This window comes from Haematobia irritans, chromosome 3 (genome assembly GCF_050003625.1).
Source record: "Haematobia irritans isolate KBUSLIRL chromosome 3, ASM5000362v1, whole genome shotgun sequence".
In the NCBI taxonomy this organism is placed as follows: Eukaryota; Metazoa; Arthropoda; class Insecta; order Diptera; family Muscidae; genus Haematobia; species Haematobia irritans.
Window position 1 is genome coordinate 11,472,894 of NC_134399.1, and position 72,089 is coordinate 11,544,982.

Here is a 72,089-nt window from a genome sequence, read left to right on the forward strand (position 1 = left end):
TTCTGCGTTTTACCACAGCGTCTCAGAGTAGATGATCGAGCGCCTCTATATCATCTTCGTTCCCTTATAATGGTCTATGTCACTGCTGTGATTTGATCCTTTTGCCTTCTATAGAAAAATTATGAAGTTAGCACATTAGTTGAGAAAAGACGTTATGCAATCGTGAGTAGTTCATTAGTTTATGGTTCATGTCTTAGGTTAGGTTAGGTTTTGGTGGCAGCCCGACTCACTTTGACTAAGTGACAGACTCACTTTGACTATGTCCATTGTGATACAACAGTGGTGAACTTTTTGTTGCATGTCGATAATAAAGTTTTGTTATGTTTTTCTTATGGAAGCAAAATATTCATGTCTTAAAAGGGGTACATTTTCAAATTTGACCGATGGGATGGGAAAAATGAAGCCGGGATTTGATGCTGCGACCCTGAAATGTAACTCACTCAATCCCTAATTGGCAGGAAATGTTTACAGCGTAATTGGGGTGTTATACTGTCAATTGGCTATGCTATTTTCTTACCCAAATTTCATAAGATTGATTTTTCATCAACCGTTTTGTTTGCCTTTCGTATAAAATAATAAAAAAAAAACATTGAACTTTGAATGGACTTTAAATTTACGTTTGATTTTTTTATTTTCTTTTGAAATAATATCACTATACGTAGAGATGTATGTATAAGAGTATGCTGTTTTTTTTTTAATATGTAGTAAAAATAAAATCTATATATCTATGACATTACACATATGTATTTTTAAATGAAATTTAAATGAAAAAAAAAATAATTAATTAATTAAATGATTTAGCTACAACAGAAGGGAAGGGTTTCGATGGATTTACTTAATTACAAAATTACTATATACACCATTTGATAATACTGCACCCTGAAGCTATGAATTAATAATCATCGAATCATAAGCAGTCAAGTGGAAAGCTTTGTTTTTATAGAAGAATCCATCAAGTCTTGCAAGATTGGTTGAAGCCGATATGAGTTGCATAGTTGTGTCTACAAATTGACACATGGAGTATTATGAAATGAGAGTTATGGTTTGACTTATGGACCTAATGTACTTTGTTTTTAATGTGTAATCGATGGAGAAGGGGGGTTGGGTATATATAGCTAAGGGGGTATATTTAGGCTACGGGCGTTGCTTCCGCTGCAGGGTCATTCACTGCCGTTGACGACACCGTTTCATTAGAGGTTTCTGGAGCGCCTTCATTATTATTGGCCCGAACATAGACGGCACTGGCTTCTATAACTACAACAGGCAATTCGGGGGCTGGGTTGTTATTAACATCACTTTTGTCCTCAGCCGCCAGAGTTTCCGTTACGGGTGTTGAGGTGGCTTGTTCGGGACTTGCCTCCACTACCTTAGTTGGTTCTTCTGTCGGTTGTTGTGTTTGTGGCGATGATGATGCGTCTTGTGCTACAGGAACTTCATTTTCTTTGGGGGCTTTTTCCGGTTCTACAGTTTCAGTTTTATTTTCTTCACTTTGGACTTCCTGTGGGCTTGATTTCACTTTTTCCGGCTCTCCACTAATTTGAATTTTTGGTGTTTCCACTTTATTAGCCTCGGGGGCTGGCGATGGAGCCTTGGAAGATTGAGGTGTTGGAGCCTTGGATGATTGCGGTGTTGGAGCCTTGGATGATTGTGGTGTTGGAGCCTTGGATGATTGTGGTGTAGATGATTGAGAACCTTTACCCTTGGGTACATCCAAGCCATGGGCTTTTTTATCCAATAACACTGAAGTGGCTTGTGGTGCTGGACTACCACACCTTTTGATATTCTCGATTTTCTCATTTGTTTCACGACGAATTTCGGATATCGGTTTCAATAGAAAGATGGGCACATCATCGTCCCGTCTTTGAAATAGCATTTCACCTTCAAATTCGACCAGTTTGTGTTTACGGGCTCTCAGGAGGATACCCACAACTTTGTCGGAAATGTAATTGTAAATCTAAAGAAGGGGGGAATAAAAAAAATAATAGCAATTAGCTGAAAGATACACAAATTCAATTTATGAAATTGAGGATATATGTTAAGTGAACAAACACAATTTAAAAAAAAAAAATAATTTCATTAATTAATTTTTTAATTGTTTAGTTGAAAAAATTTAGGTTATGGATAACCAACCAAAAACATTTTTTTTTGAATGAAAATTTTCAATCTTACATTGAACAACTCGCCAAAGGGTATCACTCGCATGCCTGGCTCATCCTTGACATTGTAGCCTTCCGAATCGATTATCTGACAAAGCTCTAACATCTCTTTGAGTACATGAATATTAGCCTTTTGTCCTCTCATCTCAGTTAAACTGCCTGCCAAGGGTCTGCAAAACAAAAAAAAATCCATAAGTTTAACAAATTCCTATGCAATGGACCTGTGGTGGTCTTTAGTGGGAGGAGGGGCGGCTATACTTACTTGCCATATTCATCTTTGGAAAATGTTGGCTTTGGTGATACTCGCCCATCGGTTTGTGCAAAAGGGTTTAACAACTGCGATTGTTTATGTTGATTAACTTGTTGATTGAACATAGCTACTTTCGAGGATAAAGGAGAGTCCTGTAATGAGGCAAAATAAAAAGTTTTCGGTTTAGTAATAGCCCTATAAGGTTTAGCAATTTTTAAATTTGGGACAATAATTTAACAAGGTCCATTTGTAGAATTTTGAAAAGAATTTGCCCTGAGATCTGGTGGTAGTTTTGAATTTAATTTTGTCAAAATTTAAATGAGAATATCTAATGAAGTATAACTGACAGTTCTCCAGATATCCATTTTTTATATTTTAAATTTTCTCCTATAAAACCCAGTATTCAACTCATTTCCTTTACATACCGATAATACAGTCTTACAATTCATTTCTTATGTGATCAAAATTTAAACAATTGATAACAACTTCCCTAAGGAATTTTCAGTGGCAAAAACACCAATATAATTTGGGTAGCCTAACCTACAGACACTGTTGTATCGATATACTAACGAATTTTGCTTCACAGATACATACCGGCATATAATGCATATAAGTTTATAAGCAAACAAATTTAACGTCCGGAATGTCCACCTCTAGTAGAAATTTCCGCCATAAGTAATGCATTGCTATGTTTGCTACCGAAAATTGCGTTACACGTTATTATCGATAGATTACATTTTGCTCCCACAAGAAATACATATCAAAATTGTATTATTAGTGTCAAATGAAGTTTCCGCTAGAGGTGTATACGGGTCTTAACCTTGAAAAAGATGGTTTACACTCAGTGTCGATAACACAGTATTCATATGTACTTATGTGATTTAAAATTAAAAGAAAATAAATAATAACTCCGCCACTGGCAAAACATCGATGTATTTAGGGGTAGCGGTTAGAGATCTATTTAGCCTTAAGAACTGCATGAGAAACTGTTTTATCGGTATGCTAACGAAATATGCTCCAGAGATACATAACGGACTTTAAGACATGTAGGTTTACAAGCAAAGATTTTTTTAAAGAGGTATGCACTTCTAGTGGAAATTTCCGACACAAGTAATGCATTGCCATGTCAGCTAACGAAAATACATATCAATATTGTATTATTGGCGGACAAAAGAAATTTCAGCTAGATGTGCATGCCGGCCTTATCCGTGAACAATTATGGTTTTCACTAAATATCGAATGAAATTTTTTATTTCTATAGAAAATTTTCTCAATTTTTTTTTCTTTGGAAAAATTTTCTCAAAATTTTATTTCTATTGAAAATCTTCTCAAAATTTTATTTCTATAGAAAATTTTCTCAATTTTTTATTTCTATAGAAAATTTTCTCAAAATTTTGTTTCTATAGAAAACTTTCTCAAAATTTTATTTCTGTAGAAAATCTTCTCAAAATTTTATTTCTATAGAAAATTTGCTCAAAATTTTATTTCTATAGAAAATTTTCTCAAAATTTTGTTTCTATAGAAAATTTTCTCAAAATTTTATTTCTATAGAAAATTTTCTCAAAATTTGATTACTATAGAACATATTCTCAAAATTTTATTTCTATAGAAAATCTTCTCAAAATATAATTTCTATAGAAAATTTTCCCAAAATTTTGTTTCTATAGAAAATTTTCTCAAAATTTTATTTCTATAGCAGCAAATCGTCTCAAAATTTTATTTCTATAGAAAATTTTCCCAAAATTTTGTTTCTATAGAAAATTTTCTCAAAATTTTATTTCTATAGAAAATCTTCTCAAAATTTTATTTCTATAGAAAATTTTCCTAAAATTTTGTTTCTATAGAAAATTTTCTCAAAATTTTATTGCTATGGAAAATTTTTTCAAAATTTTATTTTTATAGAAAATTTGCTCAAAATTTTATTTCTATAGAAAATTTGCTCAAAATTTTGTTTCTATAAAAAATTTTGTCAAATTTGTATATCTATAGAAAATTTGCTCAAAAATTTTATTTCTATGTGAAAATTTTTTCAAAATTTTATTTTTATAGAAAAATTGCTCAAAATTTTATTTCTATAGAAAATTTGCTCAAAATTTTGTTTCTATAAAAAATTTTGTCAAATTTGTATATCTATAGAAAATTTGCTCAAAAATTTTATTTCTATAGAAAATTTTCTCAAAATTTTATTTCTATGGAATATTTTTTCAAAATTTTATTTTTATAGAAAATTTGCTCAAAATTTGATTTCTAAAGAAAAATTTCTCAACATTTTATTTCTATAGATAATTTTCCCAAAATTTGATTTCTATAGAAAATTTTCTCAAAATTTTATTTCTATAGAAAATTTTGTCAAAATGTTATTTCTATAGAAAATTTTGTCAAAATTTTATTTCTATAGAAAGTTTTCTCAAAATTTTATTTCTATGGAAATTTTTTTCAAAATTTTATTTTTATAGAAAATTTGCTCAAAATTTGATTTCTATAGAAAATTTTCTCAAAATTTTATTTCTATATATAATTTTCCCAAAATTTGATTTCTATAGAAAATTTTGTCAAAATTTGATTTCTATAGAAAAATTTCTCAAAATTTTATTTCTATAGATAATTTTCTCAAAATTTGATTTCTATAGAAAATTTTGTCAAAATTTGATTTCTATAGAAAAATGTCTCAAAATTTTATTTCTGTAGAAATTTGTGCAAAAATTTGGTTTCTATAGAAAATATTCACAAAATTTTGTTTCTTTTGTCAAATTTGTATTTCTAATAAAATTGAAATACTTCTTAGAAGAGAGCACAATGTAAATAATATGCCAATGTAATTTAATATGTCTGTGTTACCGGCAGCCATATTTATATAATTTATTAAATTTCACGTGATAACACCAACATAGTGGCCATCATACACCGTGTGTAAGCCTCTAGTGAAATATGCGCTACCCATAAGGAATGAATAGCTATAATTGCTAACAAAATTTTCGTGTGGCGTTGTTATCGCTTAATAAATACACTTTAAACTGCAATATCGGCTGTTTTCAGACCGACATGTATCTCTAGCGGAAATTTTGTTTATTCGCCTCCAGAGAAATTTCAAGAAACATATAGAAATATATGCCAACGAAAATTCCATGGGGCGATGTTTAGGAAAGAAATGATAGCCTGTGTTATCGGCTGGTTTAAGCCCGATATGTAGCTCTAGTGGAAATTTCGTTTGTGTGCCGCTAACACAGTTTCCCTATGTCTTTCTTATCTTCATTTACATTTAGAGTTTATTTTTCACATTCTATATTCCATTGTAGCATCGCCTATATATTTGTTTTTATTTTGACAAAAACATTGTCTAATTCCACTCAATCATATTCAAAATATGTTCATATTTAAATCATATCTATTAAATTTCCTTTCTAATCTGCAGATGTTTTCTAATAAATTTTCAAAAGCAACAACGACTACAATTTAAATAAACTTAAAAATATATACATGGATGTATAATAAGTACTACACCCCGCATACATTTTTATAGATATATGTACGAATAAATGAATGGTGGCCACTTAGAGCTGAAAATTATAAAAAATAATGAAAAGAGCATAAAATCTGATATGGCAATGCATATAAAATATTTTCAAACATATTTATCACAATCTCCAGATATGAATTGTTGGGGGCAATTATTACATCGATTTATCATGCGTTCCCTGTGGCTTAACTGTATGTCGATAACAGGGTTAATTAAGTTTTTTCTAATGCGCCGTTCATACTACTCTTTTATTTGGACAAGCTTTTGAAGATTGTATATAAAACCCATGGAACAACTGATTTGATTCCTAACGATTGGTGTTGATTCAAACCAAGTTTGCCATATTTTTTTTTATGGAGAATCGCCAAACCGTCGCCCAAATAAAAGTACAATATGAAAGGCATATTGAACTGGCCAACAAGGCACTTTAGAAACTGTTACTTGTGATCCCTTAATTCTTATACAAATTACGCCTAACAAAATGATAACACAGTTTTTCATATCACCGAATCTTTTCTGTCATAAATACCTTAACGGTAGAGCAAAAATCGTTTATTCGGCAGAGAAAACAGTTTTCTAAAAGAAATTATAAAAAAACCGATAATAACTCCAATTCCTGAAGAAAGTAAATATTTCGCTAGAAACGCATTCGTATCTTAACTCCCTATTTGATTTCTTTCATTGTCATTGTTTTTTACGGAAATAGGCATGCAATAGGCGTATACCAAACGTGACAAAGATGAACTTGACCTTCAATCAGACACAAACCACATAGCATCTCATAAGATGTACATATATTGTGGACAATTCTCATAGCACACGAAATAATAAAAAAAATATGCGTATAACAACCATGTAAATCTTTGGCTATATTTCTTTTTCGTATAATTTGCGCCATTTATTATAAATTGCATATTAAAACGAATTAGTTTTGCAATTTTTCCACTAAAAAAATGAAATTGGTGTGGAAACAAGGCCCAGTCCAAGTAAGCCAAAAAGGGCCCTGTTTTGAGTATATGGTTGTTGCTGTTAGCAAGTCAATATCAGGTAATGAAGCTAACCCTACAATTTCTCATTTTATTTCCATAGAAAATTTTGTCTCAAGTTTTATTTCTATAGAGAATTTTGTCAAAATTTTATTTCTATAGAAAATTTTTGCAAAATTTTATTTCTATAGAAAATTTTTGCAAAATTTTATTTCTATAGAAAATTTTTGCAAAATTTTATTTCCATAGAAAATTTTGTCACAAGTTTTATTTCTATAGAAAATTTTGTCAAAATTTTATTTCTATAGAAAATTTTGCCAAAAATATTATTTCTATAGAAAATTTTGCCAAAAATTTTATTTCTATAATAATTTTTTTCAAAATTTTATTTCTATAGAAAATTTTGTAAAAATTTTATTTTTATAGAAAATTTTGTAAAGAATTTTATTTCTATAAAAAGTTTGTCAAAATTTGATTTCTATAGAAAATTTTGTCAAAATTGTATTTCTATAGAAAATTTTGTCAAAATTGTATTTCTATAGATAATTTTGTCAAAATTTTATTTCTATAGAGAATTTTGTAAAAATTTTATTTCTATAGAAAATTTTGTCAAAATTTTATTTCTATAGAAAAATTTTCTCAAAATTTTATTTCTACAGAAAATTTTGTCAAATTTTATTTCTATAGGAATAGTCCACATATTATTTCTATAGAAAATTTTGTCAAAATTGTATTTCTATAGATAATTTTGTCAAAATTTTATTTCTATAGAGAATTTTGTAAAAATTTTATTTCTATAGAAAATTTCGTTAAAATTTTATGTCTATAGAAAATTTTGTAAAAATTTTATTTCTATAGAAAACGTTTTGTCAAAATTTTATTTCTATAGAAAATTTTGTCGAAATTTTATTTCCATAGAAAATTTTGTCAAAATTTTATTTCTGTAGGAAATTTTGTCAAAATTGCATTGCTATAGAAAATGTGGTCAGAATTTTATTTCTATAGAAAATTTCGTTAAAATTTTATGTCTATAGAAAATTTTGTAAAAATTTTATTTCTATAGAAAACGTTTTGTCAACATTTTATTTCTATAGAAAATTTTGTCGAAATTTTATTTCCATAGAAAATTTTGTAAAAATTTTATTTCCATAGAAAATTTTGTCAAAGCTTCTATGGAAAATTTAATAAATTTTATTTTTGTAAAAAAAATTTTATTTCTATCGAAAATTTTGTCCAATTTTATTTCTATAGAAAATATTTTCAAATTTTATTTCTATAGGAAATTTAGTCAACATATTATTTCTATAGAAAATTTTGTAAAAATTTTATTTCTATAGAAAATTTTGCCAACATTTTATTTCTAGCGAAAATTTTTTCAAAATTTTATTTCTATAGAAAATTTTGTCAAATTTTTTCGTCTATAGAAAATTTTGTTAAACTTTTATTTCTATAGAAAATTTTGTAAAAATTTTAAATCTATAGAAAATTTTGTCAAAGTTGAATTTATACGGAAAATTTGGCAATTTTTGTAAAAAAAAAATTGTCAAAATTTTATTTCAAATTTTGTTTGTCAAAATTTTATTTCTAGAGAAAATTTTGTCAAAATTTTATTTCTATCGAAAATTTTGTCAATATTTTATTTCTTTAGAAAATTTTGTCAAAAAATTTATTTCTATAGAAAATTTTGTCAATATTTTATTTCTAACGAAAATTTTTTTATAATTTTATTTCTATAGAAAATTTTGTCAAAATTTTATTTCTATAGGAAACTTAGTCAACATATTACTTCTATTGAAAATTTTGTCAAAATTTTATTTCTATAGAAAATTTTGTCAAAATTTTATTTCTATCGGAAATTTTGTCAGAATTTTATTTCTATAGAAAATTTTGTCAGAATTTTATTTCTATAGAAAATTTTGTCAGAATTTTATTTCTATAGAAAATTTTGTTAAAATTTTATTTCTGTTGAAAATTTTGTCAAAATTTTGGTTCTAGAGAAAATTTTGTCAAATGTTATTTCTATAGAAAATTTTGTCAAAAAAATTTATTTCTATCGAAAATTTTGTGAAAATGTTATTTCTATCGAAAATTTTGTCGAAATTTTATTTCCATAGAAAATTTTGTAAAAATTTTATTTCCATAGAAAATTTTGTCAAAGCTTCTATGGAAAATTTAATAAATTTTATTTTTGTAAAAAAAATTTTATTTCTATCGAAAATTTTGTCCAATTTTATTTCTATAGAAAATATTTTCAAATTTTATTTCTATAGGAAATTTAGTCAACATATTATTTCTATAGAAAATTTTGTAAAAATTTTATTTCTATAGAAAATTTTGCCAACATTTTATTTCTAGCGAAAATTTTTTCAAAATTTTATTTCTATAGAAAATTTTGTCAAATTTTTTCGTCTATAGAAAATTTTGTTAAACTTTTATTTCTATAGAAAATTTTGTAAAAATTTTAAATCTATAGAAAATTTTGTCAAAGTTGAATTTATACGGAAAATTTGGCAATTTTTGTAAAAAAAAATTGTCAAAATTTTATTTCAAATTTTGTTTGTCAAAATTTTATTTCTAGAGAAAATTTTGTCAAAATTTTATTTCTATCGAAAATTTTGTCAATATTTTATTTCTTTAGAAAATTTTGTCAAAAAATTTATTTCTATAGAAAATTTTGTCAATATTTTATTTCTAACGAAAATTTTTTTATAATTTTATTTCTATAGAAAATTTTGTCAAAATTTTATTTCTATAGGAAACTTAGTCAACATATTACTTCTATTGAAAATTTTGTCAAAATTTTATTTCTATAGAAAATTTTGTCAAAATTTTATTTCTATCGGAAATTTTGTCAGAATTTTATTTCTATAGAAAATTTTGTCAGAATTTTATTTCTATAGAAAATTTTGTCAGAATTTTATTTCTATAGAAAATTTTGTTAAAATTTTATTTCTGTTGAAAATTTTGTCAAAATTTTGGTTCTAGAGAAAATTTTGTCAAATGTTATTTCTATAGAAAATTTTGTCAAAAAAATTTATTTCTATCGAAAATTTTGTGAAAATGTTATTTCTATCGAAAATTTTGTCAAAATTTTATTTCTATAGAAAATTTTGTCAAAAAATTTATTTCTATAGACAATTTTGTCAATTTTATTTCTATCGAAAATTTTGTCAAAATTTTATTTCTATAGACAATTTTTTCAAAATTTTATTTCTATAGAAAATTTTGTCAAAATTTTATTGCCATAGAAAATTTTGTCAAAATTTTATTTCTATAGAAAATTTTGTCAAAATTTTATTTCTATAGAAAATTTTGTCAAAAGTTTATTTCTATAGAAAATTTTGTCAAAATTTTATTTCTATCGAAAATTTTGTCAATATTTTATTTCTATGGAAAATTTTGTCAAAAAATTTATTTCTATAGAAAATTTTGTCAATATTTTATTTCGAACGAAAATTTTTTCATAATTTTATTTCTATAGAAAATTTTGTCAAAATTTTATTTCTATAGGAAACTTAGTCACATATTATTTCTATTGAAAATTTTGTCAAAATTTTATTTCTTAAGAAAATTTTGTCAAAATTTTATTTCTATCGAAAATTTTTTCAACATTTTATTTCTATAGAAAATTTTGTCAAAATTTTATTTCTATCGAAAATTTGTTCAACATTTTATTTCTATAGAAAATTTTGTTAAAATTTTATTTCTATAGAAAAGTTTGTCAACATTTTATTTCTATAGAAGTTTTTCAAACTTTTATTTCTATAAAAAATTAAAGTACCACTTAATTGAAGAATAATATTTTGTCAAAAAAAAACATCAAGAATTCTGCCAATCTACGAAACAGTAAAAAATTTGCCATTTTTGATAGAAGTTTATTGACCGTGTTCTGAAGCACTGTTTAATGACGATAACACAGTTAGCAAAAGTATTTCTTATGGGAGCAAAATGTAAACAATGGAGAAAAATTTTGTTTGCATTCAAATAACTAAATTTTACTGAGGGAATTCACTGGTAAAATAATTTGTTTGCAGCTCTTCAGAAAATTCATGTACATGCCGATAATACTGTTCAACAAATATTTCTTCAGAGAGAAAAGAAATTTTCGAAAATTCGTGTACATGTTCCCCAAATATTTCTTCCCCAAATATTTCTTATAGAAGAAAATAAAATAGTCGATAATAACGGTACATGTAATATTTTGAAGCAAAGATAACAATATATTTCCTATGCGTTTCGTTATCCCGATACACACTGTTATATGTCGATAACACCGTTGATCTATGTATTTCTTATGGTGGCAAAATTTAAACAATAGATAACTACTGCACAAAGATTTTCACCAGCAAATTTAGCCATACTTTTTTATGGGTAGGAAACGTCAATATCGATAACAACAGCTCACCGAATTTTAGCACGTATAAAATTAGGATTTTTTGTTACATTAAAATGTTCGTTTTAATTTGATTGTAACACTTAAAATTTTTTTAGGAAATAGTAGACTTTCTCAACATATTTCACTGTATGGATTGATTTGAATTTTTTCATTACCTGGCGTTAAGAAAAATGTTTTGAAACTGAGAAAATTTCACAAAACTAATTTAGAATTATACTAAATTGGTGAAATGTCTTCTTCTTTTCTATGTATTTAATTAAGACGTAAATAAATCACATATTTTTTCTTGAGGATAACGATTATATTCGACCGCTTTAGTTGGCAGCCATCAAAGGTACCATAAACAAACGACCCGAATGCCATAACACTTGGGATTTTAATTGATTTTTTTTGAGCCAAAATTCTATGTTTTGTCTATTTGTTTGTTTGTTCCCAATATCATGAATGAATGAATGAATGGGCCAACAGAAGAGTAGATTGAAAGGTAAAACTTGGCAATGAACGCTACGAGTAGTACACAATCAATAGTTTAAAATCATTACAGGAAATATAAATAAAAAAAACGATAAGAGAAGCAAGAAGAAAATCAATCAAATGGCAAAAGTTGCGAAAATAGAAATTGGATATGCAATGCAAATTGATGGCATTGCCACAATATATTATATGCCGATAAAACAGTGTGTCATAACAAATATAAATAAAAACTGCATTGGGTGTGAAGGTCTAGACACAACCATTGCTACAGTAATTACGCGAATTTTAGTTTATGTGTTTAATATAAGGTCGATAAAAACGATTCACTGGATTTTTGTTAGTGCATTTTTTATATTGCAGTGCATTTTTTATGGGTAGCGGTGCGAAGATGCAGACACAACTATAGCGACAGTCATTACCACGGTTGCTGCTCGATCGAAAACTAATCTACCAAAATTTGGAGAAAAAAAATTTATTGTGCAATATTTTGTTTCTATAGAAAATTTTGCCAAAATTTTGTTTCTAAGAAAATTTTGTAAAAATTTTATTTCTATAGAAGTAACATTTTGTCAAAATTTTATTTTTTTTCGATAGAAGTAAAAATTTGATTTCTTTAGAAAATTTTGTCAAAATTTAATTTCTATAGAAAATTTTATCAAATTTTTGTTTCTATATAAAAATTTTGCTGAAATTTTATTTCTAAAGAAAATTTTGTCAAAATATTTTTTCTATAGAAAGTTTTGTCAAAATTTTATTTCTATAGAAAATTTTGTCAAAATTTTATTTCTATAGAAAATTTTGTCAAAATTTTATTTCTATAGAAAATTTTGTCAAAATTTTATTTCTATAGAAAATTTTGTCAAAATTTTATTTCTATAGAAAATTTTGTCAAAATTTTATTTCTATAGAAAATTTTGTCAAAATTTCATTTCTATAGAAAATTTTGTCAAAATTTTATTTCTATAGAAAATTTTGTCAAAATTTTATTTCTATAGAAAATTTTGTCAAAATTTTTCTATAAAATTTTGTTAAAAAATTTTTTTTTTCTATTTAAAATTTTGCCAAAAGTTTATTTCCCTTCTTTGCAAAATCTACCAAAACATCAAGAATTCTACCAAACAGTAAAAAACCCACGCGAACATTTGTTTATATGTTTAATGTAAGTCCGATAACAACGCTCCACGGAAGTTTCGTAGATTACTGCCTTTTTTATGGGTAGCGGAATTTTCGTTAGAGTTTCATACCAACATTAAGGCCGAAATATGAAGCGGAAATTCAGAATGGCTACACGCAAAAAATTAATTTTCTTTTTGGGAAACGAAATTATAGACCAACTTCCTACAAATTCCGATTGCTTACTCCAATAACAAAAATTGATTGTAAAACTGTATTATCGGCTTGGAAATTGAATTTGCTTTAGAGGTACCAGACTTCAAAGTATTCATATAAAATAACGATATTGCAAAGGTTTCTACCCCCGATTACCATATTCCATTGGCATTTACTTTCATGACTCACTGTCACAGGCAAGCAAAATTTAAATTTAGATTAAAAATTATGAATGCATTTTTATGTCAAAAAAGCGACGAGTGAATATATGTGATCCCTATAATATTATTTTATTTCATTTTGTGTCATCTCATATATGTGGGAAAAATCTCTCTGATTGAAGTCTTTATGGCTCAAAAATGTTTGTTGGATCCGCCATTTGGCTTATTTCCAATTATTTAGAATATCTTGTCGGTAGGTGCATGTGTATGTATATCATTTAAGTTAAATAGAGACAAAAGTATCGACAATATATCATATCAAAGTTTTTTTTTTGATGGTTGGTTATAAAAGTCATTAACGACAAAGATTGGTTTGCTTTATGGCGCCGGTATTTAAATGGACGCATGCAAATGAAACACATCGATTTAATCTCTTCCAATAAATTTTCCCCAGCACGAGAAGTTTGAAATGTCCTTGGTTCGCAATAGAGGAACATGTTAGCAAGTGTTTTTTTTTTATATATAAATTATAATCTGTTTATAGAAATCGAAAAGAAGATAAATATAAGGAATTGGAAAAAGAATCCTGGTTGGGTTGTTTAGTCATGTAATTGTCTTACAAAAGGTATGAAGATTTTGTCAAAAACATTTTCAAATTTCTAGGAACTTCCCATCAAATCCCCACGTCCCAAACCCAAACTCCCCATCCATGAAAAAATATCCCCAAATTGGGGCAAAATCCCAATAATGGCAACACATTCGAAATGTAATTCCACCTTTCCATCACAAGGCGATAATACCGTTTATCATATATTTCTTATGGAAGTAAACTGTAAACAATCGATAACAACGTCTCTCTGAAATTTTAATTAGCTATATAGCAATGTAGAAAATACAGAAAATTTTGTCTAAATTTTATTTCTATAGAAAATTTTGTCAAAATTTTATTTCAAGAGAAAATTTTATCAAAATTTTATTTCTATAGAAAATTTTGTTAAAATTTTATTTCTATGGAAAGTTTTGTCACAATTTTATTTCTATAGAAAATTTTGTCAAAATTTTATTTCTATAGAAAATTTTGTCAATATTTTATTTCTATAGAAAATTTTGTCAAAATTTTATTTTCATGGAAAATTTTGTCAAAATTTGAATTCTGTAGAAAATTTTGTCAAAATTTTATTTCCATAGACAATTTTGTCAAAATTTAATTTCCATGGAAAATTTTGTCAAAATTTTATCTCTATAAAAAAATTTTGTCAAAATTTTATTTCTATAGAAAATTTTGTCAAAATTTTATTTCTATGGAAAATATTGTCAAAATTTTATTTCTATAGAAAAATTTGTCAAAATTTTATTTGTATAGCAAATTTTGTTAAAATTTTATTTATATAGAAAATTTTGTCAAAATTTTATTTCTATAGAAAATTTTGTCAAAATTTTATTTCTATAGAAAATTTTTGACAAAATTTTATTTATATAGAAATGTTTGTCAAAATTTTATTTATATGGAAAATTTTGTTAAAATTTTATTTCTATAGATAATTTTGTCAAAATTTTATTTCTATAGAAAATTTTGTCAAAATTTTATTTCTATAGAGAATTTTGTCAACATTGTATTTCTATAGAGAATTTTGTAAAAATTTTATTTCTATAGAAAATTTTCTCAAAATGTTATTTCTAAGAAAATTTTGTTAAAATTTTATTTATATAGAAAATTTTGTCAAAATTTAATTTCCATGGAAAATTTTGTCAAAATTTTATTTCTATAGAAAATTATGTCAAAATTTTATTTCTATAGAGAATTTTGTCAAAATTTTATTTCTATAGAAAATTTTCTCAAAATTTTATTTCTATAGAAAATTTTCTCAAAATTTTATTTCTATAGAAAATTTTCTCAATATTTTATTTCTATAGAAAATTTTCTCAAAATTTTATTTCTATAGAAAATTTTGTCAAAATTTTATTTCTATGGGAAATTTTGCCAAAACTTTATTTCTATAGAAAATTTTGTCAAAATTTTATTTATATAGACATTTTTGTCAAAATTTTATTTCTATAGAAAATTTAGTCAACATATTATTTCTATAGAAAATTTTGTCAACATTTTATTTTTATAGAAAATTTTGTCAAAATTTTATTTTTATAGAAAATTTTGGCAAAATGCTATGTCTACAGAAAATTATGTCAAAATTTTATTTCTATAGGAAATTTTATCAAAATTTTCTATGGAAAATTTTGTCAACATTTTATTTCTATAGAAAATTTTGTCAAAATTGTATTTCTATAGAAAATTTTGTCAAAATTTTATTTCTATTGAAAATTTTGTCAAAATTTTATTTCTATAGAAAATTTTGTCAAAATTTTATTTCTATAAAAAATTTTGTTAAAATTTTATTTATATAGAAATTTTTGTCAATATTCTATTTCTATAGAAAATTTTGTCAAAATTTTATTTCTATAGAAAATTATGTCAAAATTTTATTTCTATAGAGAATTTTGTCAAAATGTTATTTCTATAGAAAATTTTCTCAAAATTTTATTTCTATAGAAAATTTTCTCAAAATTTTATTTCTATAGAAAATTTTGTCAAAATGCTATTTCTACAGAAAATTATGTCAAAATTTTATTTCTATAGAAAATTTTGTCAATTGTTTTTTTGTTTTGCTGCAAGTAGAGGATGCTGATGAGGAATGTGGTAATTCCGAAACGCGCGTCCATCCAACCATCTTGCAGTCTATGGGGCTTTGCCCAAATAAATTTGACAAACATTATTTTCCTCTGTTGGTTAAGCTACACTTGTAGTTTAGTCAATGAATGGCTTTAAGCTGAAATCAAAAACAACAACAATGGTTAAAGAACAAAACCAACAATAACAAAACGAATGAAAATTTTATTTCTATAGAAATTTTTTCAAAATGTTATTTCTATAGAAAATTTTTTTTCTATAGAAAATTTTGTCAAAATTGTATTTCTTTGGTACTTGTTCGGGATAAATCTCTGTTGTATTTTGTATTTAGTATGACACAGCTTGACTAACACATACACACTCAGTAAAAGAAAATAATCCTTTTATTGTTTTCCATCTGACAATATTTCTGAGGTCATTTTGTAGCAACAACAATTTGAAGATTATATGGAATTTTAAAGATTTTCCTAGAACAATCGAAATCGGAATACTAACCACAAGAGACAAATATCAAAATATATGTCTGGGAATTTTCCGGGTATATTTGAAATTATAATCTTTCTTCTCTATATACATTTTTAAAGATTTTGGTATTTAAAGAATTTCCAAATGTTTTTCAATAAATCATTGGGAATTCCTCAAATTGTTCTATAAGTATTGGTGTGGAAAATATTTGCGTAGCCAAATACCGATATTCATCCATAACACAAAACCATTGTACATCAAGCGATTATAGTTTTTTTTGTAAAAAAAAAAATAAAAAAATACGAAAATCGAAAAACACTTGACCAGTTCATATCAATGTTTTTTTTTTTTTGTTAAATATTTAAAATAGCTTTTTGTTTTTCTTAGGGACTACAAATAGCCAAAATAGAGTGTAGCAAACAGATCATCACAGAGATATTCCTAAGGGGTTGTTGTTTAGTGAATTAAAATATTTTGTTTTTTCGAATTTTCCGCAACAGCAGCAGCTATCTAGCCATGTGTTGACGATAATGCCAAGAAAATTTTTGCACATTTCAATAAACGTATATATCTATATAAACATGATTACATTCACATATATCTATGTTTTGTGGATATATGCAGATATGTTTGTCTTTAGAATTTTGTTTATAGCATTGATAGTAAGATGCTCCTAAAATTTCAGTCCTCTATTTGGTTATACTGATAGCATTATACAATTAGGGAGCCTTAAGGTAAAAAAAATAAATAAAATTAAATTATTGAATAAAATTAAATTAATTATATAAATAAAAATTTGATAAAATTTTCTATAGAAATAACATTTTTACAAAATTTTTTATAGAAATAAAATTGTGACACCATTTTCTATAGAAATAAAATTTTGACAAAATTTTCTATAGAAATAAAATTTTGACAAAATTTACTAAAGAAATAAAATTTTGACAAAATCTTCTACAGAAATAAAATTTTGATAAAATTTTCTATAGAATAAAATTTTGACAAAATTTACTATAGAAATAAAATTTCGACAAAATTTTCTATAGAAATAAAATTTTGACAAATTTTTGTATAGAAATAAAATTTTGACAAAATTTTCTATAGAAATAAAATTTTGATAAAATTTTCTATAGAATAAAATTTTGACAAAATTTACTATAGAAATAAAATTTTGACAAATTTTTGTATAGAAATAAAATTTTGACAAAATTTTCTATAGAAATAAAATTTTGATAAAATTTTCTATAGAAATAAAATTTTGACAAAATTTTCTATAGAAATAAAATGTTGACAACATTTACTATAGAAATAAAATTTCGACAAAATTTTCTATAGAAATAAAATTTTGACAAATTTTGGTATAGAAATAAAATTTTGACAAAATTTTCTATAGAAATAAAATGTTGACAACATTTACTATTGAAATAAAATTTTGACAAAATTTACTAAAGAAATAAAATTTTGACAAAATCTTCTACAGAAATAAAATTTTGATAAAATTTTCTATAGAATAAAATTTTGACAAAATTTACTATAGAAATAAAATTTTGACAAAATTTACTAAAGAAATATAATTTTGACAAAATCTTCTACAGAAATAAAATTTTGATAAAATTTTCTATAGAATAAAATTTTGACAAATTTTTCTATAGAAATAAAATTTTGACAAAATTTTCTATAGAAATAAAATTTTGACAAAATTTTCTATAGAAATAGAATTTTGACAAAATTTTCTATAGAAATAAAATTTTAACAAAATTTTCTATAGAAATAAAATTTTGACAAAACTTTATAAAGAAATAAAATGTTGACAATATTTACTATTGAAATAAAATTTTGACAAAATTTACTAAAGAAATAAAATTTTGACAAAATCTTCTACAGAAATAAAATTTTGATAAAATATTCTATAGAATAAAATTTTGACAAAATTTACTATAGAAATAAAATTTCGACAAAATTTACTAAAGAAATAAAATTTTGACAAAATCTTCTACAGAAATAAAATTTTGATAAAATTTCTATAGAATAAAATTTTGACAAAATTTACTATAGAAAAAAATTTCGACAAAATTTTCTATAGAAATAAAATTTTGACAAATTTTTCTATACAAATAAAATTTTGACAAAATTTTCTATAGAAATAAAATTTTGACAAAATTTTCTATAGAAATAAAATTTTGACTAAATTTTCTATAGCAATAAAATTTTGACAAAATTTTCTATAGAAATAAAAGTTTGACAAAATTTTCAATAGAAATAAAATTTTGACAAAATTTTCTATAGAAATAAAATTTTAAAAGTCTTTTGACAAAATTTTCTATAGAAATAAAATTTTGACAAAATTTTCTATAGAAATAAAATTTTAACAAAATTTTCTATAGAAATAAATATTTCACAAAATTGTCTATAGAATTAAAATTTTGACAACATTTTCTATAGAAATACAATTTTGATAAAATTGTCTATAGAAATAAAATTTTGACAAAATGTACTAGAGAAATAAAACTTTGACAAAATTTTCTATAGAAATAAAATTTTGAGAAAATTTACTGTAGAAATAAAATTTTTACAAAATTTTCTATAGAAATAAAATTTTAACAAAATTTTCTATAGAAATAAAATTTTGACAAAATTTTCTATAGAAATAAAATTTTGACAACATTTTCTATAGAAATAAAACTTTGACAACATTTTCTATAGAAATAAAATGTTGACATAATTTACTAGGGAAAACAAAATTTTCACAAAAATTACTTGAGAAAAAAAATTGACAAATTTTTGATCAAAAACTTCAAAATAAAATTTTTTAAATTTGTTAGATTTTTGATAAATTTTTTAATTGCGAACCTAGTTAACAGCTGATATCAGAGTTGTAATAATCTGATATCTGGAATACAATCAGCTGATGTATTCTCTATAATGTTATTTGATAGTTTTCAGTTGCTCTTAGCTTGGAATAGAACGAAAAAAATTCAGTTATCTTTATACAAAAATTTCACCGCCGTTGAATTTTTAAAAAAACATCAGCCCGGAACTTTTTGATCACATTTTTCCGCCCTCTGCATTCCATGCTTGAGACAAATGCAATATGTCACACATTTATTCGGTTATCCGCGCGTCTTGACGGCATAACAAACACAATGTATGAAAAGGCGAGTGAATACATTTGGTTTGGCTCTTTATGCGATTCCTGATCACTTGGCTTTGACCGTCAACGAGGTTAAAAATGTGCGATGTCCGTCCGGTAGTTTGGGTGGCTAAAAAGACATAATAAAGAAAACAAAAATGGCGTCGCCATTCTTGCCGGTTGTCGGTGAATTTTGTTTTTTTTTCGCAGAGCAAATCGTAACATAACAATTCATTAAGAATTTTTTGTGGGTATTATGGGAAATAAGATTTGTTTCCTTTGTCAAAATCAGTTCATATTTGGGAACATATACACTGAAAATATGTGCTTAAGAATCCCATATAATAACCAATAATACACATCTACATATTTTAGTTTTACGTCTGATTTTCTAAATATTTAATTGACAACATATTCATAATGCGTCAGACTCTTAACGCCAGGCGATATAGCGTCAATGGGAAATATCCACATATGTGGATATGTGGTCTTTGAGGTCTTATCTGGAAAGAACAATAAAATGCCAACATGCTAAAGCTTTTCATCTATTGGGTATTTACAAATATTTTGCGTTGTATTCGAATGAATGAAATGATGATTTATGAGTTTTTCTTTTTTATCTAATTGTCAAAAATTTTACTTCCCCATTTCCGTTGACATTTGAAAGTCATTGGGTGGAAATATGTAACAAAGGCGTTCTCCATAGAAACGAAGTTGACAAAATTTTCTATAGAAAAACATTTTGAGAAAATTTTATATAGAAAAAAAAATTGACTAAAATTTGTCTAACAAAAATATTGACTTAATTTTCGATAGAAAAAAATTTTCTATAGAAAAAAATGTAGATCAAATTTTCTATAGAAATACAATTTGGCAAAATTTTCTATGGAAAAAAATTTTAGCAAAATTTTGTATAGAAAAACATTTTGACTAAATTTTGTCAAACAAAAATATTGACTTAATTTTCGATAGAAAAAAATTTAGATAAAACTTTCTATAGAAATACAATTTTGGAAAAAAACAAAAATTAGATAAAATTTTCTATAGAAATAAAATTTTGGCAAAATTTTCTATGGACAAAAATTTTAGCAAAATTTTGTATAGAAAAAAATTTTGACTAAATTTTGTCCAACAAAAATATTGACTTAATTTTCGATAGAAAAAGTTTTCGATAGAAAAAAATTTTCTATAGAAATAAAATTTTGGCAAAATTTTCTATAGAAAAAATTTTGACAAAATTTTCTATAGCAAAAAAATTTTGAAAAAAAAAATCTATAGGAAAAAATTTTGACAAAATTTTCTATAGCAAAAAAATTTTGAAAACAAAATTTCTATAGAAAAAAAATTTGACAAAATTTTCTAAAAAAATTTGACAAGATTTTGTCAAAAACAAAAAAAATATTGACAAAATTGTCTATGGAAAAAAATTTTGATAAAAAATATTCTAGAGAAATAAAATTATGACAAACGGTTTTAGAGAAATAAAATGTTGACAAACGTATTTAGAGAAATACAATTTTGACAAAAGTTTCTAGAGAAATAAAATGTTGACAAAAGTTTCTAGAGAAAAAAAATTGGACAATAGTTTCTAAAGAAAAAAATTGGAGAAATTTTTATTAAATATATATTTGTTTTAAATTAAGAATTAATTAAGAATTCTCCAAAAATTTTACTATAAATCATGACCGTTATAATAACCCATAAGCCAAATAAAATTCGTTCAGTTAAAGTTTATATTTAATTCTGATTTCTGAAAAATACTTTTTAATTTTAAATGCAAATTTTTAATTGAAAATCAGCTGTTTCCCTACAAGTACATACAGGGCTATAAGCTTGGTATGCAATGTTGTTATCGACTGTTTATATTTTTATCTTTCCTCAAATTTAAGGCTGTGGTAGGGAGCCACCGTGGTGCAATGGTTAGCAGCCCGCCTTGCATACACAAGGTCGTGGGTTCGATTCCCGCTTCGACCGAACACCAAAAAGTTTTTCAGCGGTGGATTATACCACCTCAGTAATGCTGATGACATTTCTGAGTGTTTCAAAGCTTTTCTAAGTGGTTTCATTGCAATTTGGAATGCCGTTCGGACTCGGCTATAAAAAGAAGGTCCCTTGTCATTGAGCTTAACATGGAATCGGACAGCACTCAGTGATAAGAGAGAAGTTCACCAATGTGGTATTACAATGGACTGAATAGTCTAAGTGAGCCTGATACATCGGGCTGCCACCTAACGTAACCTAACCTAACGGTGTGATACCCACCAGAGGCTTAAAAAAAGAAAATATAAATCGTCGATAACAATTACCTAACAAAACTATAAATGTTAACAAATATATTTATAGTTGTTTGCTAAGTGGTTATTATCGACTATTTATATTTTCCTTCTTTAAATTTAAGCCACTGGTGCCCGTTCGTTGCATACCAGGCTTGTAGCTCTGTATACACCTGTAGGGGAAATTTGTTACCTATAAGTAATCCACAGCTACATTTGCCACCATTTTTTTGCGAGTTGCTCTGTATTTCTTATGGGTAGCAAAATTTCCCTAGAGGTGCATACATGACTGTAGACCTGGCTTGTAAGCAAAGGGACACAAGAGGCTTAGATTTATGGTGAGAAAAAATATACATGGTCGATAACAACGCTCTAGTGAAACTAACGCCTATGTTCGGATATTCTGAATCGCATGATTTTTTTTTTGTAAAGCAAAAATTGAGATACTATAGGACTTGGATTCAAATTGTATTTAAACTTCTTATCAAAGAGAACTATGTTGCCAAAATTTAAATTTTTATATGTTTTAGGGTTATGAAACTATAGCCAAATGAAAATTTTGCGATTTATTATTCCGAATATCGGAATATATCCCTATATATGCATTTATTACGAGCAGACAACATTTCTTTGAACAATGTCTGATCGTTTGACTGAAATGTTAAAAATAACTGAATTTATGGCAACAAATCCCCAGTTTTTTGTGAAATTTATTCTAATTCGTAACTCTCATGCATAAGTTCTAAAGTTCGGTATGCAGCTCTTAAGAAAATTCCAGTTTCATGTCATTAAAGCAGTTTTCTCATGTGCTTCTTGGGAGAGAAAATGTAAACAGTCGATAACATAGTTCTTATGGGCAACAAAATTATTGCTAGAAGAGTGTACCGGCATGTAAGCCTATATACACGCAGAGAGTCACCCTGGTGCAATGGTTAGCATGTCCGCCTTGCACACACAGGATCGTGGGTTCAATCCAGTTTCGACCAAACACCAAAAAAGTTTTTCAGCGGTGGATTAACCCACCTCAGTAATGCTGGTGACATTTCTGAGTGTTTCAAAGCTTTTCTAAGTAGTTTCATTGCAATTTGGAATGCCGTTCGGACTCGGCTATAAAAAGAAGGTCCCTTGTCATTGAGCTTAACATAGAATCGGGCAGCACTCAGCGACAAAATAGAAGTTCACCACTGTGGTATCACAATGGACTGAATAGTCTAAGTGAGTCTGAAATATCGGATTGCCACTATAGCTAACCTAACGTACACGAAGAGGCTTAAAATTCAAAATGAATGAAGGTACAAACAGTCGATAACATTAGCTTTGCAAAATTATAAATGCATTTTTTTAAGAGTAGTAAATATTTCGTTGAAGATATTTAGCGAACCTTAAAATTGATTGCTGCCAACCAAAACCATTAAACACCATATGCAATTTCTCCCAAAAAAGAAAAAAATGATCCCTAATAATAATTGTGGAGAAACTCTTGGAATTTTTAGAGATAATTTTGCTTTGTTCAGAGAAAAATCACTAAATTATGCATTCATAAGTCTAAGCTCCATGCTATACAATTTTCTTCACCATAAAGATTGTCTGAATGAATGCCAGCCACATTGGAAATAAGCAATGTGAAACAATTTCCCATACCAACTGATTAGGGTGAGATTATTCATCTGTTGGTGATGGAGATATGGTCTTGTTTTTGGACTTTTCAAAGGGTCTTTGATATACATTTGGGACAGTTTAGCTATTGTTTCTGTTTGGCTAATGTCGTTTGTAGGTTTCCCAGTAATTAATTACACACGCTCACTCCTAAAATTAAACAACTTTCTCTTTAAGCCTAGAAATTTGGGTGATATGATGAAAATCAGACAGTATAATTAATCAAGGTCATGTCGCAGCTTGGGCTTCTCAAGCAACCCACTTAATTTCTTTTTTGTTTTGTTGTTACTAATAATTCCAGTTTGCTCAAACGGAAAACTCCAACAACAAAGAATTCAAAACTTCAATTTGATATTGGTGACATTTACATTTCTCCTGCATAAGAGGTTGGCTAAAGTTCTCATAGATACCAGTTTGGGCCATATTAAAAAAAAACAAATTCAGTGGGCCATTTATAGCTCAGCTCCTCTAGCAAACAGTTGTCAATTAATTCATGGCACAAAGAATAATTCCTCATCATAAAAAAAGAAACTGAACAACTAGCTTTGTAAGAGTTTTTTTTAAATACCTGCTTGGATGAGTGCAAAATGGAATTCAAATGAAAATGGTTTGTAACTGTTTTCTGTTTTTTTTTCCCCCAAACCTGTTGAGGCAATCTCATTGAGGATTTCTTTGAAGTTGATATACATTTTACGTCTCTTATGGTGACTCATTTAACAGCACATTTATTAGATGAGATATTTAAATTTTTTCCTCATACATGGGGAAGACGGAAATTGATTTAAACCTATATCAATATATGCTCATATATGGTACTCTCACGAATCTTCTTTCTGGTTGATATTGAAAAATTAATTGAAGTATTTTTGAAATCACGCAATATTAAGTCATGGAAAAGTAGTCAGATAAATGTCATGATATTAATATGTAATAGAAAATTACACCCAGTTGTCCTAAACAACGAAATGTGTGACAATCAGCTGACTACAACTATTAACTGGAAAATACATCCAAATGTCATTTGTATTAACATATGATTGCCAGTAAAATTTCAATAACATAAATTAATTCAATGCTAGCTAAAGCAGAAGAAGTTTTTCATACACTTTTCAAAAATAGTACAGCGTAGGTAAAATGGTAAAAATCTGGCGCTTAAGATCTTTTCTTTATTTTTATTGCATTTTTCCAATACGAGAAGGAAGCATTTCGTAACTGGCTTTTGAGAATCCAAAAATGTCAGGAAATTTTCGTTAATTTACATATTCTCAAAATTTGGAATACACTTAATTGAATTTTCCCATGAGATAGTTCATTTTTTCCATAACATAGTTTACTTTTTTTCAGTGCCGAAAACTGCATAGGTAAGAATTTTCATATCGTCAGCATTCCTTCTGTTTCAATTACACTAGTTTAACCCTTATACTACGTTGGGGTCATTTGATGACCCATATCGTATTTTTCAACACCACATATCTTACTGTTCGAATATAATTCACAATTTCTATCACTTAGTACATTAATTGGTAACATATGCTGAATTCATGCTGAGTAGTAAGAACTTTTAGTTATAATCCAAAAGTAAGAAATTCGGTGATGAAAAATACGACCTAATACCCAACGTAGTATAAGGGTTAAAAAATTTTTTCATGTATATTTGATCAGATGTGGCTTTTTTATGTATTTTGATCTGATTAATCCGAAATTTTTTTTAAAACTTTTTTTATGGAACAGTTTTTGAGATATCCCGTTATTTTAAGTTTTTCGCTCATTCTTAACTAAACAAATTATATCTCGAGTTAGAAATGTCCAATTATATCGTTGTTGACAAACAATCGTATATAAATGGATCTGTAATAAGTTAAGAGAAAGAAAAAAATCATGTTTTACATTGACCCTTTTCCGCCGGAAAAGTAAAACCGTTGAATTTCAATTGATTCAATTAAAAATTTAATTGATGTTGATTGCAAAACTCAATTAATTTTTTTCCATTAAAAACTTAACTATTTTCAATTACTTTCTGAAAATTTTTCAGCAATTAAGTACCTAACTGGCATATGGAATATATAGGCAAGATGACATATGTGACCATAGTGTGGTTTAAAAATTCGTTAGTTAACGTAGCACTAACGGAGCTACATGAAAATGGCCGTTAGTATTTTTAGTTTGATTAAAAACTTGATTGTTTGAAAAAATTTTAGTTTTTAGTCTTCCGAGTTTGATTTTTATTTAAATTTAATTTTTTAATTAAAAATTTTAAGAGTTTTCAATCATAATGTTTCCATTTTAATTAAAAAGTTAATTGTATCAATTACTTTATTAATTGAAAATTCAACTTCAATCAACTTTTTATTTGGAAATATTTTGTTGATTAAAAAGTTAATTGTATCAATTAATTTATTAATTAAAAATTACATTTCAATCAACTTTTTATTTGGAAATATTTTGTTGGTATGTTTTACTTAAAATTGGGGATTTTTGGGGACGAAAGCGTCCTAATTTGGGACCAAGATCCAGAAGAATACTGGCAACACTGCATATGACATACATCTAAGACTGTGGTCACACTAGGCAAACATTTGAACAAAATGAGTGTCAAAATCTTTTACCAGAACCATATATACGAAATATCTGGATACAGTTTTTGAAAAATATTCCTCTCGTGAGGTTATGTACCGAATATGAACTAAAAATGTTTAATGGTTTGAATGTGGCGAGGAATTCCATTTTGATTTCTGTCAAATATTTGCCCTGTGTATAAAAACAGGTCTGCTCCGGTTGAGGTTGATGAAAACACTCACTTAGACTATTCAGTTCATTGTGCAAAATAGCGCCTTAGAACAACGGTTGCCACTCGAGCCAAAAATAATCTACTAAATTTGGAGAAATTTTTACCCAAAAACAAACAAAAAAAAATCATATTTTGGAAAAATGTATTTCCATAGACAATTTTGTCAAAATTTTATTTCTATAGAAAATTTTATCAAAATTTTATTTCTATAGCAAATTTTGTCAAAATTTTTTTCTATAAAAATTTTTCGACACAATTTTATTTCTAGAGAAAAAATTGTAGAAATTTTATTTCTATAGAAAAATTTGTCAAAATTTTATTACTATAGAGAATTTTGGCCAATTTTTATTTCTATAGAAAATTTGGCAAAATTTTATTTCTATAGAAAATCTTGTCAAAATTTTATTTCTATAGAAAATTTTGTCAACATTTTACTTCTATAGAAAATTTTTTCAACATTTTACTGCTATAGAAAATGTTGTCAAAATTTAATTTCTATAGAAAATTTTGACAAAATTTTATTTCTATAGAAAATTTTGACAAAATTTTATTTCTATAGAAAATTTTGACAACATCTTATTTCTATAGAAAAGTTTCTCAAAATTTTATTTCTATAAAAAATCTTGCCAAATTTTTCTTTATGTAGAAAATATATTTTATATTTTATTTCTATGGAAAATTTCGTCAAAATTTTATTTCTATAGAAAATTTTGTAAAAATTTTATTTCTATAGAAAATTTTGTCAAAATTTTATTTCTATAGAAAATTTCGTCAAAATTTAATTTCTATAGAAAATTTTTTCAAAATTTTATTTCTATAGAAAATTTTGACAAAATTTTCTTTTTGTAGAAAATATTGTCAAAATTTTATTTCTTTAGAGAAGTTTGTCAAAATTTTATTTCTATAGAATTTTTGTCGTAATTTTATTTCTATAGAAAATTTTGCCAACATTTTATTTCTATAGGAAATTTTGTCAAAATTTTATTTTTATAGAATTTTTTTTGTCGTAATTTTATTTCTATAGTAAATTATGTCAAAATTTTATTTCTATAGAAAATGTTGTCAAAATTTAATTTCTATAGAAAATTTTGTCAAAGTTTTATTTCTATAGAAAATTTTTTCATAATTTTATTTCTATAGAAAATTTTGTCAAAACTTTATTTCTATTGATAATTTTGTCAAAATTTTATTTTTATAAAAATTTTGTCAAAGTTTTATTTCTATAGAAAATTTTGTTAAAAATTTATTTCTATAGAAATTTTGTCAAAATTTTATTTCTATAGAAAATGTTGTCAATATTTTATCAAAATTTTATTTCTAAAGAGAATTTTATAAAAAAAAAAACATTTTTTTCTATAAAAACTTTGTCAAAATTTTATTTCAATAGAAAATTTTGTAAAAATTTTATTTTTATAGAAAATTTTGTCAAAATTGTATTTCTATAGAAAAATTCTATAGAAATACAATTTTGACAAACTTCTTCTAAAATTTTGAGAAAATTTAATTTTTATAGAAAATTTTCTCAAAATTTTATTTGTATAGAAAATTTTTTTCAAAATTTAATTTCTATAAAAAATTTTGGCAAAATTTTCTTTATGTAGAAAATATTGTCAAAATTTTATTTCTTTAGAGAATTTTATTTCTATAGAATTTTTTTTGTCGTAATTTTATTTCTATAGAAAATTTTGCCAACATTCTATAGAAAATTTTGTCAAAATTTTATTTTTATAGATTTTTTTTGTTGAAAATTTTATTTTTATAGATTTTTTTTGTGAAAATTTTATTTCTATAGAATTCTTTTTTTCAAAATTTTATTCCTATAGAATTCGTTTGTCAAAATTTTTTTTCTATAGAATTCTTTTGTCAAAATTTTATTTCTATAGAAAATTTGTGAAGTACCTCGTTGGGAATATTTTTCAAAAGCTACCAAAACATCAAGAATTCTGCCAATCTATCAAACAGTAAAAACTCTACCATTTTTGGTAGAATTCTACCAACTGTGGCAAGCGTGTTAGAACCCTAGGCTAAGGCTATTTCTTAAGCGGGATCCCGCGATAAAAATTCCAATTTCCCGGGAAAAACTCTAATAAAAATTTCAAGCCCTGAACTTTTGCCAAAATCTAACCGGGTAATTAGGGTTTTTTGGTCCCCTCTTTTTAGCAAAAGACGTTTTTGAATTTTTCCTTGATATTTTCAAAGCCAATGTTTCACATAAAATTTTCCAAAAAAATTTGTTTTGTATTTTTTTTTTTTTTTTTTTGAAAAATATTCTAAACTTACCACAACAAAACGCAGTGCTCCCAATTCATGAGATAAATCCGCCATTGTTAATTATTTTTGATTAATATAACAAAAAGTGAGTGAGATTACACAATAATTTAAAGAAGAATTATTTTATTGTGTCTAAACTTTTTTCTTATTATTTTGCTGAGTTTTATTAATTGTCTTCCTGGGTTCTCTTAATAAATGCAAGTTGGTAGTTTTGTTTCTTCTTTCAGGACAATTAAGAGTACAAATTGTTTTTATTACTCTTCTTTGGAGAAATGAATTTTTATGTTTGTTATTTTTTTTTTTAGCTGATCACAATTTTTGTTTTATTTAAAAAAAATATATATTTCACTGTTATTAGGTTAAAAAATAACCTATGCGTGTAATCTTGCTAACGGCCAAATGTAACACTGCGTAACAATTTCAAACGGAAAGAGTTGTTAATGGCAATGGCAATCAAATAACCGTTATAAATTGTAAATCGTCTACTCAACCAACATACAACACAAACACACTCACAGAGAGATAAACTCTTAAGTCTCTTTGTTTTGTTTGATTAGGTTTGGGAAGGTTTGTTTCAACTTCACCCAAATACTGACAAATTATATCACTTTGAAATAATATGAGAAGAGTTAGGGCGACGTTGTTTTTCTTTAAAACACTTTCTTTGAAACACTTTCTTGAGTGTGTTGATTATTTTGTTTTCTTTCTTTTTTTCTTTGTTTGATTGTTATTTGAAGTAAAATGGATTTATTGTCTTTTGGGTTGTTTGAATTTTATTTTTCGTTTCTATTTTTTTTTTTTTTGAATATGTTTCTTTTCTTTTTTTCCTAAGATTAATATCTTTTCACTTTGACGGGCGTTCAGCAAATGATGTCTTTTCAAAAGTTTTATATGGCTTTTATTAATATGGATGTTTTTTCTTCAGTTTTTCATACTTTAGCAGCCAGAATTTTATAATATATTTGTATATATGGGTATATACATACGTAGTATATCTATTCAATATTTGTTTGGTTTTTGTTCTTATTTCATATAAGTATGTTCCTATATATACTCTAATACAGATCAGATACTTATATCAGTATGTATCTGGTCTATATAGCTAGGTAGATTTGTTTCCCCAAGATATGGTTTTTTTTTCTTTCTGCTCAACCAGATTCATTCATTCACAAAAATTCCACAAGAACAATTCCTTTATTTTGTCAACTTTTCCTTCTTTTCCTGCTCTTGTTCCTCTTTGTCTTTAATTGAATTGTTTTTGTTTTTTTTTTGTTTGTCTTGTGTCTATTTATTGCTTTGGCTCTTTAATTACTTTTAATTCACGTGTTGTTTTTATTTTCCTTCGTTTTGGTTTCTTTTTGTTTTTGGTCGCCAAAAATTTTCTTGAGTAATTCTTAGGTGGACACTTGTATTGTTTGATTTACGAGATTTTTAGGGATTTGTGTATTATATTTGTTTTCTAGCAGCTATTTGATATTGGTCTAACCACTTCTGGGCCGTTTGATAACCGGGACAAGAGTGAGCATATCTTGATGGCAAATTTTCATTTTATACCAAGAAAGAAATGATCATTCCATTCGTATAATATTTGACAACAGAAAAGTTTGGTCGATCGGTTATTTGGTTTTGTTGTTGGCCACCAAAAAAACACACAAAATAAAAATAAAATGAGGCAATACGAAGCATTGTTTATGGGAAATGTTTTCTGGTTTCTCTTGCCTATATGGCTGATGCATGCTTTCTTTCTCTTATGTTGGTCGACAACATACACATGCTCAAATTGTTAATGCATGGGGATATTTCTTGGCCATCTCATTTGATGAGTGTAAATTTATGTTAGTTCTTTTGGACCAAAGTTACCATGCAACCGGCCTACAATCATAACATGATTTTGCTTTTGCTTGTTGCATACTCTCTTGTTAATACGTTGGATGAGTTGCTTTTCTTTTGAAATATGAATTAACTGCTTTAATGAAGAGAATCCGAGAAAAGAGAATGGAAGAATTTCTTTTTAAGCTCAAAGAAAATTACTTACATATGTATGCATATATGTAATCGATAACACCAACATTGTAAAGAGAGAAGATATCAGTATGGTATATATTAGGAATTTGAAAAATATTTGGAATCAAATGCAATTCAATATAAGATTCTAAAATCGTGATGAAATCAAATATTTCATAAACGGGAATTTTGATTTTATATTAAATATGTCTCTCATTTGATGAGTGTAAATTTATGTTAGTTCTTTTGGACCAAAGTTACCATGCAACCGGCCTACAATCATAACATGATTTTGCTTTTGTTTGTTGTATACTCTCTTCATAATACGTTGGATGAACTGATCTTCTTTTGAAATATGAATTAACAGCATTAATAAAGAAAAAGAGAAAGAAAAGAGAATGGAAGACATTTCTTTTTAAGCTCAAAGAAAAATTACTTACATATGTATGCATATATGTAATCGATAACACCAACATTATAAAGAGAGAAGATATTAGTATGGTAAATATTACGAATTTGAAAAATATTTGTAATCAAATGCAATTCAATATAATACCTTAAATCGTGATGTAATCAAATATATTACAAACGGGAATTTTGATTTTGTATTAAATGTAGCTCAGAGACAAACAATGTATCAAAAGTGAACCCATCATGAAAGAAAATGTAGGTTTATTTTGGAAAATTGTAACTAAAATTGTTTTCTCATTGCAGTTTTCTAATTACAAATAAATTAATACTGTTTGTTATCACAATTGACTGAATAGTCTAAGTGAGCCTGAGACTAAATCGGGCTGCCACTTTAATCTAACCTAATATTGTTTGTCAAATTGAAGAAATTTTAGTAAATATAATAAGTTTTCTTCTGTTGTTTAAGAAAATTTCATATGTTGAAGAAAAAATAGGATTTAAAAATTGTTAAAATGCCAATTTAAGCACACTTCTCCCATTTTAGGTAAATATGAACTATTTTATTTTTTAGTAAAATGGTGTACTATAATTTGAATTTGGAAAATTATAGTTGAATTATCAAAAAAAAAAATAATAATAATAAATAAAACAAACGAGCTAGAGGCTGATAAATTTTGCAACAAAGTGTTATTTTTTTAATTCTATAGTCAAAAAAAAAAGTATATACGGCCATAAGTTCGGCCAGGCTGAATCTCATGTACCCTACACCATGGATTGCGTAGAAACTTCTGCGAATGACTGGCATCCACAATTGAATAACTTGCGTTGTGGTAATACTTACCGATGGCAAGGTATCTTAAAACTTCTTAACATTGTTTTCTAAATAGTGAGTTGTCCATACGTGGTATATATTAGACAAAAAAGTTATGTATACGTAAGTCTACATATAATTACGAATAGATATGGACTTTTGCACGGTACGTGGAGAGCCAGAATTGAAATATGGGGATCGCTTATATGGGGGCTACAATTATGAACTTGATATGGACCAATTTTTGTGTGATTGGGGATCGATTTATCTGAGGGCTATATATAACTATAGACCGATATGGACCTAGTTAGGCATGGCCATATCTACCAAATTTCAACTGACTCGGATGAAATTTGCTCCTCCAAGAGGCTCCAAAATCAAATCTCGGGATCGGTTTATATGGAGGCTATATATGATTATGAACCACTTTTGGCGTGGTTGTTAAATATCATATACTAACACCATGTACCAAATTTCAACCAGATCGGATGAATTTTGCTTTTCCAAGTGGCTCCAAAGCCAAATCTCGGGATGGGTTTATAGTTATGGGGCTATATATAATTATGGACTGATATGAACCAATTCCTGCATGGTTGCTGGATACCATATACTAACATCACGTACCAAATTTCAACCGAATCGGATGAATTTTGCTCTTCCAAGGGGCACCGGAGGCCAAATATGGGGATCGGTTTATATGGGGTCATTACGGCGGCACACACCATTACCATTGGCGGAGCTTGCGAGCTGGTGACCCATTGGAGGTGTGAATTTTCAGATGAACTCTTTAAAAAACAAACATATTGTCCATTTAATCGAAGAGAGCGAAGGTTCGTCTTCCGTCATCACCACCGACACCGGCGACAATGTTGGTGATCAAATTATTAACATTGACACCTTCCAAACCCTTGGCGAACAGTTGACCTCTTTGGTAAGTAATCCACAGTTGCCACTAGAGCAAAAAAAGAAAAACACAATATATACCAAAAAACTACCAACGAAATTTTTTTTCCAAAATTTTATTTCTTTATAAATTTTTATTTCTATAGAAAATTTTGTCACAATTTTAATTCTATAAACAATTTTTTCAAATTTTTTTTTTCTATAGAAAATTTTGTCAAAATTTTATTTCTATAGGAAATTTTGTCAAAACTTTATTTCTATAGAAAATTTTGTCAAAATTTTATTTCTATGGAAAATTTTGTCAAAATTGTATTTCTATAGAAAATTTTGTTAAAATATTATTTCTATAGAAAATTTTGTCAAAGTTTTATTTCTATAGAAATTTTTCTCAAAATTTCCTATAGAAATTTTGTCAAAATTTTATTTCTATAAAAATTGTGACAAAATTTTATTGCTATAGAAAATTTTCTCAAAATTTTATTTCTATAGAAAATTTTGTCAAAATTTTATTTCTATAGAAAATTTTGTCAAAATTTTATTTCTTTAGAAAATTTTGTCAAAATTTTATTTCTTTAGAAAATTTTGTCAAAATTTTATTTCTATAGAAAATTTTGTCAAAATTTTATTTATATAGAAAATTTTGTCAAAATTTTTTTTCTATAGAAAATTTTGTCAAATTTTTTTCTATAGAAAATTTTCTCAAAATTTTATTTCTGTAGAAAATTTTGTCAAAATTTTATTTCTATAGAATTTTTTGTCAAAATTTTATTTCTATAGAAAATTTTATCAAAATTTTATTGCTATAGTAAATTTTGTCAAAATTTTATTTCTATAGACAATTTTATCAAAATTTTATTTTTATAGAAAATGTTGTCAAAATTTTAATTCTATAGACAATTTTGTGAAAATTTTATTTCTATAGAAAACTTTGTTAAAATTTTATTTCTATAGAAAATGTTGTCAAAATTTTATTTCTATAGAAAATTTTGTCAAAGTTTTATTTCTATAGAAATTTTTCTCAAAATTTCCTATAGAAATTTTGTCAAAATTTTATTTCTATAAAAATTGTGACAAAATTTTATTGCTATAGAAAATTTTCTCAAAATTTTATTTCTATAGAAAATTTTGTCAAAATTTTATTTCTATAGAAAATTTTGTCAAAATTTTATTTCTTTAGAAAATTTTGTCAAAATTTTATTTCTATAGAAAATTTTGTCAAAATTTTATTTATATAGAAAATTTTGTCAAAATTTTTTTTCTATAGAAAATTTTGTCAAAATTTTTTTCTATAGAAAATTTTCTCAAAATTTTATTTCTGTAGAAAATTTTGTCAAAATTTTATTTCTATAGAATTTTTTGTCAAAATTTTATTTCTATAGAAAATTTTATCAAAATTTTATTGCTATAGAAAATTTCGACAAAATTTTATTTCTATAGAAAATTTTGTCAAAATTTTATTTCTATAGAAAATTTTGTCAAAATTTTATTTCTATAGAATATTTTGTCAAAATTTTATTTCTATAGAAAATTTTGTCAAAATTTTATTTCTATAGAAAATTTTGTCAAAATTTTATTTCTATAGAAAATTGTGTCCAAATTCTATTTCTATAGAAAATTTTGTCAAAATTTTATTTCTGTAGAAAATTTTGTCAACAGTTTATTTCTATAGAAAATTTCGACAAATTTTCTCAATATTTTATTTCTACAGAACAGTTTCTCAATATTTTATTGCCATAGAAAATTTTGTCAAAAAGTTACTTTTATAGAAAATTTTGTCAAAATTTCATTTCTATAGAAAATTTTGTCAAAATTTTATTTCTATAAAAAATTTTGTTAAAATTTTATTTCTATAGAAAATTTTGTCAAAATTTTATTTCTATAGAATTTTTTGGCAAAATTTTATTTCTATAGAAAATTGTGACAAAATTTTATTTCTATAAAAAATTGTGACAAATTTTTATTTCTATAGAAAATTTTGTCAAAATTTTATTTCTATAGAAAATTATGACAAAATTTTATTTCTATAGAAAATTTTATCAAAATTTTATTTCTTTAGAAAATTCTGTCAAAATTTTATTTCCATAGAAAATTGTGACAAAATTTTATTTCTATAGAAAATTTTGTCAAAATTTTATTTCTATAGAAAATTTCGACAAATTTTCTCAAAATTTTATTTCTACAGAAAAGTTTCTAAAAATTTTATTGCCATAGAAAATTTTGTCAAAAAGTTACTTTTATATTTCTATTTTTTATATTTCTATATTTTTTTATTTCTATATTTTATTTTTATATAAAATTTTGTCAACATTTTATTTCTATAGAAAATTTTGTAAAAATTGTATTTTTATAGATATTTTTGTCAAAATTTTATTTCTTTAGAAAATTTTGACAAAAGTTTATTTCTGTAGAAAATTGTGACAAAATTTTATTTCTATAGAAAATGTTGTCAAAATTTTATTTCTATAGATAATTTTATCAAAATTTTATTCTATAGAAAATTGTGTCCAAATTCTATTTCTATAGAAAATTTTGTCACAATTTTATTTCTGTAGAAAATTTTGTCAACAGTTTATTTCTATAGAAAATTTCGACAAATTTTCTCAAAATTTTATTTCTACAGAAAAGTTTCTAAAAATTTTATTGCCATAGAAAATTTTGTCAAAAAGTTACTTTTATAGAAAATTTTGTCAAAATTTTATTTCTATAGAAAATTTTGTCAAAATTTTTATTTCTATTGAAAATTGTAACAAAAATTTAACTTCTATAGAAATTTTTGTCAAAATTTTAATTTCTATAGAAATGTTTGTCAAAATTTTAATTTCTATAGAAATTTTTGTTAAAATTTTAATTCTATAAACAATTTTTTCAAAATTTTATTTCAATAGAGAATTTTGACAAAATTTTATTTCTATAGAAAATTTTGTCAAAATTTTATTTCAATAGAAAATTTTGTCAAAATTTTATTTCAATAGAAAATTTTTCACCATGTTACTTCTATAGAAAATTTTGTCAAAATCTTATTTCTACGGAAAATTTTTTCAAAATTTTATTTCTATAGAAAATTTTATCAAAATTTTATTTTATAGATATTTTTGTCAAAATTTTATTTCTTTAGAAAATTTTGTCAACATTTTATTTCTATAGAAAATTTTGTCAAAATTTTATTTCTATAGAAAATTTTGTCAAAATTTTATGTCTATAGAAAATTTTGTCAAAATTTTATTTCTATGAAAATGTTTGTCGAAATTTTATTTCTATAGAAAATTTTCTCAAAATTTTATTTTTATAGAAAATTTTGTCAAAAATTTCAGTTCAGTTTTAGATATAGCTCCCATATATATATTTCGCCAAATATGGACAAATACGGTCCCAGAAGCCAGAGTTTTACCCCAATTTGGTTGAAATTTTGCACTAGGAGTACAATTAGTAGTGTAGTCAAGTGTGCCAAATTGTATTGAAATCGGTTCAGATTTAGATATAAATTTTGAGTCTATAGATTTTGTAGAAGTCTATAAAATTCTGCCCAGATCGTGTGATATTTAAGTGTATGTATTTGGGACAAACCTTTATATATAGCCCCAACACATTTGACGGATGTTATATGATATCGAAAATGTAGATCTACAAAATGGTGCAGGGTATAATATAGTTGGCCCCGCCCGACTTTAGACTTTCCTTACTTGTTATTTCTATAGAAAGTTTTGTCAAAATTTTATTTCTATAGAAACTTTTCTCAAAATTTTATTTCTATAGAAAATTTTCTATAGAAAATTTTCTATAGAAAATTTCTCAAAATTGTATTTCTCTAGAAATTATTGTTAAAATTTTATTTCTATAGAAAATTTCTCAAAATTGTATTTCTCTACAAAGTTTTGTCAAAATTTTATTTCTATAGAAAATTTTGTCAAAATATTATTTCTATAGAAAATTGTTCTATAGAACATTTGCTTAAAATTTTGTTTCTATAGAAAGTTTTGCCAAAATTTTATTTCTATATTTTATTTTTATATAAAATTTTGTCAACATTTTATTTCTATAGAAAATTTTGTAAAAATTTTATTTTTATAGATATTTTTGTCAAAATTTTATTTCTTTAGAAAATTTTGTCAAAATTTTATTTCTTTAGAAAATTGTGACAAAATTTTATTTCTATAGAAAATGTTGTCAAAATTTTATTTCTATAGAAAATTGTGTCCAAATTTTATTTCTATAAAAATTTTTGTCTAAATTTTATCCCATGGTTCAACAGAAGTTTTTCAGTGTATTTTTTATCTCAAATTATTTAAAAACCGAAAAACTGGCATATTTGCAAAATAAATACCAATTTCCAATGCCAAGTTTATTTAATGAAACTGCGAAAAGAATCTCATCTTTGACGTCATAAATTTCTGCAATTTTAATGGCACGCAATGTTAATGCATTCAGTCTCTCTTTTTTTCCACAGATATTATGATTGCAATATAATTTTAGAATTCCACAGACGATATTCTGTTGATGTGACCATCATGGCTAAAAAAAATATAAAGAAAATAAATAAAACCAAGAAAAATGATGATTTTTTGAAAATCACTCATTCGGAATTTTGGTGTTTCGTACGGATGAGTTTCTTTACTATTTACAAATGAATTATGTCCCCACAAGCCAGAGGCATATGGGGAAATGCGCAATATATCCAAATTTGGTAAGAATTGTATTCCGGCGGAATTTTCCTCGAATCCATATGACAAAGTAAAATAAATCGATGTAAAAGTGTTGATAGGCAATTATCAATTTATGGGAATAATGGGACCAATTGGTGGTATTCCCATTTGCGAGCATCGTTAGTAATGACTTATATAGAAATTTAGTTATATTACACGAGAAGAAATGTAATGTAATTTAATTTAATATGATATGATAAAAATTTCTAAATACTTGAGAATATCGTTGCATGACTTAGATATCATTTAAATTAAAAATTCCATATCAAAAGAGTTAGAGGCACATTTCCTATAATTATAATACTAAGATATAGGAAAATTTATATGTATATACTACGTATTATAGATTGTATTATGATTTTCCTATTATGAAACCTATGAAGAAAATAAAACCAAGTGATATAGATTTTTATTTTATTTTTTTTTGGCAAAGTACACATCTCGAACAAAGAATTTCGATTGGGGAAAAATAAGCAGCAAACAACCAAAAAGATATTTCTATAGAAAATCAAAGAAAAACAAAAAAACGAAACTAACAACGACAAACGTAAATGACGTAAATTATCCACAAAGATCGAGTCATTAAATGAAATGAATTTTTCATTCAGAAAATATGCAAAATTGACAAAAAAGACCCAAAACGAAACTGTTGCATTCAACTACTCAGTCCTATTGTTTTTGGATTGAATAAATGTTAGAGGTTGATGGAAGGTTTTTTTTTGTTTTGATATGGAAAAATTTCAATTAGTCAGAAATAGAAGGATCACACCTTACTCATCTTATGGTATAGGTTCAATCCCAAATTCCGATAAAGATCCCTCAAGCAAAATTAGCAAGATTCTTAGTGTCTCTGCACGCCTTCTAATCCCAATTATGGAATAATATCCATTTTGTTCTATGCTTTGGTACTTCTGCTATTATCCAGATTAAGGAGCTCAAGGGATGTGTCCAGAGAGATCTGGTGGTGAGACGGGTAGGTTTAGCGGGGCAAGCGAAAAAGTGACGAGTGTCATATGGCCCTTGGTTACAGATGGGACACACGTCAGCTACGCTGCTATCAATCATTGATAGGTAGGAATTAAGGCGGCTGCACTTGCCTGATCTTAGTTGGGCTAAGACTATCCTGATCTGCCGTGGGTCGAGCTCCGAGCTCATCGCTTCAGCTACAGTATCCTCGTGAATCCTGTTCAGACCAAGGAGTAGGCACTGGGATGAACTTGATCCCACATAAAGGTGATGACCTTGGCACTTCCCTACCCGGATTTGCCGTGGGTCGAGCTCCGAGAACAGGATTAACCTTGTAGCTTTTCATCGCTTCAGCTACAGTATCCTCGTGAATCCTGTTCAGACAAAGAGGTACGCACTGGGATGATTTTGATCTCCACATAAAGGTGATGACCTTTGCACTTCCCTGATCTTAGCTGGGCTAAGACTACCCGGGTTTGCCGTGGGTCGAGCTCCGAGAACAGGAATAACTTTGTAGCTTTTCACCGCTTCAGCTACAGTATCCTCGTGAATCCTGTTCAGACCAAGAGGTACTGCTTTGACAGCATGTAATTGTGTCGACGCACTGGGATGAACTTGATCTCCACATAAAGGTGATGACCTTGTTTCTAGCGCGGAGATTATCACAAATTGCAGTGGCATGGACAGACGACTTAAAAAGGCTGTCGAATGTAACCCCGAGAATCTTGTGGTAATTTTTAATCGGAAATATTTCGCCGTCGACTCTGTCATTCAACTGCCTGCGTACTACTCTCGTCCTGATACATCGGGCTGCCACCTAACCTAACCTAACCCTCGTCCGAATAGTGAATAATGTGGCTAAGGAATTGGTGGGAGATATCGGCAGGTTTCTACCAGTGAAATCACTGGGATGATCTTGATCTTCACATAAAGATGATCGAGGGTTGTACTGCGGAGAAATCCTGTCGCATTTCTAAGGGCAGCGTACTTCCCTCGTCCGAATAGTGAATTATGTGGCTGAGGTGCTGCCGGCAAGCGACTTGAGGACCTTGTTTCTAGCGCGGAGCTTATCACAAATTTCAGTGGCATGGATAGACGACTTAAAAAGGCTGTCGAATGTAACCCCGAGAATCTTGTGGTAATTAGTAATCGGAAATATTTCGCCGTCGACTCTGACATTCAACTGCCTGCGTACTACCCTTGTCCGAATAGTGAATAATGTGGCTGAGGATTTGGTGGGAGATATCGGCAGGTTTCTAGCAGTGAAATCACTGGGATGATCTTGATCTCTACATAAACGGGATCCAGGGGTGTACTTCGGAGAAATCCTGTCGCAGTTCTAAGGGCAGCGTTCTGACAGGTCTGTATGTTATTCCAATGCGTGTCGCTCGCCTGAGGTGTCCACACTGGCGCAGCATAGTTTACCACCGACCGGCCTTATATACAGTCAAACAGGTTTCTCTGTCCCCACCCCAAGTGCTGCCGGCAAGCGACTTGAGGACCTTGCTTATAGCAGTAGTGTGGACAGACGACTTAAAAAGGCTATCAAATGTAACCCCGAGAATCTTGTGGTAATTTGTAGTCGGAACTATATCGCCATCGACTCTGACGATTGGTGTGAGATATCCTCAGGTTTCTAGTATGGAAATAACTGGTAAGATCGGTGAGGTAGTCGTTCAATCAATCGCATATGTCATCAGCAATGGGCACGGATTGTACAATCGTCTACATATGATACAATCTCGACGCTGACAGGAGGGGGTGGAATAGAGGATAAACAAGGCCGGAGACATCACCCCACCCTATTTCACTCTACCTCGACGGGAGTAGACTTTCTGTAGCAGGACCGATTATATCGTCCTACATATGATTCTGATAAATAAAGCCACATTTGGGGGCCCTATATGGTAATCGGTTTGGCGACTCTCTTATCTGATTCTGAATAGAGGCACCTTTGGGAGCCCCATACGGTACTCGAAAGCAGAGTTATTTTGTGTTTCTTCCCCGACATAATAATGCTCTATAGACGGGTGCAGATTTTATGTAGCTGGAAAGATTATAACATTGTGATGAATAGAGACACCTTTGGGAGCCCTATATGGTACTAAATTTGGCTATATTTTTCCAACTGATCTTTGACTGCTTGCGACTCAGTGGATGGGCGTAGACTCTCTGTACACACAAAAAAATTTCGCAAAAATTTTTCCAATTAAAATTTTAATTGAGTTTTAAAAAATATTCAATTACAAATTTAATTGATTCAACAATTTTTTTAATTGAACCAAAAATCAATCACAAAAATAATAGTATCAATTAATTTTTTAATTGGATCAATTAACTTTTTAATTGACCTTCAATTAACTTTTTAATTGATACTATCATCTGTGATTGAAGACATTTCAATTAAAAATTAATTGAATCAATTAATTTCGTGATTGAATCAGAAAATTTTTTTTCGTGTGTATCTGGGCCTTTTATATTGTCCTACATACGATTCTGATGGATAGAAACATCTTTGGGAGCCCTATATAGCACCCGTTTTGGTGATGTTTACCCTCCTCATCCTTGAAGGCTGACGACTTAGTCAGCATAAGGGAGCATCATATGGTACTCAAAAGCAGAGTTGGTTTTTGTTTTTTTTTTTTTCGGCGTAGCAATGATCTTTGGAGGGCCCCTGTAGCTGGACCGATTATTACCTTTTAATGAGTAGAGATACCTATGGGAGTTCTATATGGTATTCGGTTTAGTGATGTTTGCCTTCTTCACCCTTGGATACTGACTCAGTGAAGGGGTTCACATTCTCTGTAGCCGGATCGTTTATCTCGTCGTTCATAATATGAATGGGGGCACCTTCGGCAGCACGTAAGCGGCGTTCTTTTCTGTTTCTTTGCCGACCTACCACACGAAAATGGAAGTAATATCAGAGCTCTTCTTCAGAGCATCTTGCTTCGTGGATATTATATTTTCCATTTGGTTCATATTTTACATCGCTGGGTTTCTCGATATTTCTTCTTCCATGCCACTGCCTACAATTCTCAATGTTTCAGCTTTGTGCGGACTACATTCCTGAGAAAATTTTCTAATGAGGAAAATTTCAGGGGGCGTTCGTGAGAGATATTTGCATATGAGATTCACAATAAACTACTATTGTGAATCGAACAAAAAGTAAATTAGCAATCTGGCAATACCGATAGGATTTGATATGAGAAGCTGCACTGGCCTGAAGACCCATGTAATGATATTCTTTTCAGGTCATAGATTCGTTGTGTTTAACAAATAATTTGTCCTAGGTTAGGTTAGGTAGGTTGGTCTTATCGTGTGGACTAAGATTTTGTGGACTCGAATTCGAACTCTACGTATAACAGGTTGGCTGATAAGTCCCCGGTCTGACACATAGATGGCGTCGCTAGTATTCAATGCATATTATTTTTATATAGTACCAACCTTCAAATGATTCGTGTCAAAGCAAAAACATGGCTTGATAATGTGTTTCCGGACTCTGTCCCAGGTAAATCAACAATAATTGATTGGTAGGCAAAATTCAAGCGTGGTGAAATGAGCACGGAGGACGGTGAACGCAGTGGACGCCCGAAAACATCAAACCGACGAAAACATAAAAAAATCCACAAAATGATTTTGAATGATCGTAAAATGAAGTTGAACGAGATAGCAGAGGCCTTAAGGATATCAAAGGAATGTGTTGGTCATATCATTCATCAATATTTGGATATGCGGAAGCTCTGTGCAAAATGGGTGCCGCGCGAGCTCACATTTGACCAAAAACAACAACGTGTTGATGATTCTGAGCGGTGTTTGCAGCTGTTAACACGTAATACACCCGAGTTTTCCGTTGATATGTGACAATGGATGAAACATGGCTCCATCACTACACTCCTGAGTCCAATCAACAGTCGGCTGAGTGGACAGCGACATGTGAACCGTCTCCGAAACGTGGAAAGACTCAAAAGTCCGCTGGCAAAGTAATGGCCTCTGTTTTTTTGGGATGGGCATGGAATAATTTTTATCGATTATCTTGAGAAGGGAAAAACCATCAACAGTGACTATTATATGTCGTTATTGGAGCGTTTAAAGGTCGAAATCGCGGAAAAACGGGTCCATATGAAGAAGAAAGAAGTGTTGTTCCACCAAGACAACGCACCGTGCCACAAGTCATTGAGAACGATGGCAAAATTTCATGAATTGGGCTTCGAATTGCTTCCCCACCCACCGTATTCTCCAGATCTGGCCCCCAGCGACTTTTTCTTGTTCTCAGACCTCAAAAGGATGCTCGCAGGGAAAAAATTTGGCTGCAATGAAGAGGTGATCGCCGAAACTGAGGCCTATTTGAAGGCAAAACCGAAGGAGTACTACCAAAATGGTATCAACAAACTGGAAGGTCGTTATAATCGTTGTATCGCTCTTGAAGGGAACTATGTTGAATAATAAAAACGAATTTTGACAAAAAATGTGTTTTTCTTTGTTAGACCGGGGACTTATCAGCCAACCTTACAAGGAGGCATACCCTTATAATCAAGATGAAAATAAGATCGGACTGTACATTGCTATGGGGGAAACTCCTTATTATTCCTCATTGTAGGTTTATTGTGATTCACAATAAACTCCAATTGTGACTCGAGCAAAAAAAAACTTAGCAAAATTCATGACAGAATAGGGGATTTTGAATTACTGAAATCTATGAAGATTTCGGCCAAAATCCCCTTTTACTTAGATTTCGTGCCTAGTGTGAACAGAGTATAAGGGAGGTTCACACTATAACGGAGGTTCGCACTCTAACGGAGGCTCATATTTTCAGGGAGGCTCACATTATCAGGGAGACTTACACTATATGTGTCATTGTAACATACCAGTGAATTGACCATTATATTTATGCCATGGGACCTTCAACCACTGTACCACGGTGGCCCTATAAAAATATCCCTAATGTTACCAAAAATACAATATGACAAGGAAAATATGCAAAATTTCTTCTTAGGAAATGCCCACATGAGAAACAGATGACGCTATCTGTCATCCTACGCCATGAAAATTGGAAATTTTAATCACCTGAGAGGGATTTTCTTCTTTTATTTTCGCCAACACCAGCCATAGCAACATTTAGATTTAGATTTTTTTTTAACTTTTTGTTGATCTGGGGTAGAATGGATTTAAACAAAATGTCATTCAATTATCTAAACCATACGTATTGTATATGTATTTAAAAACACTGTACAACCATATGCACCTAAATATAATAATGTATATTCATAGCGAAAATATTAGATATAGTACGGGAAATTAAATTAAAATTGTTTGGTTTTCTTCATAATTGTTTTGTTGAAATTATTTTTGCTTCAATGATTCACGCTAATTGTTTAATACTAAAAGAATATATATATAGTTGTACTACATATTCTATACTAATAAATATATGTATATACATATCTATCTGATATTTGCCTAAATATGTTGCTGATGAAATTTCTTTGTCAGCCTAGAAAGTGCAAGATGCATTGATTTAGAATAAAAGTAAATTTTTGTGTAATTTACTAATGTGTATTAGGCGTGTTTTTCTTTTGTGAATGAAGCCTACACAATTTTATCGGTGGCGATTGACACTCGACGGCTGAGTCGACGCAACTACATATTTTTATAGACATTTTTGTTTTTATAGAAAATTTTGTTAAAATTTTATTTCTAAGAAAATTTTGTTAAAATTTTATTTCTACAAAAAATTTTGTCAAAATTTTATTCCTATAAAAAATTTTGTTAAAATTTTATTTCTATAGAAAATTTTGTAAAAATTTTCTCTCTATATAAAATGATCTTAATTTTTTTTTTTTGTCAAAATTTTATGTATATAGAACATTTTGTCAAACCAGTATTTCTATAGAAAATTTTGTCAAAATTTTATTTTTATAGAAAAATTTGTCAAAATTTTATTTCTATAGAAATTTTTGTCAAAATTTTATTTCTATAGAAAATTTTATCAAAATGGTATTTCTATAGAAAATTGTTTAGAAATGTTATTTCTATAGAATATTTTGTCAAAATTGTATTTCTATAGACAATTTTGTCAAAATTTTATTCTTATAAAAAATGTTTGTAAAAATTTATTTCTATAGAAAATTTTGTCAAAATGTTCTCTCTATATAAAATTGTCTTAAAATTTTTTTTGTCAAAATTTGATGTATATAGAAAATTTTGTCAAAATTTTATTTTTATAGAAAATTTTGTTAAAATTTTACTTCTATATAAAATTTTGTCAAAATTTTAATTCTATAGAAAATTGTTTAAAAATGTTATTTCTACAGAATATTTTGTCAAAATTATATTTCGATAGACAATTTATGCAAAATTTTATTTCTATAGAAAATTTTGTCAAAATTTTATTTTTGGTCAAAATTTTATTCTTATAAAAAATGTTTGTCAAAATTTTATTTCTATAGCAAATTTTGTCAAAGTTTTATTTCTATAGAAAATTTTGTCAAAATTTTATTTCTATAGAAAATTTTGTTAAAATTTTATTTCTACAGAAAATTTTGTAAAAAAAAATTTTGTCAAACCAGTATTTCTATAGAAAATTTTGTCAAATCAGTATTTCTATAGAAAATTTTGTCAAAATTTTATTTTTATAGAAAAATTTGTCAGAAGTTTATTTCTATAAAAATTTTTGTCAAAATTTTATTTTTATGAAAAATTTTGTCCACATTTTATTTCTATAGAAATTTTTGTCAAAATTTTATTTCTATAGAAAATTTTGTTAAAATTTTATTTCTACAGAAAATTTTGTAAAAATTTTATTTCTATAGAAAATTTTGTACAAATTTTATTTCTATAGAAAATTTTGTCAAAATTAGAAATCAGAAAATTTGTCAAACCAGTATTTCTATAGAAAATTTTGTCAAATCAGTATTTCTATAGAAAATTTTGTCAAAATTTTATTTTTATAGAAAAATTTGTCAAAATTTTATTTCTATAGAAAATTTTGTCAAAAGTTTATTTCTATAAAAAATTATTTAAAAATTTTATTTCTATAGAAAATTATTTAAAAATTTTATTTCTATAGAAAATTATTTAAAGATTTTATTTCTATAGACATTTTGTGCAAAATTTTATTTCTACAGAAAATTTTTCAAAACTGTATTTCGGTAATCAAATTTAATAATATTTTAGATATACAGAGAGCATATGTTGTTGAAGACATCCCCTTTTTATTTGCACATGATATTTGAATGATCTATAGCGTTTTGTCGGTGGCGATTGACACTCGACGGCTGAGCCGATGCATATGTATATCGAAAATTTTATTTTTATATAAAATTTTGTCAAAATTGTATTTCTATAGAAAATTTTGTCAAAATTTTATTTCTATAGACAATTTTGTCAAAGTTTTATTTCTATAGATCATTTTGTTAAAATTTTATTTCTACAGAAGATTTTGTCAAAATTTTATTCCTATAAAAATTTTTGTAAAAATTTTATTTCTATAGAAAATTTTTTCAAGATTTTCTCTCTATATAAAATTGTCTTAAAATTTTTTTTGTCAAAATTTTATGTATATAGAAAATTTTGTCAAACCAGTATTTCTATTGAAAATTTTGTCAAAATTTTTATAGAAAAATTTGTCAAAATTTTATTTCTATAGAAATTTTTGTCAAATTTTTATTTCTATAGAAAATTTTGTTAAAATTTTATTTTCTATAACAAATTTTGTAAAAATTTTATTTCTATAGAAAATTTTGTCAAAATTTTATTGCTATAGAAAATTTTGTTAAAATTTTATTTCTACATAAAATTTTGTCAACATTTTATTCCTATAAAAAATTTTGTAAAAATTTTATTTCTATAGAAAATTTTGTCAACGTTTTATTTCTACAGAAAATTTTGTCAAAATTTTATTTCTATAAAAAATTTTGTAAAAATTTTATTACTACAGAAAATTTTGTCAAAATTTTATCCCTATGAAAAATTTTTAAAAATTTTATTTCTATAGAAAATTTTGTCAAAGTTTTATTTCTATAGAAAATTTTATTAAAATTTTATTTCTACAGAAAATTGTGTCAAAATTTTATTCCTATAAAAATTTTTTTAAAAATTTTATTTCTATAGAAAATTTTGTAAAAATTTTCTCTCTACATAAAATGATCTTAAAATTTTTTTTGTCAAAATTTTATGTATTTGGAAAATTTTGTCAAACCAGTATTTCTATAGAAAATTTTGTAAAAATGTTATTTCTATAGAAAATTTTGTTAAAATTTTATTTCTTTAGAAAATTTTGTTAAAATTTTATTTCTATAGAAAAATTTGTCAAAATTTTATTTCTATAAAAAATTTTGTCCAAATTTTATTTCTATAGAACATTTCCTTAAAATTTTGTTTCTGTAGAAAGTTTTGCCAAAATTTTATTTCTATATTTTATTTTTATAGAAAATTTTGTCAAGATTTTACTTCTATAGAAAATTTTGTCAAAATTTTATGTTTATAGAAAATTTTTTCAAAGTTTTATTTCTATAGAAAATTGTTAAAAAAGTTATTTCTATAGAATATTTTGTCAAAATTGTATTTCTATAGAACATTTTGTCAAAATTTTATTTCTAAAGAAAATTTTGTCAAAATTGTATTTCTATAGACAATTTGTACAAAATTTTTTTTCTATAGAAAATTTTATCAAAGTTTTAGAAAATTTAGTCAAAATTTTATTTCTACAGAAAATTTTGTCAAAACTGTATTTCTATAATCAAATTTAATAATATTTTAGATATACAGAGTGCATATGTTGTTGAAGACATCCCCTTTGTAACTGCACATGATATTTGAATGCTCTATAGCGTTTTGTGGTTGCGATTTCTATAAAAAATTTTGTCAAAATTGTATTTCTACAGAAATTTTTTTTAAATTTTATTTCTATAGAATTATTTTTAAATCTTATTTCTATAGATTTTTTTAAATATTATTTCTATAGAAAATTTTGTCAAAATTTTATTTCTATAGAAAATTTTGTCAAAATTTTATTTCTACAGAAAATTTTGTCAAAATTTTATTCCTATAAAAAATTTTTTTAAAAATTTTATTTCTATAGAAAATTTTGTAAAAATTTTCTCTCTACATAAAATGATCTTAACATTTTTTTTGTCAAAATTTTATGTATTTGGAAAATTTTGTCAAACCACTATTTCTATAGAAAATTTTGTAAAATTTTTTTTTATATAGAAAATTTTGTTAAAATTTTATTTCTTTAGAAAATTTTGTTAAAATTTTATTTCTATAGAAAAATTTGTCAAAATTTTATTTCTATAAAAAATTTTGTCCAAATTTTATTGCTATAGAACATTTCCTTAAAATTTTGTTTCTGTAGAAAGTTTTGCCAAAATTTTATTTCTATATTTTATTTTTATAGAAAATTTTGTCAAGATTTTACTTCTATAGAAAATTTTGTCAAAATTTTATGTTTATAGAAAATTTTTTCAAAGTTTTATTTCTATAGAAAATTGTTAAAATTTTATTTCTATAGAATATTTTGTCAAAATTGTATTTCTATAGATAATTTGTGCAAAATTTTATTTCTATAGAAAATTTTGTCAAAGTTTTATTTCTATAGAAAATTTTGTCAAAATTTTATTTCTATAGAAAATTTTGTCAAAATTTTATTTCTATAGAAAATTTTGTTAAAATTTTATTTCTACAGAAAATTTTGTAAAAATTTTATTTCTATAGAAAATTTTGTCAAAATTTTCTCTATATAAAATTGTCTAATTTTTTTTGTCAAAATTTTATGTATTTAGAAAATTTTGTCAAACCAGTATTTCCCTAGAAAATTTTGTCAAAATTTTATTTTTATAAAAAAATTTGTCAAAATTTTACTTCTATAGAAATTTTTGTCAACATTTTATTTCTGTAGAAAATTTTGTTAAAATTTTATTTCTATAGAAAATTTTGTCAAAATTTTATTTCTATAAAAAATTTTGTCCAAATTTTATTTCTATAGAACATTTGCTTAAAATTTTGTTTCTATAGAAAGTTTTGCCATAAATTTTATTTCTATATTTTATTTTTATATATAATTTTGTCAACATTTTATTTCTATAGAAAATTTTGTCAAGATTTTACTTCTATATAAAATTTTGTCAAAATTTTATTTCTACAGAAAATTTTTTTAAAATTTTATTTGTATAGAATTTTTTTTTTTTAATTTTATTTCTATAGAAATTTTTTTTTAAATTTTATTTCTATAGAATTTTTTTTTTTAATTTTATTTCTATAGAAAATTCTGTCAAAATTTTATTTGTATTGAAAATTTGTCAAAATTTTATTTCTATAGAAAATTTTGTCAAAATTTTATTCCTATAGGAAATTTTGTCAACATTTTATTTCTATATTTTTTTTTAATTTTATTTCTACAGAAAATTAAAAAAAAAATTGTTTCCATAGAAAATTTTGTCAAAATTATTCCTATAGAAATGTTGTCAAAATTTTATTCCTATTGAAAATTGTTGCAAAGTTTTATTCCTATTGAAAATTGTTGCAAAGTTTTATTTCTATAGAAAAATTTGTCAACATTTTATTTCTATAAAAAATTTTGTCAAAATTTTATTTTTACAGAACATTTTAGCAAAATTTTATGTTTATAGAAAAGTTTTGCAAAAATTTTATTTCTATAGAAAATTTTGCCAAAATTTTATTTCTATAGAAACATTTTGCAAAATTTTATCTCTATAGAAAATTTTGTCAAAATTTTATTTCTATAGAAAATTTTGTCAAAATTTTATTTCTATAGAAAATATAATTACGAGTTATCGACTAAAATTTGATTAGTACAAAATCTAATCACATTTAATAATATTCTAGATATACAGAGCATATGTTGTTGAAGACATCCCTTTTGTCTTTGCACATGATATTTGGGTGATATGTAGCGTTATGCATTGTGACGTTCATTAAGAGACTACATAAGTCACCAAAAAAACATATTGAGGTTGTTATGGCCTTGTTTTTGGTCAAGGTGTCGTCGGTGGTAAGGGTAATGCCATCTATTACATATCCCAGACAATGGCCAAAAAAAAAAGCCGATGGTGTTTTTCTAACATTTGCCGATGTGGTTGCCATGTTTTTGTGTTTTATTCTATTTCTGTATAGAGGGGCTTCGGGTGTTCGTGGGATTGTTGTAATGAAATTGAATTACAATTTATAAGAATTTTATTATGTATAAGTAGTCACTCATAGATTTATTTAATTGTCGGGCGTTGGCCGTTGTCATGTTGGCATTAATCTTTTTAGCATCGCATGCATAATTCATCCATTGTATGTCCCCAAACATCATCTCGCCATGTCCCCAAAATATCATTTGTGTGGATTTCTTTTCATAATCTTTTTTGATGTTCTCGCCACTGGTTAGCTGTTTTTTTTACAGCATCGCCATTTTTCCCTTTTTACTGGCGCAATTTTTATTTAATTAAGAGGAAATGTGTAAAACCATCAGGAATATTGACGGATAGGCAGGCAGGCAGGGCCGGCAGCCGTTGTACATTGGATTTCATTCAAAAGATTTTTCTGGCATTTGTAATGTTCATATACTAGAATTGGTGATGGTGGTGGTGTGTATAGTTGCGGTCAATATCTTTTCGTTGTTGTTGACATATTTATGCATACTATTATTAATATATAAGGCATGTGTTCTTTGTTTCAATTATTTTATACTATAGTTTTTATTTAGATATTTTGGACATTTCCCCACATTCTTTGGGGATTGGACTGGATTTATTTCTACTTAGATCAACTTAAATTAATAGAATTAAATTTAATGAAATTTTGTAATTAATAATATATTTATTATTTGTATTATATAATAATTTAAAAAATTATTAATTATGATAAGATAAAATTAAAATGGTAGCGTGACTTAAATTAATTAAATACGGCCAAAAATTCGAGCAGGGCGAATTTTATATATCCTCCATATCGATTTGGTGAAATATGCACCATCAAATCTGGGGATCGGTTAATATGGTGACGATAAGCGGTTAGGGGTGGCCCAGATGCAATAGCATCCGATCTGCATCAATAACAAATACCTGTGCCAAGTTTCAAGTCGATAACTTGTTTCGTCCGGAACTTTGCGCGATTTCCACAGACGGACGGACGGAATTTCACTACGACCCAGAATATATTTACTTTATGGGGTCTGAGACACGGTTGCCACAATTGGTAGAATTCTACCAAAAATGGTAGATTTTTTATTGTTTGGATTTTGCAAAATGTACTTTACAAACTTTTATAATCTTGACAAAATTTTCTATAGAAAACAAATTTAACAAAATTTTCTATAGAAATAAAATTTAACAAACTTTTCTATAGAAATAAAATTTTGACAAAATTTTCTATAGAAATTAAAATTTGACAAAACTTTCTATAGAAATAAACTTTTGATAAAGTTTTCTAAAGAAATAAAATTTTGACAAAATTTTCTACAGAAAAAAAAATAACAAAATTTTCTATTGAAATAAAATTTTGAAAAAATTTTATTTCTATAGAAATTTTTGTCAAAATTTTATTTCTATAGAATATTTTGTCAAAATTTTTTTCTTTCATTTTTTTTACAGAAAAATTAAAAAAAATTTTTTTTTGACAAAATTTTCTATGGAAATAAAATTTTGGCAAAAGTTTATGTAGAAATACAATTTTGACAAAATTTTCTATAGAAATGACATATTGACAAAGTTTTCTATGGAAATAAAATTTTGTCAAAATTTTCTATAGAAATAAAATTTTGACAAAATTTTCTATGGAAGTAAAATTTTGACAAAATTTTCTATAGAAATAAAATTTTGACAAAATTTTCCATGGAAATAAAATTTTGACAAAATCTTCTATGGAAGTAAACTTTTGATAAAGTTTTCTATAGAAATAAAATTTTGAAAAATTTTTCTATGGAAATAAAAATTGACAAAATTTTCTATAGAAATAAAATTTTGGCAAAATTTTCTATAGAAATGAAAGTTTGACAAAATATTCTATGGAAATAAAATTTTGGCAAAAGTTTCTGTAGAAATTTTCTATAGAAATAAAATTTTGACAAAATTTTCTATGGAAGTAAATTTTTTCAAAATTTTCTATTTTTTCAAAATTTTCCATGGACAGAAAATTTAAACATAATTTTCTATAGAAATAAAATTTTGACAAAATTTTCTATAGAAATAAAATTTTGTCAAAATTTTCTATAGAAATAAAATTTTGTCAAAATTTTCTATAGAAATAAATTTTTGACAAAATTTTCTATGGTAGTAAAATTTTGACAAAATTTTCTATGGCAGTAAAATTTTGACAAAATTTTCTATGGAAATAAAAATTTGGCAAAAGTTTGTGTAGAAATACAATTTTGACAAAATTTTCTATAGAAATAACATATTGACAAAGTTTTCCATAGAAATAAAATTTTGACAAAATTTTCCATAGAAATAAAATTTTGACAAAATTTTCTATGGAAGTAAAATTTAGACAAATTTTCTATAGAAGTAAAATTTTGACAAATTTTCTATAGAAATAAAATTTTGACAAAATTTTCTATAGAAATAAAATTGTGACAAAATTTTCCATGGAAATTAAATTTTAACAAAATATTCTATATAAATAAATATAGTAAAATTTTGATAAAGTTTTCCATGGAGATAAAATTTAGACATAATTTTCTATAGAAATAAAATGTTGACAAAATTTTCTATAGAAATAACATATTGACAAAGTTTTCCATATAGATAAAATTTGTCAAAATTTTCTATAGAAATAAAATTTTGACAAAATTTTCCATGGAAATAAAATTTTGACAAAATTTTCTATGGAAGTAAAATTTTGACAAAATTTTCTATGGAAGTAAAATTTAGACAAATTTTCTATAGAAGTAAAATTTTGACAAATTTTCTATAGAAATAAAATTTTGACAAAATTTTCTATAGAAATAAAATTTTGACAAAATTCTATATAGAAATAAAATTTTGACAACATTTTGACAAAGTTTTCCATGGAGATAAAATTTAGATATAATTTTCTATGGAAATAAAATGTAGACAAAATTTTCTATGGAAATAAAATTTTGTCAAAATTTTCTATAGAAATTAAATTTTAACAAAATTTTCTATGGAAGTAAAATTTTGAAAATTTTTTCCATGGATATAAAATTTTGACAAAATTTTCTATAGAATATTTTGACAAATTTTCTATAGAAATAAAATTTTGACAAAATTTTCGATAGAAATTAAAATTTAACAAAACTCTATATAGAAATAAAATTTTAACAAAATATTCTATATAAATAAAATTTTTAGAATATTTTCTAAGAAAAAAAGGTGCATTTTCTGAATTGAGTAAGGTAGAGATAGGTTAGGTAGAGTTCATCATGATCGTTCATGACCTTCAGTCATAGCAACTATTACATCACTTTAATCTATATAATATCTGCTGACAAAGAAGCATCTTACCATTTCCACTATTTCATTAGCTATTAATCTCCATTTAAACGCTGCAATTGAATGGCAGATATAATTGCAAACTGTTACAGAACAATTTTAATTTTAAATATATATAATAGGTCATTTAAATAGCAACATTTGATTAAAATACACTTGAGCTTAATTAACTCTAAACACAGTCATAGCGACAGTCGGCGGGCGAACATTTATTTGCATGTATTTATTATGGCGAACCCAAAAGGAGTTACGAAATCTGCGTGCAAACTTGAATATGGCAGGAGAACTGTATCCATATCCACGAAACTTCGAGAAATTTGGTGGGATTGACATGTTGGGGGTCCTGATGAAGTCGAATTAGTGAAATATTTTCAAGAAAACCTAGTACCAAGATCACGCGATATGGGCCTCCGCAACGGTAGGAATTATGGGGTGACCCAGATAAGAAAAAGAAATAAAATCTTCTATAGAAATAAAAATTTGAAAAAATTTTCTATAAAAATAAAATTTTGTTAAAATTTTCTATAGAAATAAAATTTTGCAAAAAAATTTATAGAAATAAAAATAAATTTTATAGAAGTAAAATTGTATTTTTAATAGAAAAAAAAAATTTTAAAAATTTTCTATAGTAATAAAATTTAAAAAAAAATCTATAGAAATAAAATTTTGACGAAATTTTCTATAGAAATAAAAATTTGACAAAATTTTCTATAAAAATAAAATTTTGACAAAATTTCCTATAGAAATAAAAATGTGGACAAAATTTTCTATAGAAATAAAATTTTAACAAAATTTCCTATAGAAATAAATTTTTCTGAAAATTTTCTATAGAAATAAAATTTTCTGAAAATTTTCTATAGAAATAAAATTTTCTGAAATTTTTCTATACAAATAAAATTATGCAAAATTTTGCAAAAATTTTCTATAGAAATAAAAATTTGCAAAAATTTTCTATAAAAATAAAATTTTGACAGAATTTTCCATAGAAATAAAATTTTGACAAAATTTTCTATAGAAATACAATGTTGGAAAAATTTTCTGTAGAAATAAAATTTTGACAAAATTTTCTATAGAAATACAATTTTAGAAAAATTTTCTATAGAAATAAAATTTTGACAGAATTTTCTATAGAAATAAAATTTTGACAAAATTTTCTATAGAAATAAAATTTTGACAAAATTTTCTATAAAAATAAAATTTTGCAAAAATTTTCTATAGAAATAAAAATTTGCAAAAATTTTCTATAAAAATAAAATTTTGACAGAATTTTCCATAGAATTAAAATTTTGACAAAATTTTCTATAGAAATACAATTTTGGAAAAATTTTCTATAAAAATAAAATTTTAACAAAATTTTCTATAGAAATAAAAATCTGACAAAATTTTCTATAAAAATAAAATTTTGACGAAATTTTCTATAGAAATAAAATTTTGACAAAATTTTCTATAGAAATACAATTTTGGAAAAATTTTCTATAGAAATAAAATTTTAACAAAATTTTCTATAGAAATAAAATTTTAATAAATTAATGATTTTTTCAAGCTCGAGGTCTTTTTTTGAATATTTTATTTATTTTCCCAATATTTCGCGATTGTCATATTGCATCGCTTCTTCAGGGGATCTACAATAGCGATTCTACAAAAGCGATTCAATATGACAATTGCGAAATATTGGGAAAATAAATAAACTATTCAAAAAAAGACCTCGAGCTTGAAAAAAAATCATTAATTTATTATTATAACATAAAAAAGGTCGAAGAAAATCAAGGAAAACAAGAAATAAAATTTTCTGAAAATTTCCTATAGAACATTTTCTATAGAAATAAAATTTTCTGAAAATTTTCTGTAGAACTAAAATTTTTTGAAAATTTTCTATACAAATAAAATTATGCAAAATTTTGGAAAAATTTTCTATAGAAATAAAAATTTGCAAAAATTTTCTATAAAAATAATATTTTGACAGAATTTTCCATAGAAATAAAATTTTGACAAAATTTTTTATAGAAATACAATTTTGACAAAATTTTCTATAGAAATAAAATTTTGCAAATATTTTTTATAGAGATAAAATTTTGCAAAATTTTTCTGTAGAAATACAATTTTGACAATTTTTTTTCTATAGAAATAAAATTTTGACAAAATTTTCAATAGAAATAAAATTTTGAGAAAATTTTCTATAAATATAAAATTTTGACAAAAATTATAAAATTACGCACGGAAATTTAGACTGGTATATTATTTGCATTTATTGTTTATAATTATTATTATATTTTGCATTTATTGTTTATAATTATTATTCTTGACAATCGCAGCAAATTCCAAAGGAATTACGCACATGATTAGCTTCATACAATTTTTCCAACGCTAAAAATAATCAAATTCAATTTTTTTTTGTTTATATTGAAGAAAATATAACAAATCTATAATTAAACTATCTTGATTTTGTTTACATTGACTTTGAAAAAGATTTTGGCATTAAATATATGGCAAGAAGACAAACAATTTTTGGATATATAAGAGCAAGCCGATGTTATTGTTAGCATTAAAACTATTAAAAAAGTATATATTAAAAAACAAACAAAATTATTAGAATCAGCTGACCACAGTTGATTGCTGAAAATTCTTTAAAATTTAAAAAACAAACATGTGGTTAACAATTTCTAATGCTACTTCCTGACTAGGCACGAAATTGGGACAACTTTGGAAATTGGGAAATTTTCACACAACCCTGTATATGGAACGCAATTCTCTAAATGCTTTTATTCGATTTTCGCAGAAACGAACTTTGTACTAAACATAAGGTACAAGCCTAAAGTCAGCTGATTTATTTTATTGTAACCTAAATCTCTCTGTTACTCGACAGGATGTCCAAAACATATGATTTTATGCGAAAAAATCAGCTGTTTTGCGTTTCCATCGAAACGCAAGGTTTCGTTTCGTATGTGGGAAATTTACTGTAAGATTTGTGATCACCCTCTTATACTTACTTACCTGTTTATTTTAATATCCATATATATCTCACGTAACCAACCTTTATATATGTATGTTGGGCTATGAGTAATTCACTTCATCTTCATCGAAAAATAAATGCAGTATCAGTCATCATCATCATTTGCCGTCACTGACAAGCCTTGTCCGCCGGACGGGTAAACAAACTTTTGGTAGTATCACAATCGGGGCAGGTAGTTCCGTTTTTTTTTGTTTTTCATATCAATTTGTGCAAAAAAATATAAAATAAACATTCAACATTCCATGGATGCTTCGGGTGTAATAAACTTCAATGTACCGAATGGGAAATTCTTTTTGCTTATTCATGTACTTGAAAATTGTATTTCCGAATTATCATTCATTCAAGTAGAATGCAAGGCATACATATGTTTATATCTGCATGGACATTAGACCATATCTCTGCGGTACTTCTTCTATACTTTCAAACTAGACACGAAATCCTCGTAAAAGAGGATTTTGGCCAATATTTTTCTATAGAAAGAAAATTTTGCAAATGTTCTGTGTAGGAATTAAATTTTGCAAAAATTTTCTATTTTTATTTCTATAGAAAACTAGCTTAACCCGGCCCGCTTCGCTGCGCCTTCCGAAGCGTATTTGGTGGAACATTTTGCATTAACTTAGTCAACTATATCCTTCGTGCTGAAGACAAATTCGAAAAGATTTCAATTCTTTTAAACAAATCGGACTACTTGATTTTTCGTTTATAGGTACAAATACGGCGGGAGAGGGTGTACCCTTTCCACCAAATTTTTTTAATAATGTTCTGTATTCAAGTAGTTGGACAATCTTCTATATTTCTTGTGAATTTTAAGTGGGGTTTGTCAAGGAAAGGTATCCTTCTCCTCAACATATCTGAAAATTAAGCACTATATTATAATAACATACAAAGAATTACTGTTTCCCATCCAATAAATCGGAAAAAGCAAAAGTAGTAAAAAAAATTTACCACATTAACATTTGCTAAAATGTTGGAAAATGATGCACCCTCTACGTTGGCTGCCAATTTCATGTAAATTTAAGTTCTTTACTAAAAAGAAGTCTGGCAGAAGCCTGTACAAAAATCATAAAATTATGTACCGAGTTCCCATTTACGGACAACCCTCTACTTTCAATTTAAGAAAAAAAACGGACAAAAGGGAACCCTCTCCCCACCTTCGCTCCACTCCGACCTGATATCGGACTATCACGTACCCTATATTAATTTCGCAACTACTCAATGGTCCCTATAAATTCTATCGAAGTAAGTCGATAAAGTTTATTTCAATTTTCCCCTTCCCCAAGCAGATATCGAAAAATCATATACTAATTTAAAAATTATGTATAAATTTAATCACCTCCTGCCACGTCCCTGTAAATTTCAAGTAGATCGGAGATGTTTAAATTTTGCTCTATTGTTTTAAAGGGACGTCACTTTCCCCGATACAATATCGGCACCCCTAACCTTCCCTGAAAATTCTTGAAACTTTCCTTCAAGTGTGGGGCAAGGAAGGTTGCCTCTTCGTTCATAACCTTCCCCCACTGCTTTTGTAAATTTCAAGAAAACTTAAATTTTTTTGTAGGTTTAGAGGAGGACCTCCTCCCCGACCAAATGTCGAAAAGCGTATCTTTTGTAAACGTCCCAGAAAATGTCAAGCAAATTATAAGCCTAAAGGGGCGGCCTCTCTTCCGTCCAAATATCACAAAATCAGGTATCAACTATTACGATTGACGGAGGTTACGATCTCTCCCCAGTCCTCTGTAAATTTCAAGTAACTCGGTAAAGTTTAATTGTTTCTCTGTATGTACTTAAGAGAAGCGGATGTCCCCCTATGCCCTTTTTTTTATTAAAAAATCAGGAACCTGATATAAATTTCGTAACCCATGTTTTCTGTAAAATTTCAGTCGGGGGAGTTTAGTTTTGTTTGAACTTTCAACAAAAAAAAAAAAAAAAAAACAAAATTGGGCAAAGGGGTGGTCCCCCTCCCCGACCAAATATCGAAAAATAATGTAGCGGATTTTTGTCTACATGCCAACCCCAACATTCAATGAAAATTTCAAGCAAATCGCATAATTTTGTTCCAAGTTTCCAAAAGTAGGGCAAGGGGGAGGTCCCCCTCCCCATCAACATATGAAATCATCGGGTATCCCATATTAATTCCATAACCTCACCACATGTTCTCTGTAAATCTCAGATAATTTAGAGAATTTTAGTTTTTTTCACTGTACTTTAAAAAAGTCGAACAAAGGAGAGGCCCCCCTCCGCCACCAAATATCGAAATAAAAAGTAGCGGATCTTGCTCTAGATGCCAACACCAATCTTCAACGAAAATTTCAACCAAATCGGTCAACTTTGGTCCAATTTTCAAAAAGTCCGACAAAAAATGAGGTACCCTATTTTCACCACATGAACGCCCCCTACGATCTCTGAAAGTTTCAAGTAAATCGGTTCAGCCGTTACGGAGCCAACTCGGTACATACAAACAAACAAACAAACAAACAAATAAACAAACATAAATTGAATTTTATATATATAGATTTGGTCAAATTTTATTTAGAAACTTTTGTCAAAATTTAATTTCTATAGAAAATTTTGTCATAATTTTAATTCTATAGAAAATTTTGTCAAAATTTTATTTCCATGGAAACTTTTTGCAAAATTTATTTTTATAGAAAATGTTTGCAAAATTTTATTTTTATAGAAAATTTTTGGAAAATTTAATTTTTATAGAAAATTTTGTCAACATTTTATTTCTATATAAAATTTTTGCACATTTTTTTTCTATAGAAAATTTTTACAATTTTTTTTATAGAAAATGTTGTCAAAATTTTATTTCTATAGAAAAATTTTTTAATTTTTTTTTATAGAAATTTTATTTCTATAAAAAATTTTTGCAAAATTTAATTTTGTAGTTGTGTATAGTGGACTTTTTGTTGAATTATTTGCAGAGTTTGTAAGGCTTTAGGCTTACAACATGACCTCAAGCTTTACAAACTCTACAAATAAAATATTATTTCTATAGAAAATTTTTGCAAAATTTTATTTCTATAGATAATTTTTGGAAAGTATTATTTTTTTAGAGAATTTTGTCAAAATTTTATTTCTATAGAAAATTTTTGCAAAATTTTATTTTTATAGAAATTTGTGCCAATGATTTATTTCTATAGAAAATTTGGCAAAATTTTATTTTTATAGACATTATTTTTATAGGCGTTAGACCGTATCTCTGCGGTTCTTCTTCTATAATACTATACGTTCAAACTAGACACAAAATCCTTGTAAAAGAGGATTTTGGCCAATATTTTGTCAAAATTTCTATAGAAAGAAAATTTTGAGAAAATTTTCAATAGACAGAAAATTTGGAGAAAATTTTCTATAGAAAGAAAATTTTGCAAATGTTCTGTATAGAAATTAAATTGTGCAAAAATTTTCTATTTTTATTTCCATAGAAAATTTGGTCAAATTTTACTTCTATAGAAAATTTTGTCAAAATGTTATTTATTTATAAACTTTTGTCAAAATTTTATTTCTGTAGAAAATTTTGTCAAAATTTTATTTCCATAGAATTTTTTTTTTCGATAGAAAACTTTGGCAAAATTGCATTTGAAAAAAAAAAAATTTTTTTTGTAGAAAATTTTATCAAAATTTATTTCTATAGAAATTTTTGTAAACATTTCATTTCCATAGAAAATTTTATCAAAATTTTATTTCTATAGACAATTTTTGCAAAATTTTATTTCTTTAGAAAATTGTACCAATATTTTATTTCTATAGAAAATTTGGCAAAGTTTTATTTTTTATAGAAAATTTTTTCAAATTTTTATTTCTGTAGAAAATTTTGTCAAAATTTTAATTCTGTAGAAAATTTTGTCAAAATTTTATTTCTATAGAAAATTTTTCAAAATTTTATTTGCTGTTTTGATATCAGCTTAAAAACCATTGCGTTGACTAAACTGTAAGAGTAGCTTAACCAACAGAGGAAAAGAATGTTTGTCAAATTTATTTGGGCAAAGCCCTATAGACTGCAAGATGGTTGGAAGGAAGCACGTTTCGGAATTATCACATTCCTCATAAGCATTCTCAACTTGCAGTAAAACTATCAACCAATTATCAGAACAAATTCTGGTAGTTCACCAAACCCAAAGTGAACCACATTTGAACCTTCCGAAAAAAGGTTTATGATAGTCGGCTTTTGCCGAAATAAATCTTTGTACAAACATTTCTCTTCTCCTTTGCCACTTTCAAATAACAGGTTGGCTGAAAAGTCCCCGGTCTAACAAAGAAAAACACATTTTTCTCTCAAAATTCGTTTTTATTATTCAACATAGTTCCCTTCAAGAACGATACAACGATTATAACGACCTTCCAATTTTTTGATACCATTTTGGTAGTACTCCTTCGGTTTTGCCTCAAAATATGCCTCAGTTTCGGCGATCACCTCTTCATTGCAACCAAATTTTTTCCCTGCGAGCATCCTTTTGAGGTCTGAGAACAAGAAAAAATCGCTGGGGGCCAGATCTGGAGAACACGGTGCGTGGGGAAGCAATTCGAAGCCCAATTCATGAATTTTGCATTGTTCTCAATGACTTGTGGCACCGTTGCGTTGTCTTGGTGGAACAACACTTTTTTCTTCTTCATATGGGGCCGTTTTGCCGCGATTTCGACCTTCAAACGCTCCAATAACGCCATATAATAGTCACTGTTGATGGTTTTTCCCTTCTCAAGATAATCGATAAAAAAATATTCCATGCGCATCCCAAAAAACGGAGGCCATTACTTTGCTAGCGGACTTTTGAGTCTTTCTTTCTGGGAGCCACCGTGGTGCAATGGTTAGCATCCTTCGATTCCTGCTTCGACCGAACACCAAAAAGTTTTTCAGCGGTGGATTATCCCACCTCAGTAATGCTGGTGACATTTCTGAGGGTTTCAAAGCTTCTCTAAGTGGTTTCACTGTAATGTGGAACGCCGTTCGGACTCGGCTATAAAAAGGAGGTCCCTTGTCATTGAGCTTAACATGGAATCGGGCAGCACTCAGTGATAAGAGAGAAGTTCACCAATGTGGTATCACAATGGACTGAATAGTCTAAGTGAGCCTGATACATCGGGCTGCCACCTAACCTAACCTAACCATTGAGTCTTTCCACGCTTCGGAGACGGTTCACCGGTCGCTGTCCACTCAGCCGACTGTCGATTGGACTCAGGAGTGTAGTGATGGAGCCATGTTTCATCCATTGTCACATATCGATGAAAAAACTCGGGTGTATTACGAGTTAACAGCTGCAAACACCGCTCAGCTCGAGCGGCACCCATTTTGCACAGAGCTTCCGCATATCCAAATATTGATGAATGATATGACCAACACGTTCCTTTGATATCTTTAAGGCCTCTGCTATCTCGATCAACTTCATTTTACGGTCATTCAAAATCATTTTGTTGATTTTTTTCATGTTACCGACGAAACAACCTCTTTCGGGCGTCCACTGCGTTCACCGTCCTCCGTGCTCATTTCACCACGCTTGAATTTTGCATACCAATCAATTATTGTTGATTTCCCTGGGGCAGCATCCGGAAACTCATTATCAAGCCAAGTTGTTGCTTCCATTATCAAGCCAAGTTATTTTTATCAAAACACGAAATTCCTTTTTTTCCATTTTTTATCTCACAAACTAATTGACTTACAGACGTCAAATTTTGACACTAATCATTTGAAGGTTGGTACTATATAAAAATTATATGCATTTAATACTAGCGACTCCATATATGTGTCAGACCAGGGACTTATAACCTGTTAATCGAATTGAGTGCAGTTGTCTGGTTTTATTTTGAGCGTGCCTCTTGCCTCTCACTTCATTCGTTTTGTTGACATCAAAACAACAAATATGATTGAAGTACAAGCCAACAACAACAAAACAAAAAAAATTATTTCTAAGAAAATTTTGTCAAAATTTCATTTCTATAGGAAATTTTGTCAATATTTCATTTCTATAGAAAATTTTGTCAAAATGTTATTTCTTTAGAAAATTTTGTCAAAATTTTATTTCTATAGAAAATTTTGTCAAAATTTTATTTCTATAGAAAATTTTGTCAAAATTTTATTTCTATAGAAAATTTTGTCAAAATTTTATTTTTATAGCAAATTTTGTCAAAATGTTATTTCTTTAGAAAATTTTGTAAAAATTTTATTTCTATACAAAATTTTGTCAAAATTTTATTTATATAGAAAATTGTGTCAGTATTTTATTTCTATAGAAAATTTTGTCAAAATTTTATTTCTATAGAAAATTGTGTCAGTATTTTATTTCTATAGAAAATTTTGTCAATATTTTATTTCTAAAAAAAAATTGTCAAAATTTTATTTCTATAGAAAATTTTATCAAATTTTATTTCTATAGAAAATTTTGTCAAAACTTTATTTCTATAGAAAATTGTGTCAATATTTTATTTCTATAGAAAATTTTATCAAAATTTTATTTCTATAGAAAATTTTGTCAAAATGTTATTTCTTTACAAAATTTTGTCAAAATTTTATTTCTATAGAAAATTTTGTCAAAATGTTATTTCTTTAGAAAATTTTGTCAACATTTTGTTTCTCAAAAAATTTTGTCAACATTTTATATCTGTAAAATTCTTATTTCTGTAAAAAAATTTATTTCTATAGAAAATTGTGTTAATATTTTATTTCTATAGAAAATTTTGTGAAAATGTTATTTCTTTAGAAAATTTTGTCAAAATTTTATTTCTTTAGAAAATTTTGTCAAAATTTTATTTCTGTAGAAAATTTTGTCAAAATCTTATTTCTCTAGAAAATTTTATCAAATTTTATTTCTATAGAAAATTTTGTCAAAATTTTATTTCTATAGAAAATTGTGTCAATATTTTATTTCTATAGAAAATTTTGCCAAAATTTTATTTCTATAGAAAATTTTGTCAAAATGTTATTTCTTTAGAAAATTTTGTCAAAATTTTATTTCTATAGAAAATTTTGTCAAAATGTTATTTCTTTAGAAAATTTTGTCAACATTTTGTTTCTCAAAAAATTTTGTCAACATTTTATATCTGTAAAATTCTTATTTCTGTAAAAAAATTTATTTCTATAGAAAATTGTGTCAATATTTTATTTCTATAGAAAATTTTGTGAAAATGTTATTTCTTTAGAAAATTTTGTCAAAATTTTATTTCTTTAGAAAATTTTGTCAAAATTTTATTTCTTTAGAAAATTTTGTCAAAATCTTATTTCTCTAGAAAATTTTGTCAAAATTTTATTTCTATAGACAATTTTGCCAAAATTTTTTTTTAGAAAATTTTGTCAAAATTTTATTTTTCTAGAAAATTTTGTCAAAATTTTATTTCTATAGAAAATTTATCAAAATTTTATTTCTATAGAAAATTTTATCAAAATTTTATTTCTAAAGAAAATTTTGTTAAAATTTTATTTCTATAGAAAATTTTGTCAAAATTTAATTTCTATAGAAAAAATTTTCAAAATTGTATTTCTATAAAAAATTTTGTCAAAATTTTATTTCTATAGAAAATTTTGTCAAAATTTTATTACTATAGAAAATTTTGTAAAAATTTTATTTCTATGGACTTTTTTTTTGCAAAATTTTATTTCTAGAGAAAATTTTATTTCGAAAAATTTAGAAAATTTTGTCAAAATTTATTTCTATAGAAAATTGTGTCAATATTTTATTTCTATAGAAAATTTTGTGAAAATATTATTTCTTTAGAAAATTTTGTCAAAATTTTATTTCTTTAGAAAATTTTGTCAAAATTTTATTTCTTTAGAAAATTTTGTCAAAATCTTATTTCTCTAGAAAATTTTGTCAAAATTTTATTTCTGTAGACAATTTTGCCAAATTTTTTGTTTTTTTAGAAAATTTTGTCAAAATTTTATTTTTCTAGAAAATTTTTCTCAAAATTTTATTTCTATAGAAAATTTTATCAAAATTTAATTTCTATAGAAAATTTTGTCAAAATTTAATTTCTATAGAAAAATTTTTCAATATTGTATTTCTATAAAAAATTTTGTCAAAATTTTATTTCTATAGAAAATTTTGTCAAAATTTTATTACTATAGAAAATTTTGTGAAAATTTTATTTCTATAGAAAATTTTGTAAAAATTTTATTTCTATGGACGTTTTTTTTGCAAAATTTTATTTCTAGAGAAAATTTTATTTCGAAAAATTTAGAAAATTTTGTCAAAATTTATTTCTATAGAAAATTGTGTCAATATTTTATTTCTATAGAAAATTTTGTGAAAATATTATTTCTTTAGAAAATTTTGTCAAAATTTTATTTCTTTAGAAAATTTTGTCAAAATTTTATTTCTTTAGAAAATTTTGTCAAAATCTTATTTCTCTAGAAAATTTTGTCAAAATTTTATTTCTATAGACAATTTTGCCAAATTTTTTGTTTTTTTAGACAATTTTGTCAAAATTTTATTTTTCTAGAAAATTTTGTCAAAATTTTATTTCTATAGAAAATTTTATCAAAATTTTATTTCTATAGAAAATTTTATTAAAATTTTATTTCTAAAGAAAATTTTGTTAAAATTTTATTTCTATAGAAAATTTTGTCAAAATTTAATTTCTATAGAAAAATTTTTCAAAATTGTTTTCTATAGAACATTTTGTCAAAATTTTATTTCTATAGAAAATTTTGTCAAAATTTTATTACTATAGAAAATTTTGTAAAAATTTTAGTTCTATGGACTTTTTTTTTGCAAAATTTTATTTCTAGAGAAAATTTTATTTCGAAAAATTTAGAAAATTTTGTCAAAATTTATTTCTATAGAAAATTGTGTCAATATTTTATTTCTATAGAAAATTTTGTGAAAATGTTGTTTCTTTAGAAAATTTTGTCAAAATTTTATTTCTCTAGAAAATTTTGTCAAAATTTTATTTCTATACACCGAAAAAAATATCACCAGAATATTTCCAGTTAAAAAGTTAATTGAAGTTGAATGTTTTTTCAATTAATAAATTAATTGATACAATTAACTTTTTAATCAGGATAGAAACATTAGGTTAATTAAGTCAATGATTGAAAATTTTAAAATTTTTAATTAAAAAATTAATTGATAGAATTAACTTTTTAATCAAATTCAGAAGACTAAGTCAGTTTAAAAAAAAATGATGAACATTTCTTAATAAAAATAAAAACTCTAAGCCAATTCAGAAAGTAGTTGAAAATAGTTACCTTTTTAAATAAAAAATTAATTTGCATTAATTTGGTTTGCACTCAAAATCAATTAAATTTTTAATTAAATCAATTAAAAAATTAATTGAAAATTGCTAATGACATCAATTAATTTTTTAATCAAGGATTTTTTCTATGCCCAATTAAAACTGTGATTGATACTATCATTTTCGTGATTGAAGACATTTCAATTAAAAAATTAATTGGATCAATTAATTTCGTGATTGAATCAGAAAAATATTTGTTTGTGTGTACATAGAAATAAAAATAAAAAATTAAACATTAAAAAAACATTTTGTTCATACCAACCATACAAATTTTAAAATATTTTTTTTTAATTTGTAGAGCTTCTTTATATTTTGGTAATTTATTTTTGGCACGAGTGGCACTAACTCGAACTACCAAACTCAGCATTAAAAATGTGTGATACTTTGCCATACAAGTACAATGACGATATGACCTATTGTGGATTCCGCTAATATATAGGCCATCGAATGTACTTGCGTGTTTTTCCTTTGTAAATATTTTCATTTTTCTCAATATGATTCATTTACGCTAGGGCATAGCAAAGAAAGTAGGCATAAATCGAAAAATCCGATGGTGTTATTACGATTACCATAGGTGGTAGAAGGGATCCCCTTTTTTGTGGAATGATCATATTCTTTCTCTGGATGTACTAATCGACACAGATCAAATCCTTAATTTTTTCCAGTATTATTTGTCATTTACAAGACAGAGCTATTCGCTAAGAACCCACTGTGTGATTTTTAAACATTTTGCTAATATAACTAATAATGAGTTAACAAATATAAAATATTATCGAGTATATAATAATATATAATGATATCCATTGTGGACTTCATATAAATACCTGAATCGATGCAATTCATTCGATCATTTGTTAATTACAATCGGCGAATATTAAACGCGAAATGTTTTATTCAAATTGGTTACTCTCCGTCCTAGCTAATATCCATTTAAGGGAATTTATAGGTCTTATGATTGGCCTAGTACTTGTAATTGCTTATGGAATTTATCACTTCAAGTTCAAGCATATGATTGAGGTAACCGCAAATATACCCTCGTCACCATCATTACCCCTTTTGGGCCATGGACATTATTTTCTATATAAGGCACCTCATGAAATTCTGATGGCCACAATAAAAATGTCCGAACTTTATACGGAATCAATGAAATGCTTTAAATTTTGGCTTGGCCCCGATTTGAATATGATCTCAATTGATCTGAAGGATATCGAAATAATGTTGGGAGGAACACAGCATTTGGAAAAGGCAAAAGAATATACATTTCTAGAACCTTGGCTGGGCGATGGTCTACTGCTTAGTCATGGTCGCAAATGGCATCAACGGCGTAAGATTCTAACTCCAGCTTTTCATTTTAGCATTCTTGGCGATTTTGTGCAAATTTTTGAAAAACAAAGTAGAATCCTTGTAGACATTATGGATAAGGAGAGTCGAAAGAGCAAGGATAAAGGATTTTGTTTAGAGGATCTTATAAATTTGTGTTCACTGGATATTATATGCGGTAAGAAGTTTTTAATTTAAAATTTAATTTTTTTTTTAATAATTTTCGGATATACTAACAGCTGGCACTAAATTTCAATGGGATCAGATGAAATTTTCTCATCCACACGGTTTCGGAAATTAAATCTTGACATCGGTTTTTATATGGGGGCTCTTGCGTACCAAATTTAAATCGGATCAGAAGAAATTTTCTCATCCAAAAGGTTTCGGAAGTTAAATCTTGAATTTTATTGAATTGAATTTTATGAACTGAAGCGTCTATTCGAGCTATTGTGACTAAATTTCACATCTAGTTTACTTTGTTGAATTAAACCACCAACACGCTTACGTAAATTGCGAAATAAAGTATATATCGCAGCAGGATAGGTCAGTGATGTGCGTGAAGACAAATTGTAAATTGTAAATAGCTACGACCCAAATCAGACATATTTAACCGCGCACCTAATGGGTTAATCGAGTCATGCTAAATCGACATTTTGACTACCATTGACCAGTAAAAAATTACATATATCGTATTTTTATTTTTTTCAAAATTTTATTTCTATAGACCATTTTATCGAAATTTTATTTCTATAGAAAATTTTGTCTAAAGAAATAACATTTTGACAAATTTTTTTATAGAAATAAAATTTTTCAAAAATTTTCTATAGAGATAGAATTTTGCAAAAATTTTCTATTAAAATACAATTTTACAAAAATTTTCTGTAGAACTAACATTTTGAAAAAATTTTCTATCGAAATAAAAAGAGAGATGTTTGTCGGCAAAAGCCGACTATCAAAAACCTTTTTTTGGGAGGTTCAAGTGTAATTCACTTTGGGTTTAGTGATTTACCCGAATTTATTCTGATAATTGGTTGATAGTTTCGCTGCGCGTAGAGGATGCTTATGAGGAATGCTTATGAGTTTTCAATATCAATAAAATTGTGCAAAATTTTCTATAGAAATAATATTTTGCAAAAATTTTCTAAAGAAATTAAAATTTTTAAAAATTTTCTAAAATAATAAAATTTTTCTATAGAAATAAAATTTTGCAAAAAATTTTCTATAGAAATAAAATTTTGAAAAAAATTTTCTATAGAAATAAAATTTTGCAAAAATTTTCTATGGAAATAAAACTGAGACAAAAATTTTCTATAGAAGGTACATTTTGACAAAATTCGCTATAGAAATGAAATTTTGTAAAATTTTGAAAACATTTTTTATAAAAATAAAATTTTGAAAACATTTTCTATAGAAATAAAATTTTTGTTGTTTTTTTGATCTCAGCTTAAAGCCATGCATTGACTAAACTACAAGTGTAGCTTAACCAACAGAGGAAAAGTATGCTTGTCAAATTTATTTGGGCAAAGCCCTATAGACTGCAAGATGGTTGGATGTACAGCTGTTTCGGAATTACCACATTCCTCATCAGCATCCTCTACTTACAGCAAAACTATCAACCAATTATCAGAATAAATTCGGGTAATTCACTCAACCCAAAGTGAACTACACTTGAACCTCCCGAAAAAGGGTTTGATAGTCGGCTACTGCCTAAACAAATTTGCCAGCATATCTCTTTTCCTTTGCCAAACTCAAATCATCGATTTGAATGTATTTGGCATCTTGCAGTCTATAGGGCTTTGCCAAATAAATTTGACAAGCATACTTTTCCTCTGTTGGTTAAGCTACACTTGTAGTTTAGTCAATGCATGGCTTTAAGCTGAGATCAAAAAAACAACAATAACGATTGAAGAGAAGCCAACAATAACAAACAAAACGAATGAAATAAAATTTTGCAAAAATTATCTATAGAAAAAAAAATTTAGCAAAAGTTTTCAATATCAATAAAATCGTGCAAAATTTTCTATATAAAAAATATTTTGCAAAAATTTTCTAAAGAAATAAAATTTTTCAAAGATTTTCTAAAGAAAGAAAATTTTGCAAAAATGTTCTATAGAACTAAAATTCTGCAAAAATTTTCTATAGATGTAAAATTTTGCAAAAATTTTCTATAGAAATAAAATTTTGCAAAAATTTTCTATAGAAATAAAATTTAGCAACAGTTTTCAATATCAATAAAATTGTGCAAAATTTTCTATAGAAATAATATTTTGCAAAAATTTTCTAAAGAAATTTTCTAAAGAAATAAAATTTTTCAAAAATTTTCTATAGAAATAAAATTTTTCAAAAATTTTCTTTAGAAATAAAATTTTGCAAAAAATTTTCCATAGAAATAAAATTTTGCCAAAATTTTCTATGAAAATAAAACTGTGACAAAAATTTGCTATAGAAATTAAATTTTGTAAAATTTTGCAAAAATTTTTTATAAAAATGAAATTTTGAAAACATTTTCTATAGAAATAAAATTTTGCAAAAATTTTCTATAGAAATAAAATTTAGCAAACGTTTTCAATATAAATAAAATTGTGCAAAATTTTCTACAGAAATAATATTTTGCAAAAATTTTCTAAAGAAATAAAAATTTTCAAAAATTTTCTAAAGAAATAAATTTTTTCAAAAATTGTCTACAGAAATAAAATTTTTCAAAAATTTTCTATCGAAATAAAATTTAGCAAAAGTTTTCAATATCAATAAAATTGTGCAAAATTTTCTATAGAAATAATATTTTGCAAAATATTTCTAAAGAAATAAAATTTTTCAAAAATTTTATAAAGATATAAAATTTTTAAAAAATTTTTCAAAAATTTTCTATAGAAATAATATTTTGCAAAAATTTTCTATAGAAATAAAACTGTGACAAAAATTTTCTATAGGAATAACATTTTGACAAAATTTTCTATAGAAATAAAATTATGCAAAAAATTTCTATAGAAATATATTTAGAACAAAATTTCTATAGAAATAGAATTTTCCAAAAATTTTCTATAGAAATAAAAATTTGTAAAAAATTTCTTTAGAAAATTTTTGCAAAATGTATTTTGCAATACTTCCGGATCCATAAAAAAGGATTTCTTAAATAACTGGCGCCCAACGTTGAAAAAAAATATGGTTACTTGGACCATTTGAGGCGAAAAATTTATGATTTTTTTAATTATTTTTTTTTTTAATTTTCCTGTATATATTAACCTTTATATATCAATATTATTTGATCGAAAAAAAAATCAACCTTTATATATCAATATTATTTGATCGAACAATTTTTTCTGTTTTTTCTCAACCTCTAGAATCATCGATGGGGTTTCGATAAATGCACAAACCCATACCGAATCGAAATATGTCAAGGCTCTTAGAACGTAAACCAAAAATTTTCTATCGAAATAAAATTTAGCAAAAGTTTTCAATATCAATAAAATTGTGCAAAATTTTCTATAGAAATAATATTTTGCAAAATATTTCTAAAGAAATAAAATTTTTCAAATATTTTATAAAGAAATAAAATTTTTAAAAAATTTTCTATAGAAATAAAATTTTTCAAAAATTTTCTATAGAAATAATATTTTGCAAAAATTTTCTATAGAAATAAAACTGTGACAAAAATTTTCTATAGGAATAACATTTTGACACAATTTGCTATAGAAATGAAATTTAGTAAAATTTTGCAAAAATTTTCTATAGAAATAAAATGTTGGAAAAATTTTCAATAGAAATAGAATTTGCAAAAATTTTCTATAGAATTAAAATTATGACACAATTTTCTATAGAAATAAAATTTTGCAAAAAAATTCTAAAGGAATAAAATTTTATTTGATTTCAGCATTGACTAAACTACAAGTGTAGCTTAACCAACAGATGACAACTGCACTCAAATTGATGGTTTGACTTTGGCAAAGGAAAAGAGATATGCTGGCAAATTTGTATAGGCAAAGCCGACTATCAAAAATCTTTTTTCGGAAGGTTCAAGTGTAATTCACTTTGGGTTTAGTGATTTACCCGAATTTATTCTGATAATTGGTTGATAATTTTGTTGCGCGTAGAGGATGCTTATGAGGAATGTGGTTGTTCCGAAACAGCTGCCCATCCAATGGTCTTGCAGTCTATAGGGCTTTGCCCAAATAAATTTGAGAACCATACTTTTCCTCTGTTCGTTAAGCTACACTTGTAGTTTAGTCAATGCATGGTTTTATGTTAAGCTGAAATCAAAACAACAATAATGATTGACGAATAAACAAATAAAACCAAATAAAATTTTGACAAAATTTTCTATAGAAATAAAATTTTTTCAAAAATTTTCTAAAGAAATAACATTTTGCAAAAATGTTCTATAGAACTAAAATTCTGCAAAAATTTTCTATAGATGTAAAATTTTGCAAAAATTTTCTATAGAAATAAAATTTTGCAAAAATTTTCTATAGAAATAAAATTGTGCACAATTTTCTATAGAAATAATATTTTTGCAAAAATTTTCTAAAGAAATAACATTTTTCAAAAATTTTCTATAGAAATAAAATTTTTCAAAAATGTTCTATAGAACTAAAATTCTGCAAACAATTTCTATAGAAGTAAAATTTTGCAAAAATTTTCTATAAAAATAAAATTTTGAAAAGATTTTCTATATAAATAAAATTTTGCTAAAATTTTCTATAGAAATAAAATTGTGCAAAAAATTTCTAAAGAAATAAAATTTTTCAAAAATTTTCTAAAGAAATAAAATTTTTCAAAAATTTTCTATAGAAATAATATTTTGCAAAAATTTTCTATGGAAATAAAACTGTGACAAAAGATTTCTATAGAAATAACATTTTGACAAAATTTGCTGTAGAAATGAAATTTTGTAAAATTTTGCAAAAATTTTTTATAAAAATAAAATTTTGCAAAAGTTTTTTATTAAAATAAAATTTTGAAAAAATTTTGTATAGAAATAACATTTTGCAAAAATTTTCTATAGCAATAAAATTTTGCCACAATTTTCTAAGGAAATAAAATTTTTCAAAAATTTTCTAAAGAAATAAAATTTTTCAAAAATTTTCTATAGAAATAATTTTTTTTAAAAATTTTCTGTAGAAATAAAATTTTGCAATAAATTTTCTATAGAAATAAAATTTTGTAAAAATTTTTTATAGAAATAAAACTTTGCAAAAAATTTTCTATAGTAATAAAATTTTGCATAAAGTTTCTAAAGAAATAAAATTTTTCAAAAATTTTCTAAATAAATAAAATTTTTTAAAAATTTTCTATAGAAATAAATTTTTTTTTTAAATTTTCTATGGAAATAAAACTGTGACAACCATTTTCTATAGAAATAAAATTTTGCAAAAATTTTCTGTAGAAATAAAATTTTGACAAAATTTGCTATAGAAATGAAATTTTGTAAAATTTTGCAAAAATTTTCTATAGAAATAAAATTATGCAAAAAATTTCTATAGAAATATATTTAGAAAAAAATTTCTATAGAAATAGAAATTTCCAAAAATTGTCTATAGAAATAAAAATTTGTAAAAAATTTCTTTAGAAAATTTTTGCAAAATGTATTTTGCAATACTTCCGGATCCATAAAAAAGGATTTCTTAAATAACTGGCGCCCAACGTTGAAAAAAAATATGGTTACTTGGACCATTTGAGGCGAAAAATTAATGATTTTTTTAATTATATTTTTTTTTAATTTTCCTGTATATATTAACCTTTATATATCAA

The 72,089-nt window shown here is 25.9% G+C and overlaps 2 protein-coding genes across 5 annotated transcripts in view; one reads left to right on the plus strand and one right to left on the minus strand.

Annotated features, from left to right (window-relative positions):
* Positions 1-595: 595 nt before the first annotated feature.
* Positions 596-30,058, minus strand: LOC142228265 (uncharacterized). 2 transcript variants are annotated; one of them, XM_075298646.1, is made up of 4 exons: positions 28,548-30,058; positions 2,419-2,558; positions 2,170-2,326; positions 596-1,954 (listed from the first exon to the last, which is right to left on the minus strand). In XM_075298646.1, exons 1-4 carry the CDS (start codon positions 28,590-28,592, stop codon positions 1,130-1,132), a joined length of 1,167 nt encoding a protein of 388 aa, XP_075154761.1. In that variant the 5' UTR covers positions 28,593-30,058; the 3' UTR covers positions 596-1,129. The 2 variants fall into 2 exon arrangements, with proteins under 2 accessions (XP_075154761.1, XP_075154762.1); XM_075298647.1 differs by lacking the exon at positions 28,548-30,058 and adding an exon at positions 11,461-11,591.
* A 35,800-nt stretch (positions 30,059-65,858) lies between these two features.
* LOC142229230 (cytochrome P450 4d1-like) overlaps positions 65,859-72,089 on the plus strand; it is a 7,702-nt gene continuing 1,471 nt past the window's right edge. For 2 of the 3 annotated variants that reach the window (XM_075299771.1, XM_075299772.1), the window contains exon 1: positions 65,859-66,519. In XM_075299771.1, coding sequence (XP_075155886.1) covers positions 65,907-66,519 — 613 coding nt within the window. In that variant the 5' untranslated portion in view covers positions 65,859-65,906. The remainder of the gene's footprint in view (positions 66,520-72,089) is intronic. The other variant, XM_075299773.1, reaches the window with a different exon arrangement.

Bases quoted from the DNA above. Each gene is read 5' to 3' on its own strand.
- LOC142228265 (XM_075298646.1), bottom strand. From the start codon at position 28,592: ATGGCGGATTTATCTCATGAATTGGGAGCACTGCGTTTTGTTGTG. The intron at 2,559-28,547 runs GTAAGTTTAGAA...GCCTCATTACAG, and splicing joins GAGCACTGCGTTTTGTTGTG to GACTCTCCTTTATCCTCGAA. The intron at 1,955-2,169 runs GTAAGATTGAAA...CCCCTTCTTTAG, and splicing joins CCTTTGGCGAGTTGTTCAAT to ATTTACAATTACATTTCCGA.